This window comes from Canis lupus, chromosome 9 (assembly GCF_048164855.1).
Source record: "Canis lupus baileyi chromosome 9, mCanLup2.hap1, whole genome shotgun sequence".
Taxonomy (NCBI): Eukaryota; Metazoa; Chordata; class Mammalia; order Carnivora; family Canidae; genus Canis; species Canis lupus.
Window position 1 is genome coordinate 74294922 of NC_132846.1, and position 69926 is coordinate 74364847.

At 56.5% G+C, this 69926-nt stretch overlaps 1 long non-coding RNA gene and 3 gene segments (V, D, J or C); 1 reads left to right on the top strand and 3 right to left on the bottom strand.

Annotated features, from left to right (window-relative positions):
- Positions 1-15967: 15967 nt before the first annotated feature.
- Positions 15968-22768, bottom strand: LOC140639515 (Ig alpha-1 chain C region-like). The segment is given in 4 exon segments: positions 15968-16404; positions 16606-16953; positions 17198-17503; positions 22759-22768. Coding segments are annotated over 4 exon segments (1053 nt in total).
- A 2223-nt stretch (positions 22769-24991) lies between these two features.
- On the top strand, positions 24992-44904 carry LOC140639587 (uncharacterized). The gene is made up of 2 exons (XR_012036247.1): positions 24992-25059; positions 44500-44904. It is a non-coding gene; the product is annotated as an uncharacterized lncRNA (long non-coding RNA).
- On the bottom strand, positions 29323-31128 carry LOC140640626 (immunoglobulin heavy constant epsilon-like; the record flags this gene model as incomplete). The annotated part of the segment is given in 4 exon segments: positions 29323-29778; positions 29853-30173; positions 30266-30589; positions 30786-31128. Coding segments are annotated over 4 exon segments (1329 nt in total), but the record flags the coding sequence as incomplete, so codon positions are not given.
- Positions 44905-49609: 4705 nt separating the features above from the next.
- Positions 49610-51987, bottom strand: LOC140639516 (Ig gamma chain C region-like). The segment is given in 5 exon segments: positions 49610-50084; positions 50187-50516; positions 50642-50683; positions 50991-51314; positions 51822-51987. Coding segments are annotated over 5 exon segments (1194 nt in total).
- Positions 51988-69926: the final 17939 nt, after the last annotated feature.

Sequence of the window (69926 nt, forward strand, 5' to 3'; positions counted from 1 at the left end):
TGGCCTCACAGCTCTCACCATGGAGGCCCAGGGTGGCCAGCGTGCCCACTCAGGCAGACGTCCTACCCCAGGGACAAAGCTCAGCTTCACAATGCTGCTCACGCTGTGAGTGTGAGCATGTAGTAAGCACATGAGTGTATGTGAGGAAAGTGGGGTGAGTTGGGCCGATGGGTGTGTGTGTGTTCAGGTGGTTGCACAGGAGCACATAGATGTGTGCAGTGTGAAGCTGTGTACTGTGTGCATGGGGTGTAAGTGTGTAGGTGTGTGCAGGTTTACACACAGAGGTGAGTAGGTATGCACAGTGTGTCTAGGTGTGTGTAGGGTTTGTGGGTGTGTACAGGGGCCTGCGCACGTGTATATAGTGTATAGATGTGTCCAAGTGTATGCACAGGTGTGTGTAGACGTGTGCAGTGTGTGTGGGTGTGCACCAGTGTGCAGTGGGCACTCCCCAGGAGATGGGTCAGGGCCTCTCACTCTCCGGGCCTGGCTGCTCATCATGTGCCTCTGGCACAGAACCTCGGTCTGCTGTCTGGGTGTCTCCTGGTTCTCCCCAAGGCCCCGGAGCCCTGTGGGCAGGGACAGGCGGGGCTGGCAGTCAGGGCCTGCGCCAGGAAGGGACACAGAGGCGGCAGGGAAGAGTGGCGCTTGGTCACCCGAGGGACCCGCTGGGGGCATAGTGAGTGGAGAGCGTGGGGTGGGGAGCCCGTGGTCAGCCTCATGCAGGAGCGAGGGCCCCAGGGAGGTGGCCCCAACCTACACACAGAGTGACTCTTGGAACCCACTCCCCCTCAACACACATGGGACAATGCACACCACACACTCACACACACTGAAGGCCATGGTACCCACGCCATGCTGCAGGCTCGCACAAATCAACACACACACAAGGTATTGAAATGCGCACTCACCCCTCCCCCTACACTCAGAACACACAGACATGCTCACTGGGACCTGGGCAGATGGGCCTGGGGCCTGAGCGAGGGAGGTTCCCCAAGCCTGCAGACCGCCCCAGCCCCCACCTCACGAGGGTCCCCATCAGCCAGGGTCTGTCCAGGGTCAGCATGGATCACCTGGGACAGCCAACATCAGCCTGGGATCAGCCAGAGTCAGCCAGGGTCAGGCCTCGAGAGGCCAAGGTCAGCCAGATTGAGACAAGAGTCATCCTATGTTGGCCAGGGTGAACCAGGGTCAACCAGGGTCAGACTAGGGTCAGCCAGGGTCAGGCCAAGGTCAGCCAGGATCACAGTCAGGCCAGGGTCAGGACTTATTGTCAGAATGAGACAAAAGTCATCCTAGGTGGGCCAGGGTCAGTCAGGGTCAGGCAGGATCAGCCAGGGTCAGACTAGGGTCAGCCAGGATGAGGCCACAGTCAGGCCAAGGTCAGTCAGGGTCAGTCAGGGTCAGCAGGATCACAGTCAGGCCAGGGTCAGGCCAGGCTCAGCCAATTTCAGGCCTAAGAGGCCAATGTCAGAGATAATTAGACCAAAGTCACCCTAGGTCTGCTGCAGTCAGAACAGGGTGAGGTCAGGGTGAAGGCAGGGTCAGAACAGGGTGAGGGCAAGGTGAGGGCAAGGTGAAGGCAGGGTGAGGGCGAGGTGAGGCCAGGTTCAGAACAGGGTGAGGTCAGGGTGAGGCCAAGGTCAGAACATGGTGAGGCCAGGGTGAGGCAGGGTCAGAACAGGGTGAGGTTAGGGTGAGGGCAGGGTCAGAACAAGGTGAGGTCAGGGTGAGGCAGGGTCAGAACAGGGTGAGGCAAGGTCAGAAAGGGTGAGGCCAGGGTGCAGGGGAGAGTCAGAACAGGGTGAAGTCAGGGTGAGGCAGGGTCAGAACAGGGTGAAGCAGGATCAGAACAGGGTGAGGTCAGGGTGAGGAAGGGTCAGAACAGGGTGAGGGCAGGGTGAGGCAGGGTCAGAACAGGGTGAGGTCAGGGTGAGGAAGGGTCAGAACAGGGTGAGGTCAGGGTGATGGCAGGGTCAGAACAGGGTGAGGAAGGGTCAGAATAGGGTGAGGCCAGGGTGAGGATGGGTCAGAACAGGGTGAGGAGGGTCAGAACAGGGTGAAGCCAGGGTGCAGGGGAGAGTCAGAACAGGGTGAGGTCAGGGTGAGGTCAGGATCAGAACAGGGTGAGGCAGGGTCAGAACAGAGTGAGGGCAGGGTGAGGCAGGGTCAGAAGAGGGTGAGGGCAGGGTGAGGCAGGGTCAGAACAGGGTGAGGCAGGGTCAGAATAGGGTGAGGCCAGGGTGAGGCAGGGTCAGAACAGGGTGAGGCAAGGTCAGAACAGGGTGAGGGCAGGGTGAGGGCGAGGTGAAGGCAGGGTGAGGGCAAGGTGAGGCCAGGGTCAGAACAGGGTGAGGTCAGGGTGAGGGCAGGGTCAGAACAAGGTGAGGTCAGGCTGAGGCAGGGTCAGAACAGGGTGAGGTCAGGGTGAGGGCAGGGTCAGAACAAGGTGAGGTCAGGGTGAGGCAGGGTCAGAACAGGGTGAGGTCAGGGTGAGGCCAGGGTCAGAACAGGGTGAGGTCAGGCTGAGGCCAAGGTCAGAAGAGGCTGAGGCCAGGGTGAGGCAGGGTCAGAAGAGGGTGAGGCAGGGTCAGAACAGGGTGAGGCCAGGGTGCAGGGGAGAGTCAGAACAGGGTGAGGTCAGGGTAAGGTCAGGATCAGAGCAGGGTAAAGCAGGATCAGAACAGGGTGAGGTCAGGGTGAGTCAGGGTCAGAACAGGGTGAGGCAGGGTCAGAAAGGGTGAGGCCAGGGTAAGGGCAGGGTCAGAAGAGGGTGAGGTCAGAGTGAGGCAGGGTCAGAACAGGGTGAGGCAGGGTCAAAACAGGGTGAGGTCAGGGTGAGGGCAGGGTCAGGAGAGGATGAGGAAAGGTCAGAAAGGGTGAGGCCAGGGTGCAGGGGAGAGTCAGAACAGGGTGAGGTCAGGGTGAGGTCAGGATCAGAACAGGGTGAGGCAGGGTCAGAACAGAGTGAGGGCAGGGTGAGGCAGGGTCAGAAGAGGGTGAGGTCAGGGTGTGGCAGGGTCAGAACAGGGTGAGGCAGGGTCAGAACAGGGTGAGGTCAGGGTGAGGCCAAGGTCAGAACAGGGTGAGGCCAGGGTGATGCAGGGTCAGAAAGGGTAAAGCAGGGTCAGAACAGGATAGGTAGGGTCAGAACAGGGTGAGGTCAGGGTGAGGCCAAGGTCAGAACAGGGTGAGGTCAAGGTGAGGCCAAGGTCAGAACAGGGTGAGGCCAGGGTGATGCAGGGTCAGAAAGGGTAAGGCAGGGTCAGAACAGGGTGGGGTCAGGGTGACACAGGGTCAGAGCAGGGTGAGGTCAGGGTGAAGCAGGGTAAGAAAAGGATGAGGCAGGGTCAGGCCAGGGTGAGGTCAGGGTGAGACCAGGGTAGGAACAGGGTGAACCAGGATCAGCCAGGCTCAGACCTCGGGGGGCCAAGGTCATCCAGATTGAGACAAAGTCACCCTAGGTCTGCAGGCTCAGCCAGGGTTCTGCTCAGATCCGTGCAGGACACTGTGACACCCACACCTTCAGGCCAGATCAGTGGGGCTCCTGAGGGCCACAGGACGCACGGGAGTGCAGGCTCTGAGGGCTGAGGTCTGTGCCCACAAACAGCCAGGCTGGCTGGCACCCCAGCAGCCATGCCCCCCGGGCCGTGCACCAGGACAGGCGCGCTCGCTCCACGGGGGTCACGGCAGGACCCACATCCCGCGCCGGGGACCCCGGGGTCCGGGACGGGGGCGGGGACCATGGCAGAGTCGGTAGCGACACAGGGAGTGGGAGAGACAGAGACAGAGGGCAGGACACGGCCCAGGCCCCGGGGCCCAGCCCCACACGCACGCACTCACGGCTGGGCCCTGACCACTACCGCCCTCCACACTCTCGACCTAACTCACCCTCTCACGTCCACAGAGGGGGTCGGCCAGATGCCCACGTGCCTATGTCCGCACGCCCACCCACACTGCCCCTTCCGCGCCCTGGGGGCTCGGGGTCCCTGCCGCGCCCTGTGGGGCTGAGCGGCACACCCGGGTGTCTGGGTCCCTAGACCAGCGCCCCGTGCACCTCGGGGGCCCAGCTGCCGGGGGGCACCTGCCCTGTGCTCCACGAAGGCCCCCGGATGGTGCAGGGGCACGAGGGCGGAGGTCAGCCACCGCAGGAGCAGCTGAGCAGTCCTGGGCAGAGGCGGGTGCGGTGTGCGGGTGGGGCAGGGCCGCTTGGGCACCCACGCGCCCCTCGGGAGTCTGGCCCCCGTGGCCCCTGGGACGCCCACCCAGCCCTGCGCCCTGCGCCCTGTTGCTGTGCAGGCCCGAGCAGGCCTCTGGGCCTCAGGGGGGAGCACGCAGGCTGCATGGGTCCCCAGCAGGGGGCTGGGAAGAGGGGGCCCCTGTGGCAGGGGACACGGGAGCTCTGGTGCCCTGAGGCCCTGGGACCCCAGCTGCTGGGCTCAGGCCTGGGGCTCATGCAGGGGCCCCCACAGGGAGAGGACACCTGGGGCCTGGCCTTGCTGCCCTGGGGCCAGTGCCTGGGGGACGACCAGAGAGCAAGAGCAGCACACGGCACAGCCTGACGACACGGGTGGACACTGGGAGGGCCTCAGGACAGGGGTGGGGAGTTCCAGAGTGGCGGAGGCCCTGGGGGGTCGCGTGTGGGTTCGGGGTCTGCGGGAGGGATCCCGGAGCCACCCAGAGAGGCCGGGCTGCGTGAGGAATGGGGACAGAGGAGCCGTGAGGCGGGGGCCTCTGGGGGAGGCGGGCTCTGCTGGCACCGAGCTCAGGCCCCGAGGGGCTGCCCCCTGGGGAACAGGGGTCGGGGTGCGGGTGGGCCACGCGGGGGCCAGGCCCGCGGCTCTGCTGCGAGGGAGTGTGGAGGCCGCGGGGTGTTTTGATGCTCACAGCACGTGTCTCAGACGTGACCAGGGTAGAAGGGCGAGCTGGCGGTGGCCGGTGGGGCTGGGCGAGGGGCGGGTGGCCCGGGTGCAGGGCCCGGGGGTACCGACTCCCGGTTACGGGGTGAGAGCGCCACTTGGCAGGGGGTCGCTGGCGCTGGGACGGCGTCGTGGGTGACATGAGCTGATGGCCCTCCCCGGGGCAGCAGGAGTGATGTGTAGACATGTGGGGTCACCGTGTCCCTCACCTGACCCTAATGATCGGGGCCGTCACCTCTCTCAGGGACGAGGGCCCCACGGCGGCCTCTGTCTGGGTCACCCACACACGCCAGAGGCACTAGTGTCCTGCCCCCACCGCCCCTCCTGTCCTGCTCTCCATTCGGGCCCCCTGAGAGCCCTGGCGGGGGAGGGCGTGCGGCGGGGAGCTAGGGGTCAGGGACGCCCGGGCTCACCCCGCCCCGCAGCCTGGGACACCCAGATCCCCCTCAGATCCTCAGCCTGGGCCCCTAGAGGCAACCAAGCTGTGCTGTCCCCACCACCCCCGCGACTCCCGACTCCTCCGCGCCCCCAGACCCGCTCACGGTCCCCCTCCTTCTGGATGGAGTCACGTGCCCGCTCCCCCAGGCCTCGTCCCCTGGCCTTGGTGGTCCCACCCGGACGCTTGCCCTGGCCCCCTGCAAGGGGTCTGGGTGTGGGGGCAGCAGCCCCAGCCCCTGGGACCCCGACCCCCCGTGGTGAGCCCCCGGATCTCTCTGGAACTCAGGGAGCTGCAGGTTGGGTGTGGCAGCCACTGGCCATCACTGCCCCGGTGCCCCCACCGGCCCCTACACTCTGGAGTCACCGTCAGCACCACTAGCCTCGGACGCCCTCTCCTTGCGGGTCACAGGGCCCTGGGCCGTCAACCTGCCGAGACCCCATCCCTGGGCTGGAGTAGGGTCCCGAGGTCCCGGCCGAGGCGGGGGTCGGGGTGAGGGGCACCAAGAGGGTCCTCCCACGTCCTCTTGTGTCAGCTGGGAGCCCCCCGGAAAGAGCGGGTCCCTCTCCTGCTGCGTGACTGGTGATGGCACAGCACGTCTCCTTCTGGAAGGAGCCCCGTGAGCGTTTGGGGGTAACGCTGCCGGCCCCTCAATTGTGTTTTAACAGTAAGGAGTCAAGGCCCGAGTCCAGGTCCAGGGGTCTTCCTGGGGCGTGAACCTCGGGGGCTCCCGCCCTGCGGCCACGCAGCCTGGCGCCTGCAGGCCAGGGACCCCGCTGCCTGTGCACGCCCCAGTGACAGCCTCGGCCTGCTGGGGGCCTGTGAACCCCCACGCTGAGCCCGTGCTACGAGCCGTCCCCAGCCTCTGGCCTGGTGTCCTCGGCCACCTCCTGCAGGCACCCCACGTCTTTGCGCCCTCACTGGTCACGCACTCCTGGGCTTCGCACCCTCAGGCTGCCACACCCCAGCTGGCCAGGGCCATCGGCCGGGTCACGGCCCCCTGTGACCTGTCCCAAGCTGGCCTCCTAGTCTGGGGTCCGAGCCGCACGGCTGCGGGGGGGCAGGGGGTGCACCGTCAGCGGCTCCGGGCCTCAGCACGGCCCGCCACTCCGTGCCCACTCCTGCCACCCCCACCCCCACACAACACAGGTGCACGGGGCTCCAGTCTCCGTTTCTCCCCAAATTACTCATTTCGGGCAGACTTGGCCCTGAAGGGGACATGCAAATGGCTGTTTGTTCCACACTGAAAAACATCTTTCTCACCCACCAGGGCCGTTTCCAGAAATAGCTTGCCTCGAACCCCACCTGCGGCCCGGCCGCCACCCCCACTGCAGGCCAGGTGGGCCCAGGCCTCGGGCTCAGGGCCCTCTGCCCAACCCCCCGCCGGCGGAGGCCCACCTGGGTCAGTGACCCGGTGACTGGCCTGCAAATGGTGACTTCAGTGAATCAAAATGGTTCTCAGCTTGTCCATCCCCGGCCTCTGTCCCCAGTCCCCAGGGACGCGGCCTCACAGGCCGGCCTGGAGGGTCCAAGCCCCAGGGCTGGCGGGGTGTAGAGGGAACAGGAGGGCGCGAGGGGAGGTGTGCTGAGGACACCGCCGGGGACCCCGTGTCCCTGCACTGGCCACCCCCCCACCTGGCAGTCCCCCCCACTACACACCAGGACAGGGAGGCTCGGCTGGGCCAGGCGGCTGTGGGTCACCCGGGGCTGGGCCTGTGGAGCGGGCCTGGGGCCATGGGTGCTCACAGCACCCGAGCCCTTGTCAGCCTGCAGCCTCCCCTGCCTGGGCCTGTCCACGTCCCCACCGGCCTGTCCTTGTCCTTACCTACCTGTCCACATCCTCACCTGCCTGTCCTCATCCACACCTGCCTGTCCTCGTCCCCCCCTGGCTATCCTCACCACCCCCGCCTGTCCAGGTCCCCACCTGCCTGTCCACATCCCCACCTCCCTGTCCCCATCCCACCTCTCTGACCCCATCCCGATCCTGCCTGTCCCCGTCCCCACCTACCTGTCCTCATCCCCACCGGCCTGTCTCTGTCCACACCTGCCTGTCCACGTCCCCACTGGCCTGTCTAGGTCCCCATCTGCCTATCCCCATCCCCACCTACCTTGTCCTTGTCTGCACCTACCTGTCCCCATCCCGATCCTGCTTGTTCTTGTCCCCACCTCCCTGTCCCTATCCCCATCCTGCCTGTCCTTGTCCCCACCTCCCTGTCCCCATCCCCATCCTGCCTGTCTTCATCCCCATGTACCTGTCCTCGTCCCCACCCTGCCTGTCCCCGTTGCTCCCTGTCTCTTTCATCTGTGTGTCTTTGTGTCTCCCTCCCAGTCTCTGTATCTCTATCTTCATGTCTCTCTGTCTCCATCTCCTGATGTCTCTCTATCTCTCTCCACTTGTGTGTCTTCACAGCTCAAACTGTTGATCAGGGGCCGGCAGCCTTACCTTAAAACGCTCACAGGGCTCCTTCCAGAAGGAGACGTGCTGTGCCATCACCAGCCACGCAGCAGGAGAGGGACCCGCTCTTTCCAGGGGGCTCCCAGCTGACACAGGAGGACGTGGGAGGACCCTCCTGGTGCCCCTTACCCCGACCCCCGCCTCGGCTGGGACCTCGGGGCCCTACTCCAGCCCAGGGATGGGGTCTTGGCAGGGTGACGGCCCAGGGCCCCTGTGACCCGCGGGGAGAGGGCGTCCGAGGCCAGTGGTGCTGACGGTGACTCCAGAGTGGGGGGCCAGTGGGGGCACCAGGGCAGTGATGGCCAGTGGCTGCCACACCCAACCTGCAGCTCCCTGAGTTCCAGAGAGATCCGGGGGCTCACCACGGGGGATCGGGGTCCCGGGGGCTGGGGCTGCTGCCCCCACACCCAGACCCCCTGCAGGGGGCCAGGGCGAGCATCCGGGTGGGACCACCAAGGCCAGGGGAGAGGCCTGGGGGGGCGGGCACGTGACTCCATCCAGAGGGAGGGGGACCGTGAGCGGGTCTGGGGGCGCAGAGGAGTCGGGAGTCGTGGGGGTGGTGGGGACAGCACAGCTTGGCTGCCTCTAGGGGCCCAGGCTGAGGATCTGCAGGCGGGGTCTGGGTGTCCCGGGCTGCGGGGCAGGGTGCACCCAGGGGGCCCCTGACTCCTAGCCCCCTGCCGCACGTCCTCCCCCGCCAGGGTGGTCGGGGGGCCCTGAATGGAGAGCAGGACAGGAGGGGCGGTGGGGGCAGGATGCTCATGCCCCTGGCGTGTGTGTGGGGACCCAGGCGGAGGCGATGTGGGGCCCTCGTCCCTGAGAGAGGTGACGGCCCCGATCATTAGGGTCAGGTGAGGGACACGGTGACCCCACATGTCTACACATCACTCCTGCTGCCCCAGGGAGGGCCATCAGCTCATGTCACCCACGACGCCGTCCCAGCGCCAGCGACCCCCTGCCGAGCGGCGCTCTCACCCCGTAACCGGGAGTCGGTACCCCCGGGCCCTGCACCCGGGCCACCCGCCCCTCGCCCCGCCCCGCCGGCCACCGCCAGCTCACCCTTCTACCCTGGTCACGTCTGAGACACGTGCTGTGAGCATCAAAACACCCCGCGGCCTCCACACTCCCTCGCAGCAGAGCCGCGGGCCTGGCCCCCGCGTGGCCCACCCGCACCCCCAACCCCTGTTCTCCAGGGGGCAGCCCCTCGGGGCCTGAGCTCGGTGCCAGCAGAGCCCGCCTCCCCCAGAGGCCCCCGCCTCACGGCTCCTCTGTCCCCATTCCTCACGCAGCCCGGCCTCTCTGGGTGGCTCCGGGATCCCTCCCGCAGACCCCGAACCCACACGCGACCCCCCAGGGCCTCCGCCACTCTGGAACTCCCCACCCCTGTCCTGAGGCCCTCCCAGTGTCCACCCGTGTCGTCAGGCTGTGCCGTGTGCTGCTCTTGCTCTCTGGTCATCCCCCAGGCACCGGCCCCAGGGCAGCAAGGCCAGGCCCCAGGTGTCCTCCCCCTGTGGGGGCCCCTGCATGAGCCCCAGGCCTGAGCCCAGCAGCTGGGGTCCCAGGGCCTCAGGGCACCAGAGCTCCCGTGTTCCCTGCCACAGGGGCCCCCTCTTCCCAGCCCCCTGCTGGGGACCCATGCAGCCTGCGTGCTCCCCCCTGAGGCCCAGAGGCCTGCTCGGGCCTGCACAGCAACAGAGCGCAGGGCGCAGGGCTGGGTGGGCGTCCCAGGGGCCATGGGGGCCAGACTCCCGAGGGGCGCGTGGGTGCCCAAGCGGCCCTGCCCCACCCGCACACCGCACCCGCCTCTGCCCAGGACTGCTCAGCTGCTCCCGCGGTGGCTGACCTCCGCCCTCGTGTCCCTGCACCATCCGGGGGCCTTCGTGGAGCACAGGGCAGGTGCCCCCTGGCAGCTGGGCCCCCGAGGTGCACGGGGCGCTGGTCTAGGGACCCAGACACCCGGGTGTGCCGCTCAGCCCCACAGGGCGAGGCAGGGACCCCGAGCCCCCAGGGTGCGGAGGGGGCAGTGTGAGTGGGCATGCGGACATAGGCACGTGGGCATCTGGCCGCCCCCCTCTGTGGACGTGAGGGGGTGAGTTAGGTCGAGAGTGCAGAGGGAGGTGGTGGTCAGGGCCCAACCGTGAGTGCGTGCATGTGGGGCTGGGCCCCGGGGCCTGGGCCGTGTCCTGCCCTCTGTTTCTGTCTCTCCCACTCCCTGTGTCGCTACCGACTCTGCCATGGTCCCCGCCCCCGTCCCGGACCCCGGGGTCCCCGGCGCGGGATGTGGGTCCTGCCGTGAGCCCCGTGGAGCGAGCGCGCCTGTCCTGGTGCATGGCCCGGAGAGCATGGCTGCTGGGGTGCCAGCCAGCCTGGCTGTTTGTGGGCACAGACCTCAGCCCTCAGGGCCTGCACGCCCGTGGGTCCCATACCCTCAGGAGCCCCACTGATCTGGCCTGAAGGTGTGGGTGTCACAGTGTCCTGCACGGATCTGAGCAGAACCCTGGCTGAGCCTGCAGACCTAGGGTGACTTTGTCTCAATCTGGGTGACCTTGGCCCCCCGAGGTCTGAGCCTGGCTGACCCTGGTTCACCCTGGCCGACATAGGATGACTTTTGTCTCAATCTGGCTGAACTTGGCCTCTCTTAGTCCTGACCCTGGCTGACCCTGGCTGATCCCAGGCTGGTGTTTGCTGTCCCAGGTGATCCATGCTGACCCCGGACAGACCCTGGCTGATGGGGGCCCACATGAGGTGGGGGCTGGGGTGGTTTGCAGGTTTGGGGAACCTCCCTTGCTCAGGCCTCCTGCCATCTGCCCAGGTCTTGGTTTTCGGGCCTGATTCTTGGAATAGCAGTCTCTGGTGGGGACACCTGGCCTGGGTTGCACTGTGCTCACAATGACTCAGCCCCCTCCTAGGGCTATTTTGGGTGTTCAGCAGGTGAAGACTGACAAACATGAGAAAAACAAGAGAACACAGACACCATCGCCTCTACCCCTGTTCCCACTCCTGTACCTGAGCCCCCTCCCTCTGGCACCCCTGTACTGGTGACCCTCATGGCCTGGGGGTCTAGCTCATTCATGCCTCCCGGGCCCTGGACTTGGGCTGATTCTCTTTCCTTCAAGTCAGCATCTTTATGCCCCTCTGGGCCCTGGAAAAGATGAAACCGGACTTGGGGGTCACTATCTCATCCTCTGTCCAGTGCCCATGCCAAGAGGGTCTTGGATTGTCTGAGGGGCTCCCTCTCCTTACTGTGGATCACTTCTGATGAGGGTTAGGACTAAGGACCCAGAACATGGGAACAGGACTCCAGATCTAAGTTGTAATGCAAGCCATGAACAAGGGCTCCAACTCAGAATAAATGGACATTGGGTCACTTCCTGCATATGTAATGAACACTGTGACGCAGTTTTTAGGGCAAGGGTTCAGTGACCAGGAATTGGGATTAGTGATCAGGACCAGGGCAGAGTGACTGGGACCAGGGCCCAGTGATCAGGAGCAGGGTTCAGTAACTAGGACTGTTGATAAGTAATCAGAGCAAAATGTTAAGGACCAGAGCCCAGTGATTAGATCAGGCCACAGTAACTGGGACCAGGGCTGAGTGGTAAGTACCAGGGAACAATGTAAGGACCAGGGCTCAGTGACCAGGGCTCAGTGATCATGACCAGGATCAGGGCTCAGTGGCCAGGACAAGAGACCAGTGACCAGGGCCAGTACACAGTGATGAGGACCAGAGTTCAGTGATCATGACCTAAGCCCAGTGTCCTCTAGTGGGGCCACCTGGCCTGGGTTGCACTGTGCTCACAATGACTCAGCCTCCTCCTAGGGCTAAGACCAGGCCATGGTGATTAGGACCAGGGCTAAGTGACTAGGACCAGGGCTCAGTGATCATGACCTAAGCCCAGTGACTAGGACCAGGCCATAGTGATTAAGACCAGGGCTCAGTGATGAGGATCAGCATCTAGTGATTAGAACCAGGGCTCAGTGACCAGTACCAGGGTCCAGTGACAAGGACCAAGGCCCAGTGATGAGGACTAGAGTCTAGTGGTCAGCACCAGGCCTCAGTGATCATGACCAGGGCCTAGTGATAAGGACCAGGGCTCAGTGATCATGACCAGGACGAGGTCTCAGTGACCAGGACCAGGAACCAGTAATGAAACCAAGGTCTAGTGATTAGAACTAGGGCTCAGTGACCAGTACCAGGGTTCAGTGACAAGGACCGAGGCCCAGTGATGAGGACTAGGGTCTAATGGTCAGCACCAGGCCTCAGTGATCATGACCAGGGCCAGGTCTCAGTGACCAGGACCAGGGACCAGTGATGAAACCAAAGTATAGTGATTAGAACTAGGGCTCAGTGACCAGTACCAGGGTTCAGTGATGAAGACTAGGGTCTAGTGGTCAGCACCAGGCCTCAGTGATCATGACAGGGCCTAGTGATGAGGACCAAGGCTCAGTGATCATGACCAGGACTAGGTCTCAGTGACCAGGATCAGGGACCAATGATGAAACCAAGGTCTAGTGATGAGAACTAGGGCTCAGTGACCAGTACCAGGGTTCAGTGACAAGGACCAAGGCCCAGTGATGAGGACTAGGGTCTAGTGGTCAGCACCAGGCTTCAGTGATCATGACAGGGCCTAGTGATGAGGACCAGGGCTCAGTGATCATGACCAGGACTAGGTTTCAGTGACCAGGATCAGGGACCAATGATGAAACCAAGGTCTAGTGATGAGAACTAGGGCTCAGTGACCAGTACCAGGGTTCAGTGACAAGGACCAAGGCCCAGTGATGAGGACTAGGGTCTAGTGGTCAACACCAGGCCTCAGTGATCATGACAGGGCCTAGTGATGAGGACCAGGGCTCAGTGATCATGACCAGGACCAGGTCTCAGTGACCAGGATCAGGGACCAATGATGAAACCAAGGTCTAGTGATGAGAACTAGGGCTCAGTGACCAGTACCAGGGTTCAGTGACAAGGACCAAGGCCCAGTGATGAGGACTAGGGTCTAGTGGTCAGCACCAGGCCTCAGTGATCATGACAGGGCCTAGTGATGAGGACCAGGGCCCAGTGACCAGGACCAGGGCTCAGTGATCATGACAAGGGCCTGGTGATGAGGAGCAGGGCTCAGTGACCAGGAAAAGGTCCTGGGTGCAGTGTTTAGGAAGGTTTTGTTTCATACTGTCCTTGGTGAAGGACGATTTTTGTCCTAAGCCTGTGGCTTATGCAGGACCAGATCAGGTAGACTATAGGTGAAGGGAGCCTCAACCTGGGTCATGAGGCTGATGTTCCCCCTCTCCCAAGCCTCTATCCCTCTCCTCTCCCCTCCTCTCATTTAGAGTCTGAGAACCTTTGCCTTTGAGATCAGTTTATTGCACCAGCAAGGCCTGTGTGTGGGGCGGGTGGGCAGCTTCTGAGCAGGGCTGAGCTCTGACATCCAGCTGGGCTTCCAGGAGGCTCCTCCAGACTCCTCCCTGCAAACACAGTGGGATCAGGGCCCAGGGGAACTCCTCGCCAATGCCCTGTCCCTCACCCTTCCTGCCTCAGGGGAGATGGATCGAGTCCTGCTGTGACTGGAGCCCAGGGGAAGCTAACTCCCAGATGCTGCTGGGAGATATCTAAGCTCTGACCCCAGGACTGCCCATAATCCTCAGTGTCAGACCCCCAGGGGTGGGGAATAGGCAGGTGCCCTGGTGGGCGACCTCCCTGCCCCAGTCAGCCCAGCACTCTGCCTCCTTACCCCTACCTGTGTCTGGCTGGCTTCTGCTCAGTACTGGGGGCCCTCTCTGCTGTCAGTTGGGCCCCGCACGCTTGTCACAGTCAGTGCTGTGCTGTAGAAGAGACTCAGTAGGAAGAGGGTGAGAAGGGTGACGGTAGTGGGCCACAGGCTGGCTCCTGGGGCATCCTCCTCCAGGTCCTCCTGCGACAGGTCCAGCACCAGCCAGGGAAGTGGCTCCCGGTAACCTGCAAGACACTGTGAGTCTGCCAGGCCCATGCCTGCATGGACGGGGGCTGAGCCAATGCCTTCCCCTCCCACACACTCTCAGGGTCAGGACAGGGGCAATGGGGGTGCCCTCTCTGAGGTCTGAGGCTGCCTTGGGGAGGATGAGGTGACAGGTGCCCAGGGACGGGGCTGGGGCCCTTATAGTAATTTAGACACCCAAAGGACCCCCATCTCTAAAGGAGTCCTGACAGAACCGTAGGGAGAGGGACCTGGCAAGGCAAGAGGGTGGGCACTGGCTCTGCTGCTGTAAACAGAGCTCAAACCCAAAGCCTCCTGGATCCCAGCTCCATGTGTTTGCTCACCAAGTCCTTGCTCTTGGCTTGGCCTTGGTCTGGACCCTGAGTGGCGCCAGAGAGGACCAGACTTGCCACCCTCAGGGTGCTCCAGGTTGAGACATAAATCTGGGTCTGTAGTTCAATGTGTCAAGGGCTAGACAGGCACGTTGCCTTCCCAGGGAATGTGGCTGATAAGCTACAAGGAGCAGGAGGGAGGCCCAGGTGAAGGCCACCAGCACAGGCTATTTTCAGGATCCCAGGGCACAGACCTTCTATGTTAAATGGGATTTGGACTTGCTTGTCATTGCTGACACATCCAATTATCCATCCATCCATCCATCCATCCATCTATCCATCCATCATCTATCTGTCCATCCATCCATCCATCCACCTGTCTGTCCATCTTTCCATCCATCACCATCATACAACCATCCATCCATCACCCACCCATCTATCCATCTGTCCATCCATACATCCATCCATCATCCACCCATCCATTTATCCCTCCTTCCCTCCATCCACCCACCTGTCCATCCATCCCTTCTTCCCTCTCTCCATCCACCCATCTGTCCATGCTTCCATCCACTACATGTCCTATGATCTGTCCATCTACTGACTCTTCCTCCCCTCCCCCTCTCTAGAATACTCCTGCTTCGGGCTGGGTGCTAGCTCCCTTGGTGGCTGGAGTACCTTCTCTATGGCAACACCTCCCCTGCAATGAACCTGTTGTTCCCTCTATTACCCTTTGGTGATTAGACCCTTGAAAGGGGAGCAGTGAGCCTGTGGGTGTGTGTGTGTGGGGGTCCGTCCCACCTCACTTTGGCCCTGGGAGCAGAGAGAGGAGCAGAAGGCCAGGTCCCACGGGGAAGCCCAGAAGGTGTCTGAGACAAGAGCAGGGACCCCGCTGCCCCCTTGTGGGAGTGGTAAGGCCAGGTGTCCCACAGTGTCCCCGTACCACCTCTATGCTGTCTCCTCAAACCTCCCTTTCTACCAGACCATCCAGGAGCAGCTGCACAGGGGCCCTGGGTGGGAGTTTTCTCTGCTGCCTCCTCTCTAACCTGCCCCCCACCCCCACCCTATCTGTGATTTGGGCTATCCTTGGGCTCAGGAAGGGATGGGAGACTTGAGTCTGGGGGTCAGGCGGGGGGTAAAGGCTGCCTGTGTGGGGTCAGTGGGGCACACAGGGAAGGCCTGGGGCAGTGGCCCTGGGCCTGGGAAATCTTGCTGGGGCTAGGGTGGGGATCCCCCTCACCTTCCTGAGGCTGGGGCTGGGCTAGGAACTTCCTGCAGCTGGAGGGCTCCGGTGTGTGTACAGATGCGTGAGCATGAGCATAGAGGGGGTGGCTGTGTGTGTCTGTGAGTGAGCCATGTACAGAGCAGTGTGGTACAGGGCAGCTCCCTGTCCAGTGCACCAGTGGGGCAACTGCATGCACCGCACCCACCAAGGGTGGTGTGGGTCCCTCTGGAATCCTGCCTCAACCCCTGACAGTGATACCAGCCTCTTCACTGGTCACCTGCTCTCCTGCCTCCCTCTGGTCCCTCAAGGCTGCCCCTAGAGGCATTTTCTGAGACACAAGCAACCGCATCATTGCCCCCAGAGGACTTACCACTGTGCTGTGCTCCCCCCCGACTGTCAACTGCAGGTTTTGCTCCCAGCTTGTCTAACTACCATGCACACCATACGCTCACACTAATGCTCACACTCTTACACACACACACACACACACAAACCCATGGGTGTGAAAGGCACGTTGAGGTGCCAGGCTGAGCAAGACAAGTGAAGCCCAAAAGGGTCAGGGGCGCAGGTACCCTTTCCTCTTTGAGCTCTACCCCTGCCTCAGTATGCCACAGACCCCGAATATGGACAGACAGGCGGCCTGATGGAAGCACGGGGCTGCTTTGGGCAAGCATGGAGTTTATTTAGGGAGGGAAGATTGGGCGGTTTAGTAGCAGATGCCGTCCACCTCTGCCATGACCACAGACACGTTGACGTGGGTGGGTTTACCCGCCAGGCGGTCGATGGTCTTCTGGGTGAAGGACATGGGCAGAGCCTCGTGGCCCACCATGCAGGAGAACTTCTCCCCCTGCTTCCAGTCTTCGGCTGTCACCCTCAGCATGCTGGTCACGGCAAACATGTTGGTCTGGTCAGGCTCCTTCAGGGGCTCCCAGGTCAAGTACTTCTCTTGGGGTAGCTCCTGGGTCCCTTGCAGCCATCGTACGAGCACATCTTTTGGTTTGAAGCCCCTCACCAAGCACGTCAGTGTCACCAGCTCATTGAGGGCCAGCTCTTCCGACGGCGGCGGCAGCAGGTGGACCTGGGGCGGGATGTGCTCTGCAGGACAGAGAGCCAGGTCAGGGATCTGGGGTGGGGGAAGAGCCTTCTTCCCCATAGCACCCCATGCCACAGTTTCCCTTTGTAAAATGTGGGTGGGAGCACCCAAGCCCAGGGGCTAGAGGAAGGAAGCAGGCTTAGGAGTTGCCTCACAAACTTTTGTGTGCCAAGCAGTGCCTCACGGGCAGGGTCTGGGCCCACCTGTGGTTTTGGTGATGCTGACAGTGATCGGGCTCTTGGATTCAGGGTGGGTGGCTGTGCAGGAGAAGGTGTCCCCATGGTTCCATGGATCAGCACAGCCTGGTAGGACACTGGACACACTGTAGCAGCCACAGGAGTCACGCTCAGGATTCTTCTGGATGGGTTCCTTCCCTTTGGAGGGGTTCCAGGTGAAGGTGGCACCCTTGGGGTCTTTCAGGCCACTCAGTGTGCATGTGAGGCTGGCATTGGAGCCTAAAAGCAGATCCTCGAGGGCTGGCTTCTGTAGTGACAGGCGGGGCTCATTGCACGAGGGACATGGATGACACGGATGACAGTTATCTTCAGGAGCTGAGAGAGAGAGAGAGAGAGAGAGAGAGAGAGAGAGATTGGAACAGGTCAGTGTGCACCCTCTGCCTGCCTGCCCCCTGCCACCCTCCAGGTCCTTCATGGAGGCCCCACCTTGGCCACTTGCTGGGAGCTCAGCCCAGCAGCCCACTGTCCTCCCCGTGGAGTGTCCTTGGGGACACGGCTCCAAGTGGAGGGTCAGAGTGAGGATGTGGGGCCCCTGCCCCTCCCCAGCCTGCCCTCTGACCTTTGCAGGGCACAGACACCGCCTTGCTGGGGCTGGAAGCATGCTGCACTTGGCATTTCACAGACGAGTCATCAGGGCACTGGGCAGCTGGCAGGGTCAACTGGCTGCTCATGGTGTATAGGCTTCCAGTAGCAGCCTTCATGGGGGGGAAGTTCTTGACAGATGTGCTGTCCTTGCCGGCATTCCAGGTCACATTCACAGGCTCCGGTGGGAAGAATCCCTGCACCAGGCAGCCGATGACCACGTACCCTTCTGACTCCTGGTGGCAGAGGCTCAGCGGGAACACACTGGGGCTGGTTTTGGACTCTGTGACACAGGACACTCTGTGAGCTGGTGGGCCAGTGCTGTCTGGACCCCTTACATGGCCTCACAGGCCAGGGTGAGGGCTATTTTTTCTTTGCACTAGAGGAAACTGCATAGAGATGGTCAGTGACAGCCCCAAGGTCATGCAGCTCATATGCCGAGGACCTGGGGTCAGAACGACACGCCTGAGTCCAACTGCACTGTTTCTGGACATGCTCGTCAGGGTTCTAGCATGGCCACCTTCCTCGGGGAGGGCCTCTGGTTCAAGCCACCCCCAGGTTGGATTTGTGGTTATTGAATGTGGCTCTCCCACTCACTGAGTCTGCAGGTACTCCTGGAGCCTCAGTTTCCCATCCATGCAGTGGGCCCAGACATGCACTCTGCTGGGCTTTGGGTATCACCAGAGATGGGCCCAGAGGGAGAGCACGGACCAGGACAGAGCAGCCCAGGCTTGAAGCAAGGCTGTGTAGGGGGTGACACAGGGGAGGAGAAGGCACTGGCTCCTTCTGGGACCCCCTTCCTCTTACCAGTCAGGGTCCCAGTCAAACCACCCACCCTCACTAGTCCCATGTCTAGCCTCCCTGTTACTGACAGGTGACCTCTGTGGCTTATGAGGTTTTGGAGGTTAGAGGCCCAATTCCAACTCCATCCAAAGGTGTCCCTGCTGGAAAAGCCAGAAATACAGAGTGTGGTCTACCCACATATACAGGACCAATTCCCTGAAGTGATGGTGGGGAAAGAGGGCATTATGGGTACAGCCTAACTAGCATGACCCCATGGACCCCTAAGAACATGCAGAAAAACGGGGCTGAGGACTGAATCTCTGGGGGGTGATACAAACCCAACCTATTCCTTTACATTCACCTCAGTCACTAGCCTGAACAGCCCAGCTCAACCGAATACAGTCCAGTTTAGACCAGCTCAGTCCAACTCATCCTAGTTCAGCGCAGTTCAGCCCAGCTCAGCTCAGCCCAACTCAGCTCAGACAAGTTTAGCCTGGCCCAGTTCAGCTCAGCCTAGCTCAGCCCAGCCAGCTCAGCCCAGTTTAGCCCAGCTCAGCTCAGCTTCGTTCAGCTCAGGTCAGCTCAGTCCAGTTCAGCTCAGCTCAGCTCAGCTCAGCCCAGCTCAGCCAATTCAGCCCAGCTCAGCCCAGCCCAGCTCAGCTCAGCCTAGTTCAGCTCAGCCCAGCTCAGCCTAGCCCATTTTAGCCCATTTCAGCTCAGTCCAGCTCAGCTCACCTCAGCCCAGGTCAGCTCGGCCCAGTTCACCCCAACCCAGTTCAGCCCAGCCCAGTTCAGCACAGCTCAGCTTGGCCCATTCAGCTCAGCTCAGCTCAGTTCAGCCCAGCCCAGCCCAGCTCAGCCCAGTTCAGGGCAGCTTAACTTGGCCCATTCAGCTCAGCTCAGCCTAGTTCAGCTCAGCCCAGCTTAACCCAGTTTAGCCCAGCTCAGCCCAGTTCAGCACAGCTCAGCTCAGCCCAGCCCAGCCCGGTTTAGCCCAGCTTGGCCCATTCAGTTCAGCTCATCCCAGCCCAGCCTAGCCCAGCCTAGCCCGGTCCAGCCTGGCCCAGCTTGGCCCAGTTCAGCCCAGCTCAGCCCAGCCCAGTTCGGCCCAGCTCAGTCCAGCTTGGCCCAGCTTGGTCCAACTCAGCCCAGCTCAGCTCAGTTTAGCCTAGCCCAGCTCGGCCCAGTTCGGCCCAGCTAAGCCTACTTCGGCCCAGTTCAGCCCAGTTTAGCCCAGCTCAGCTCAGCCCAGCTCGGCCCAGCTCACTCCAGCCCAGCCCAGTTCAGCCCACCCCATTTTAGCCCAGCTCAGCTTGACCCATTCAGCTCAGCTCTTCCCAGGCCAGCTCAGCCCAGGTCAGCCCGGCCCAGTTCACCCCAACCCAGTTCAGCCCAGCCCAGTTCAGCACAGCTCAGCTTGGCCCATTCAGCTCAGCTCAGCTCAGCTCAGCTCAGCCCAGCCCAGCCCAGCTCAGCCCAGTTCAGGGCAGCTTAGCTTGGCCCATTCAGCTCAGCTCAGCTTAGTTCAGCTCAGCCCAGCTTAACCCAGTTTAGCCCAGCTCAGCCCAGTTCAGCACAGCTCAGCTCAGCCCAGCCCAGCCCGGTTTAGCTCAGGTTGGCCCATTCAGTTCAGCTCATCCCAGCCCAGCCTAGCCCAGCCCAGCCCAGCCCAGCTTGGCCCAGTTCAGCCCAGCTCAGCCCAGTTCAGTTCAGTGCAGCTTAGCTTAGCCCAGCCCAGCCCAGCCCAGCCCAGGCCAGCTCAGCCCAGCTCAGCCCAGCTTAGCCCAACCCAGCCCAGCCCAGCCCAGGCCAGCTCAGCCCAGCTCAGCTCAGCTCAGCTCAGCTCGGCCCAGCTCACTCCAGCCCAGCCCAGTTCAGCTCACCCCATTTTAGCCCAGCTCAGCTTGGCCCATTCAGCTCAGCTCTTCCCAGCCCAGCTCAGCTTTGCCCAGCTCAGCCCAGTCGAGCCCACCCAGCTCAGCCCAGTCCACCCCACCCGGCTGAGCCCAGTTCAGTGCAGCTCAGCTCAACCCCACTCAGCCCAGCCCAGCCCAGCCCAGCCCAGGCCAGCTCAGCTCAGTTTACCCCAGCTCAGCTTGGCCCATTCAGCTCAGCTCTTCCCAGCCCAGCTCAGCCCAGGCCAGCTCAGCCGTTTAGCCCAGCTTAGCTTCGCCTAGCTCAGCCTAGTCCACCCCACCCAGCTGAGCCCAGTTCAGCGCAACTCAGCTCAGCCCAGCCCAGTTCGGCCCAGCTCAGCCCAACTCGGCCCAGCCCAGCCCAGCTCAGCCTACCTTGGTCCAGCTTGGCCCAACTCAGCCCAGCTCAGCTCAGTTTAGCCTAGCCCAGCTCAGCCCAGTTTGGCCCAGCTAAGCCTACTTCGGCCCAGCTCAGCCCAGCCCAGTTCAGTCCAGCCCAGCCCAACTCGGCCCAGCTCAGCCCAGCCCAGCTCAGCCCAGCTCAGTTTGGCCCAGCTCAGCCCAGCCCATCTCAGCCCAACTCAGCCCAGCTTGGCCCAACTCAGCCCAGCTCAGCTCAGTTTGGCCCAGCCCAGCTCAGCCCAGTTTGGCCCAGCTCAGCCTAGTTTGGCTCAGCTCAGCCCAGCCCAGCCCAGCCCAGTTCAGTCCAGCCCAGCCCAACTCAGCCCAGCTCAGCCCAGCTCAGCCCAGCCCAGCCCAGTTTGGCTCAGCCCAGCCCAGCTCAGCCCAACTCGGCCCAGCTTGGCCCAACTCAGCCCAGCTTAGCTTATGGCCTTATGGCCACAGGGGCGGGTGTGAGGGTGAAAAGCCAGTCCAGTCTGGCCATGACCAGTGGCTGCCTTCCTCAGTTTACCCAGCCCAGATCAGCCTAGTTCGGCCCAGCTCAGCTCAGTTCAGTCCAGCCCAGCCCAACTCGGCCCAGCTCAGCCCAGCCCAGCTCAGCCCAGCTCAATCCAGTTCAGCCCAGCTCAGCCCAGCTCAATCCAGTTCAGCCCAGCTCAGCCCAGCTCAGCCCAGCCCAGCTCAGCCCAACTTGGCCCAGCTCAGCCCAGCTCAATCCAGCTCAGCCCAGCTCAGCCCAGCCCAGCCTAGAGTAGTCCCCGGTAGTCTAGACAACTGTGCTTCTCCCAGCTCTCTGCTCTGTGATTCAATGGCTTCCAGGCCCATCTTCCCTTCTTCCTCTGCTCACTGTCCCTTCTGCCTGTCTCCATCCTCTTGGGCCCAGCAGCGTTCAGGATGGTCTGACTGAGGAGAAAAGGTCTGGACCACGTTCGGACCCACCTGCTGTAGGCCGCCCAGGGGTCTATTGCATCTGAGAGGCCCGGCCTCCCTCTGCCAGGTGGTGCACTGCTGCATGTCCCCCAGCCTGCCTCTCTAGGGGACTGGAGTGAGGACGGGGCCGAGGCCTCCTGTCAGCCTGCCTGACGGCCCTGTGGTCTCAGCAGCCCCCTGCCCTGCTCTGGGGCATTTGCCGCTATAGGCGGGCTGAGGCTGTGAGGGGTGGGCTGGGAGGGATTGCATGACTGTGCCTGGCCCACAGACGGGGTCACTTGCCCACTTCCTGTCCCACAGTGGTGGCTGCTTGCCTCCACGTCATGTCTGGTCTGTGGTCTGTCTGTGGTGGGGCCAGGTGTATGTGGCCTGGCCTGTGAGACCCCCAAGAGTCTGACTCTGGCTTGAGGCCATGTGGGTGCGAGGCAGGTGCCCCAGTGGAGGTCATTGCTTCATGTGGCTGGCTGGAGGCTGAGGTGCAAGGAAGCGAAGGCTGAGGTGGACGCGGTGGGGGGCTCAGGGACACTGATGTAGAGATGGTCTGGGAGGTGGAGATGGAGTGAAGGCTGGCAAACGTGCCCTGGAGGGAGAAGGCTTGCCCAGAGTGACCCCTGGGGGACCTGCGGGCCTCAGTAGGCCTTATGGCCACAGGGGCGGGTGTGAGGGTGAAAAGCCAGTCCAGTATGGCCATGACCAGTGGCTGCCTTCCTCAGCCAGGTCTATGAGCAGGTGGCGGGGGTGGCAGGCTGTACCTGTCTGGGCCCCTGGAGCCCAGGGGTAGGGGGCAGCTGCGGGGCCACCCATGTCCTACCCTCCCAGCCCAGGGCTCTCCTGCTGGCGCCCAGGTAGCACCCACGTGTCTGCTCCCCTGCACACTGTGTGGCTGTCCCTGGTGCAGATCGGGCCCAGCTGGTGTCTGTGCCCATCTGATCCTTCACTCCTTCAAGCAGGGAAGGTTCTGGAGCCACACACAGGAGCCCTTGGTCCACCCCCAGGAAGGACACCACCAGGGGGAGTGGCAGCAAGCTGCAGGCTGAATGGAGGTGTCTGCTAACCATGCTGCTTCCCTGTGGGCTGGGGTGGCCCAGGGACGGGGAGTCCGGGCAGGCGGAAGGGGGAGGAGGAGGTGGATGCAGGGAAGGTGGCCCAGGGTGCTGCACACACTGTGGCCGGCTCCAGGAGTGGGGGGCCTCACTAAGAACCCTGGGGTCCCTGCAGCAGCATCACCTGTGGGGGATGTTTCCTCCCAGGCCGCCTGCCACTTGTCCCCCGCCTCCACCCTGTGAACACTGCTGTGCACATGACGCCCCTGGAGCTTTCCCTTTTTGCCTGCCTTTTGGACCCTGGATTCCACAGCCTCTGAGGGTCTGAAGCACTGGAGTCCCCCCAAAGCAGGCCCGGGCCCAGGGAGCAGGAGAAATGAGAGGCAGGGTGGGCAGCACCCACAGGTCCGGCAGATGGTCCACCTTCTCCATCAGCCGCCCTGCTCCTCAGCCCAGGCACCCACCTCTGGGCATCGTGGGCACAGGCAGCCTGGAACACAGGGCAGAAGAGGTGTCGTTTGGCCCTGGAGGTGATGTCACAGTATTGCTCACCTGGCTGCAGCCATGAATGAGTCCCTGGGAGCTCAGGAAACAGGTCTGAAGTGCACTCTGCTGACATTGACCCAGCACCCTCCATGATCAGGGCCTCTGCCCAGTGTGACCCAGCTCCCTCCAGGTGTCAGTGGCCATCCCCAGGGTGACTCAGCCACCTCAGGGTTAAGGGGATGTGCCCTGTGTGACCAGCACCCTGCAGGGTCAGGAGCTCTGGACAGCACTGGGCCCACGTGGCTTGAAAAGACCCAGGAGTCTCCTGAACATCCTCTTGGCCAAGCCCTTCTGGCTGCGTGTGCAAGTGTCCTGGGGCTGCTGTGACAGGGACCACATATGGACTTGAGCAGTAGAAATTTCCCTTCCCAGCTCTGGAGGCCAGATGTCTGAGGTCTGGGGAGACAGGACCGCCCTCCCCCCACAGGCTCCACGGAGGGTCTTTCCTGCCTCTTCCAGCCTCTATGGGCCCCACACGCTCCCGGGTTGTGGCCACATCCCTCCGGCCTCTGCCTCCATCTTCATGAGGCTTCCCCTCTGCGTCTGTGTGTCTCCTTGTGTGCGTCTTGTAGGACACCTACATCGGGTGTAGGCCTGGAGCTTCTCATCTTAAGCTCATTGACTTGAATCAGATGTGCAAAGACCCCTTTCCAAACAAGGTCACATCCACAGGTGCCATGGCATTGAGGGTGGACATAGCCTCTGGGCGCCAGCGTTCAGCCCACTGTGCTGGGTTCATAAGAGAGGGAGAGAGAGAGGGACAGAGGGACCTGACATGGTGGTTTCTTGGTGCCCGAGGGCATGTGAAGGTAGCATCCCTGGTACTGTCCTCCATGCCCTGCTCTCAGGCTGTGCTCCCCGAGTGACAGGCCTCTGCTGGCCCTGCCTGACCGGTGACCGGCACACCTCCTCCCAGGCTCGGGCAGATGCCTTCTTCCCCTGTGTAGGGGTCTCTGGTGCCCGGGGCCTGTGTGAGCCGAGCTCTGGTTGTCCTCGAGCTGGGGTCCACAAGGCAGGTCTCCTGAACTGGGGCACCAGTCAGACAAGGGAGACGCTCAGCGCTGCCCTGAGGGACCCCCAGTCCAGGGGATGGGAGGAAGGCCCCCAGGTCTGGGCCTCTGAGAACCTGGCAGGTGGGGGTGGGTCTTGTGGCAGGAAATGAGTCATGTCTCTTGTAACATTATCTATCATCTATCTATCAGCTGTCTATCTATTATCTATTCATATATCTTTCCATCTCATATCTACCTACCTAACCAACCATCGTCGTCATCTGTTTATCTTCGATTCATCTATCTAGTCATCTATTTACCCATCCACTTATGTATTGTTCATCCATTTATAAAACTCCTATCATGTATCTATTATCTATCTATTCTTCTCTCATCTATCAACTTATCCTTCTATTATCTATCTCTCCACCATCCATCCATTGATCTGTCCATGTATCATCTATTGGTCTATCCTTCATCTATCTATCTATCTGTCTGTCTATCTATCTATCTATCTATCTATCTATCTATCTACTTTCCATCTGTCCATCCATCCATGCATCCATCCACCCACCCAACCATCCTTCCATCCCTTTCTATCCTTCCATTCATCCCATCCTTCTATCTATCATCTATCTATCTATCTATCTATCTATCTATCTATCTATCTATCTATCATTTTGGATGATACTCAGGTCTCAGGGCTGCCATATACTCCGCCTCCTAGCTATGCATCTACAGGGCCTAGGCCCATGTAGGGAGAATACAGTTCCACCCTGCACCCTCTGCAAATTTTTTTTATTTATTTAAAGTTTACTCAGTTCACATGCAGTGCAATATTGTTTTCTGGAGTAGAATTCAGTGAATCATCACGTACATACGACTCTCGGTGCTCATCACAAGAAGCCTGCACCCTTTGTGAAAATTCTAATGAGAAAGGAGAAGGCAGTGAGGATGGTGGCGGGGACCCTGCCTGCCCTGGGAGCGGTATTTCCTACAGGGTCTGTCTCCCATCAGGAGTTACAGATCATCGCGACCAAGGTCATTTCAGAAAGCGACAGATCGCCTCCTGGTTTTGGTACATGCAAGGCTGCATGATGCAACCCAACGGGGACTTGGGGCGGCCTTCCTCTTATCTTGGCGTCTGCACTGTTTTCTGCAGGTCACTCACAGCTGAAGCAGATGGACAGCATGTCCTGGGAGCAGCAATAGAGCCCCTGCTCTGAGGTATGGTTGCGTCCCTGTGACCTTGGTCACAATCCAAGTAGAGCCTTCCTGGGAGCTCAGGAATGGCCTTAAAGCTGAAAATCTCCTTTACTTTACCAGCATGGGGCCCGATTTCCTGAGAGCGTGTGTGCCTGTGTGTGAGCGCCGTGTGGGGCTGCAGCGTGGCCTCCTCCAGTTCTTAGACCCCACCCCAGCTTCCTTCTGTTTAGACCAAATCCTCCGAGGCTGGGAGGAGCCCCCGAGCCACCCAATCCTGGGTGTTCCCCCCCCCACCGTGGGAGGCCAGTAGCCCAGGTATGACTCCCACAGGCTGCAGGCGAGCCGTCACTCACTTTGATTCAGATCTGTGTGACATGAGCCAGGGATGGGGCCTGTCTCAGAGGGCCACTGGCATGCGTGCCGCCTCCTGTGCAGAGCATCCTGGGCATTTGTACACTGGGCGTGCGGCCAGGGCCTGAATGATGGTGCTAACAGTTCACACGGCCTCAGACGGGGCTGAGAGGGCTGCCTCTCCCTGGCGTCCCTCTTAGTGTAGCTTTCGTAGCTATTTTAATGTTTTCTTCCCATAGTTGACCACTTGGTTTTCCCTTTCTGCAAAGGACCCACAGCTCACTTTCTTTCCTTGCATCGGTTCCCGAGCACTCTTTGTATATGAGGGATTAATCCTTTCGTCATGTGTGTTCACATGTTGTCCCCCCTTTTCCAGGGAACTTCACGCAGACCCTAGAGGGAAGGTGTATCCAGCCTGGGAACCACTTCTTTATTCTGAGGAGGGGCACAGCCTCACACCCAGCACTGTGCTTGGCCAGCTGGCCATCTCTCCAGCCCCTGGGCTCCTGCCTTCCAGGCTTGTTGGATTTCTTGTTGAGGATGGCACTGGCTGGCCCCCAACAGCTCTTGCTTGCACGTCTGACTTGCTCAGCTCGCCGGGCATCCCAGGCTGGCTGGTGGGGTGGGGCCCAGGATTGGACTGTGTGTGTGCTCAGGGGGTAGACAGTCTGGGGTGGGTGCCGGTGTCCCTGGAGGCTGATGGAGGCCCTGTGCTTGGTGATTGTGCAGCTGTATTCCTATGGCCTCCTGCACTGACCATGGAAGTAGCTACTTTGGGTTTGCCCAGGGAGACTGTTGCTTTTGTGTTAGCGTGGAAGGGGCAGTGAGCCCTGCTGGAGGCCAGCAGAGGTGTGAGGGACTGAGCTGGGGTGTCTCTGGGGGTGTCCAAGGCAGCAGGGAGCAGCTGGCCGACCCCCTGGGCCATCAGGTCAGACCTGACCCCTGCTCTTTTCCTCAGCCCCTTGTCCACATTCTGCGGGAGACTCTGCCTCGTGGCACCTCACAGGACTGTCAGGACCCCTCCCAGCGCTTGCTCAGGTGGCATGAGATTTGTAAAAATGAACTTTACTAAGAAACTCAGAAGGAAGGCAACAGGACCGCCAGGCGGGGAGCGAGGGTTCAGGAGAGGCCAGGGCGGGGTGGGCAGCTGCGGGCTGAGGCGGGACCCGTGGGAAGCTCCTTCTGCTGGGTGCTCCCTTGTCCCACAGCCCCGAGCAGTCCTGCGGCCTCTGCCCAGCCATGCTTCTCTGTCCTGGCCTTCTGCAGGGACGGAGCTGCCAGTGGATGGCAGGAAGGCGGGGCAGGGGGCCCGGGGCTGGGCACAGGGCTGGGGGGACTTGGAGCTGGTGCCAGCGAGGTGGACTGAGTCTGGGCGCCAAGGTCTTGCCCTGGACTTGGACTCTGAGTCGCGGGGTTGGCTCTGGGCCAGGCCATGGGCTTCCCTCTCCCTGTGCTTTGGGGGGAGCTGCTCAGGGAGATGAGGAGTGGTCCTGACCCTAGGACAGGGAGGATCCCGGGGGTCAGTGCCCAGGCCCAGCTCAGGTCACAATGGCAGGGACAGATACTCTTCTGAGGCTTGTTGCCAACTGGGGGGGGGTAGGGGCTGTGATTGGCAGGTTCCATCAGTGCCTTGGAGCTGAGCCAGAAGCTTCTGGATGCCTGTGTGCTGGGCGTCTGGCTCTGGCCCCTCTGGGGCTTTGTCTGCTTTCCTCCTCCCACTCAGGGCCAGCAGATTGCCCTCAGCCGGGGGAGGGGGGCAGAAAGCAAGGCCTCGTCACCGTGTCTCTGGGCCTACTGTGCCGGCCGCACGATGTTGGCGTAGTCTTGGGCGGCCTGTGGCTTCTCCTGCAGGACGGTGGCGAGTACCCACTTCACCTGGGGGGAGGGCACATGTGAGGACAGCTCTGCCGGGAGCTCTCCCTCCCTCTGCGCTGCCCCCACCCCCGGCACAGGGGCTCTGCATGCCCACCTTGAAGAGGGTGCTGGTGGCGCCGTAGCTCACGCTGAGCAGGAAGAGGGTGATGAAGATGAGCAGGCTGGCCCACAGCTCGTCCAGCTCCTCACTCTCAGTGGCATCCGCGCACAGCTCCTGGAGCTCTAGCTCTGCGGGCACCGGCCAGTCAGCCTTCCCCGGTCCAGCCGCTTCATGTGCTGGTGGGGGGAAGGCAGGCCCGCCCCCCCTCCCCGAGGGGACACAAGAATGATGCCCTGGCCTCGGCAGCCCTGCTGGCGGCTGGAGTGGCAGGCCACCTGGTCCAGCCCGTTTTGAGGTGCAGCTGCCCCCAGAGGGTTGGGGTCCGAGGCCCTGCGAGGTGGCCGGTGGCTGTGGGAGTGCCCTGCCCTCTCTCACCCACCCCCCGCCCTCTGGGATGGCTCTGCTGTCTGCTGCATGGCCTGGGGTCACCGGCCTGGCCACCCCAGCCCTGTACCCACTTCCTTTATACTCCTGCCAGCCTGAGGATGTGTGTGAACTGTCCTGGGATTGCCGCCCTGCCAGGAGCCCTGAGGAGCCTGAGCTCAGGAGCCCAGCTCAGAGGACCTGGAATAACCCCAGGAAGCAGTGGACTGGGTGCTCTGAGGGGCTGGGTCGGCCGTGTGGACCTGCTGAGGCCTGACAGTGCCCAGAGCTGCCACCTGGCTACACACCGGGCTCATGGCCATCCCCAGCCTCCTGGCCCTCCTGGCCTTGCACAGGTGGGCTTCCACTCTGCAGGGTGACAGTGGGCCACGTGCATCACCCCAGGGCTCCCGCGGGGAATGCGGGAGCTGGTGTTTCCAGGCTTGTGTCTTCAGAAGGTGAGCCGTGTGTGTGTGTGGGGGGGCATGCCTGGTTTGGGGGTCTAGGGCTAGCAGAGACCTGTACGCAGGCTTGGCGCTTGGGTGGGGGAGGGCTCAGGCCCTGGGATGGGGCCAGCGCCTGTTCTGGGTCTAGTGGGAGAAGAGGACAGAGCCCACGCTCTAGGCGTGTGCATGCGTGTGTGTGTGTGTCCTGGAGTGTCAGTGTGTGCGTTCTTTCATCCTTGGGGTGCAGCCTACAGGGGGTGTCTGGACTAGGGAGGCCAGGGACACAGAGGAGGCTCCCGGGTGGGGGGCGGGAGGCCTCTCCATGTCCATCTTGGATGCAGTGGTCCAGGTGGGACAGGTAGGTAGGAGCCACGTGTGTCCCTGTAGGGTGCGTCTGCCCTATGGTGCTTGGTGGTGGTGGGTGATTGTTGGAGCCACTTTGCTACTTGGTGTGCCTTGAAGGACGACTGAGGTGTGTGTGACCTCGTGTGAGGCTCATGGGAACTTTTGTGCAAGGGCTGGGGGCTTCCCTGGGATCAGTTCAGGGTGGAGTGAGGCTGAGCAGCAAGACAGGGCACTGGGTGCTGACCCCTCCTGGCGTGGCCGTGTAGGCAGGGGGGCGATTAGAAGGGCCATGTGGGAGTAGGTGTGCAGTGGCCCCAGTGTGGGGTCGGGGGCCTGTCTGGCCCATGTGTACGAGGGAGGTGACGCTGAGGGCCTGCCGGGGTGGGGCTGTCTGGGTTTCTGTGTTCAGACACCCGTGTGGGGGTCTGACTTGGCTGATTTCTCCTCTCAGAGGGCCTGCGTGCGTGTGTGCACCTGGACCTGGTGATAGGTCTATGTCCGGAGCGGCTGACAGGAGACTTGGTGAGGGTGGAGGCTGAGACTTCGGGGGCTTTCAGGAGAGGGAGGGGCCCCGGGCTGGCTGGGGTGTCTGTGGTCCCTCCCCTGGGACCCCTCTGAGTGGGCGTACTCCATAGAGGGGTGGCAGGGAGGGCCTCCCACATGGATGGCTATGGTGGACAGAGCCATAGCCACACCTCCGCCCTGCCTTGTCCCCTCCTGTCCCCTCTCCTGGGGGTCCCTTCTGTGCCAAGACATCCCTGCTCTGCAACCCTGCCCACCCCCAAGAATGGGTGTGCCCAGGGCTCCAAGCAGACACTGGAGTGTTTATTGACAAGGACAGATGGAGGGTCTTGCCAGCCCCCCTCCCCTGCCCCAGCAGGTGGAGCCCTGGGGGGTGGCGGCGGGAGGAGGGTGGGCATCATTTACCGGGGGTTTTGGACACCCATTTCTGGAGGATCCTAGAGCCGGACAGCGCCTCATGCACCACTTGGCAGGTGAATTTGTTTTTCTGCTCCCAGTCCACCCGGCTAACCTCCAGGCGGCTGAAGATGAAGAAGGCAGGCCTGGAGCCCGAGACCTTGTGGGGCCCCGTGGTGGTGTACTGGTCTGTCTGGATGGGGCTGTCGTTTCGCAGCCATTGCACTGAAATGTCCGCGGGGAAGAAGTTCTGGATCAGGCACGTGAGGGTGACTCTGTCCTTGGTCCCCTGCTCCTCCTCCGGTGGCAGGAACAAGTACACATCCGGGGGGGCACGCTTGCCTGTGGATAGGTGTGGGGTCAGCCCAGGCTCCGGCTCAGGAGGCCCGCCCACCTCCCCTGGGCCCGTGGCTCACCAGGGGCCTTGGCAATGGAGCGCACGATGTCCTTGGGCAGATGCGGGTGGGTCACCCTGCAATAGTAGGTCTCGCCCTCGATCCAGTCATTGGTGTTCACTGGCAGGGTAGACGTGACTGTGATCGTCCCATTGAAGTGATCCTTCTTGTTCAAAGGGCCCGGGTTCACGGGTTCTTTGCTCTCCCGGTACCAGGTCAGGTTCATGCCTTCCATGGTGGCCAGGTCCACTACCAGGCAGGTGATCTTGGGCGCCTTGTGGACATACAGGTCAAGGGGGCTGGGTGGGCTCAGGTAGCTGCTCACGCCTCGGGGGTCGGACTCTGCAGTGTGTGAGAGGCTGCATGAGGGCGTGCCTTGGCCCTCATCTCTGAGCCTCGCGCATCTGGGTTTCTGGGGGACAGGGGGGCCATACCTGAGCACTTGCGAGCCTCATCTTTAAAGGTAAAGCCTTGATAGGTGACCTGGCAGGTGTAGGTTTTTTGGGATACCCACTCGCCCTGGGTGATGTTGAGCTCGCTGTGGGTAGAGGTCACGTTGCCCTCCTTTGTGCCGGGTGCAGTGTATGGGAATATGTTTGTAGCCTTTTGCCCATCCACCAGCCAGATGACCTCCATGTCACCTGGGACGTAGCCAGAGATGAGGCACAGGAGCTGGATGGTGGTGTGGGTATCACCGACGGGGTTGCAGGAGGAGTGGAAGAGCTTCACGGTAGGCGGAATGAAGTTTAAGGCACATGCTAGAAGTAGAGGCAGCCATGTGGCAGTGGTGTCTCTGAGCCCACGGGACTCATGTGTCAGCCCCAGCCCCACATGTGCTGGGCGTTACCAGCCATGGCGGCATTCGGGCCCGCCCACCACCCCTCTCCTACCACTCCCGCCCAGCCTGTCCCTTCTCCCTCCAGTGTCATGTGGGCCAGCCCAACCCTGGCTTACCACTGAAGGTCTTGTTGATGGCGGTGGACTCAGCGTGAGCCACGCTGCAGGTGAACCTCTGTTTGGCCCACTCGCCCGAGGCGGTCACCTGGCTAACGATGCTGTGGAGGCCGTAGGTCTCGTGGAAGGTGGTGGGGAAGGTCGTGACATTCTTATTTAGAGACCCCGTGTCCCAGGTCACAGTTGTCGACATGGGGAGATAGCCGGTGACCAGACAGCCCAGTGTAACAGAGGTACTGGCGATGTTGTCTTTACAGCAGGAGGCCAAGGGGAACACAGACAGGTCCTGGCTGGTGGCTGTGGGGACAGGGCCAGTGTCAGTGCCTGCCTTGGGACTGTCACCCCATCATATGCCAGGCCCGCTGTTGACCTGGGGTATCCCGCTCCTGGCCCCCTGGGGGGGCGTCTGAGAAGGAAAAGCATGGGGGCAGAGATGGAGGGTCACTGGGACCCCTTCTCCAGCCTTGGGGGATAGATGCTTGTTTTGGACTCTTTCCTTATTCCCTGATTCTGCTTGGAACACTTTCTGATGAACCGCTTGTCAGAAGTAGTTGCTGCCCTTACCTTTGGCCAGGACTCCTCCTCTCCTGACCAGACAGCCCTCTCTGGTTCTCTACTGTCCCTGCAGAGCTTCCAGGAGGCCTGACAATGGGCCCCATTCATAGAAGAGGAGACCCCGTCAGAGCCCAGGTCAATCTTCCCCCAGTTGATGACTTGGGTTTGCACACCTGCCTGTGCTCCCTTGGCCTAGGAGCCCAGACCCCAGGTCATGTTGCTCCTGCCTCTCAGCTCCACTCTGCCTGGCCAGTCCAGTGAGACCAGTCCCATGGCTTTGTGTCAGGACAGAGGATGCCAGGGACACAAACCAGCTCCACACACAGCCTCACCAGCTCTGCCTAATCAGATTACCTAAGTTCAAGGAGGCCACCTTGGCCTAGCCTGGCTCAGGTCAGCCTAGGATAACCCATTTCAAGCAGCCGACTCATCTGATCAGTCTACAAGTTCAACCAAGTTCATCCAGCTCAGCTTAACTTAGCGTGCCAGCCAGGCTTGTTCCACTTGGTCAGTTCCATTCACATTATTCCCATGGGCCCCTGCCACTGGGCCTAGGAACACCCTACATGACTCAGGGCCAGGCCAAACCAACTAGCGAAATAAATTTAGTCTTACTCAGCTCAGCCCGGTTCAGCCCAGCTCAGCCCAGTTCAACCTAGTTAAGCCAAGTGCAGCTCAGCTCAGCCCTGTCCAGCTCAGCCTAGTTCAGTCCAGCTCAACCTAGTTAAGCTCATCCCAGATCAGCCCATTTCAACCCAGTTCAGTCCAACCCAGTTCAGCCTAGTCCAGTCCAGCTCAGCCTACTTAAGCTTGTCCCAGCTCAGCCAATTTCAGCCCATCTCAGCTCAGTTCAGCCCAGCTCAGCCCAGTTCTGCCCAGCACAGCCCAGTTCTCCCCAGCACAGATCATCCGAGCTTAGCTCAGGCTGGTTCAGATCAGCTCAGCCCAGCTCAACTCAGCCCAGTTCAGCTCATCCCAGCTCAGTTCAGCACTGCTCAGCTCAGTTCAGTCCAACTCAGCCTAGTTAGGCTCATCTCAGCTCAGCCAATTTCAGCCCAGTTCAGCCTGGTTCATCCCAGCTCAGCTCAGCCCAGCTCAGGAGAGCTCAGGCCAGTTCAACCCAGTTCAGCCCAGCTCAGCCCAGTTCAGCCCCATTCAGCTCAGCTTAACTCAGTCCAGCCCAGTTCAATTCGACTCAGCTCAGCCCAGTCCAGCCCAGCTTAGCTCAGGCTGGTTCAGATAAGCTCAGACCAGCTCAACTCAGCCCAGTTCAGCACTTCTCATCTCAGTTCAGCCCAGCTCAGCCTAATTAGGCTTATCCCAGCTCAGCCAATTTCAGCCCAGTTCAGCCTGGTTCAGCCTGGTTCAGCCCAGCCCAGCTCAGCTCAGCCCAGCTCATCCAGCTCAGGAGAGCTCAGGCCAGTTCAACCCAGTTCAGATCAGTTCAGCCCAGCTCAGCCCGTTTCAGCCCCACTCAGCTCAGCTTAGCCCAGCTCAGCCCAGTTCAGCCCAGTTCAGCCCAGCTTAGCTCAGGCTGGTTCAGGTCAGCTCAGGCCAGCTCAACTCAGCCCAGTTCAGCTTAGCCCAGCCCAGTTCACTTCTCAGCTCAGTTCAGTCCAGCTCAGCCTAGTTAGGCTCATCCCAGCTCAGCCAATTTCAGCCCAGTTCAGCTTGGTTCAGCCTAGCCCTGCTCAGCTCAACCCAGCTCAGGAGAGCTCAGGCCAGTTCAGTCCAGCTCAGCTCAGATCAGCCCAGTTCACCCCAGCTCAGATCAGCCAAGTTCAGCCCAGTTCACCACAGCTCAGCTCAGCCCAGCTCAGGCCAGCTCAGCCCAGCTTAGCTCAGGCTGGTTCAGATCAGCTCAGCTCAGCTCAACTCAGCCCAGTTCAGCTCAGCCCAGCCCAGTTCAGCACTGCTCAGCTCAGTTCAGTCCAGCTCAGCCTAGTTAGGCTCATCCCAGCTCAGCCAATTTCAGCCCAGTTCAGCCTGGTTCAGCCTGATTCAGCCCAGCCCAGCTCAGCTCAGCCCAGCTCAGGAGAGCTCAGGCCAGTTCAACTCAGTTCAGCCCAGTTTAGCCCAGCTCAGCCCAATTCAGCCCAGTTCAGCCCAGTCCAGTCCAGCCCAGCTCAGCCCAGTTCATTTCAGCCCAGCTCAGTGCAATTCAGCTCAGCTCAGCCCAGCACAGCCCAATTCTGTCCAGCTTAGCTCAGGCTGGTTCAGATCAGCTCAGCCCAGCTCAACTCAGCCCAGTTCAGCTGAGCCCAGCCCAGTTCAGCACTGCTCAGCTCAGTTCAGTCCAGCTCAGCCTACTTAGGCTCATCCCAGTTCAGCCAATTTCAGCCCAGTTCAGCCTGGTTCAGCCCAGCTCAGCCCAGCCCAGCTTTGCCCAGTTCAGCCCAGCTCAGCCCCGTTCTGGCCATTTCAGCCCAGTCCAGTCCAGTTCAGCCCAGCTCAGCTCAGCCCAGTTCAGTCCAGCTCAGTGCAGTTCAGTAGAGTTCAGTGCAGCCCAGATTAGGCCAGTTCTTCCCAGCTTAGCTCAGCTCAGCTCAGTTCAGCCCAGCTCAGCTCAGCCCAGCTCAGTCCATTTCAGCCCAGCCCAGCCCAGCTCAGGTCAGCCTAGCCCATTTAGCCAAGTGCAGTACAGCTCAGCTCAGCTCAGTTCAGGGCAGCTCAGCCCAAGCCAGCCCAGCCCAGTCCAGTCCAGTTCAGCTCAACTCAGCCCAGCTCAGCCTAGTTCCTTCCAGCTGAGCCCAGATCAGTCCACTTCAGCCCAGCTCAGTCCAGTTGCTCAGCTCAGCCCAGTACAGCCCAGTTCAGCTTAGCCCAGTTCAGCCCAGTTTATCTCAGTACAGCCTAGCCCAGCTCAGCCCAGTTCAGCTCAGTTCAGCCCTGCTCAGCCCAGCTCAGCTCATCCCAGTTCAGCCCAGATCAGCCCAGCCCAGCCGAGTTCAGCTCAGCTCAGCCCTGCTCAGTCCAGCTCAGCTCAGGCAAGCCCAGCCCTGGTCAGTGCAGCCCAGTGGAACCTAGCCCTGTCCAGGTCAGACAGGCTTAGCTCATTTAGGCACAGGTAGCCCATCTGTTTTCCAGCCTAAATGTTGCTGGTCTGGTCAGGTTGCCCAGGTTTTCCCAACTCAGCTCAACAATGCTGCGTGCAGTGCAGCTCAGGTTAGCCTAGTTCAGCTATTCGAGCCAAGGTGAGTCAACCCAGGACAGTCCTGCCAGGCTGCCTCAGATCTGCTCAGTTGGACCTGCTTGCCCAAGCCCTTTCCATCCACATCAGCCCAGCCCAGGACAGTCCTCACTGAAGAGAGCATTTCACCTGACCCAAGTCTCCCTGACTCCCTGAGCCACTCAGCTTGGCTCAGATCATCTTGGCTCAGGATAGCCCAGCACCGCCACAAGTACCCAGATTGGTCAAGCCTGTCCTATGCTCTGTCCACCATGCTCACCCCAGCTTAGCTCACCCCAGCTTTCCCCATCCACCCTGGTTCTGTAAAGTCAGCCCAGCCTGGCCCATCTCAGTCCACTCACACAGTGGAGCCCAGAGAGACCAGCCTGGTCCAGCTGAGCCTGGAGTAGTTTGACCTCTTTCACTTAACTCCTTCCCCTCAAGCTGTATAGGGCAGACCCAGGCAACCTGGCCCACCTTATTCAGGCTGGCTCAGGCAACCCAGCTCACACACCTGAGGATGTGGGCCAGTCCAGCCTGCCGCCTAGTCCACCATAGGGACAGCTCCCTGGTGCTTCCCCCCGACCTTGGGCTGGTGGTCATTGCCCTGCTGGTTGCAGGCAGCTCCATGCTCAGGCCCTCTGTCCATGCCCTCTGCATGGTCCTGGACCTTCTCAGCCTTGGGCTCTGCCCTAGTCCTGTCGTGTCTTTGATTCTTGGCCCCTAGTCTTCTCCAGATCAGCTTTGGGCAGAGTCTTGCTCCCGTGTGTCCATGTGCAGGGAAGAGACATCTGGGAGATGAGCAGTGACCAGGAAGCTCTGTTCCTCCTGGCTGCGTAGTGGACTGCAGCTTGTGCCAGCTCGAGTGGCTGGGATACCTGAGGTGCCTGGTGCTCCAAGAGGGGGCCTGGCCTGGCTGTCTGCAGCTCCCTGGATAGGCTCCTGGACAGATGAGGTGAATCATTAGTACAATGGCTGTTATTTTTGTGTCCAGATAATAGGGCCTGGGGGGAGGGGAGCTCTGCCTCAGTGCCCTGGCTAAAAATGGGGTGGGAACCCCCAGGGCCTCAGCAGCCCTGGAAATTCCCTTTCTTTATGTTCTTGGGAAGTCTGCAGCAATGGTGGGGTTTCAGGTGAGACTCCTGTGCCATGGGTGAAGTGGGCTCCTCTCTGAGGCCCCTGCTGCCCAGCTCATGGCCTCTCCCTTGATAGCATGGCTGACTCTGTGCACTGCAATACCGTGGTGGCCACTGGGATGCCCCAGGAAGGGAGGAGGCCCCGGGCACCACCACCACTGCCTTGAGGCAGCCCTGTGAGGAAGGGGGGGGGCTGTTATGTGCATGTTATGTGCCTGAGACATGGATGCAGGGCTTCCCGGTGGCATGCCACCCTTGTTCCTGTGTCCCACTGCCTGGAGGAGCAGGTTGGTGGCTGGCCCCGTGGGAGGGGCTGTGCGTGTGAGTGTGCAGGGCCAGAGTCCTCAGTGGCCAGGAACCTCACCCATTGCCCACACACTTGTTCCCATACTAGCATCTCAGAGCTGGGCCTCTTACTGGGGCTTCAGCTGGGTGGTGTGGCCAGTGAGGGCTTGCAGGGACCTTGGGGGGTCTGGGCCTGGCTGTGAAGTTGGCCCATGTGTCTGCAAGTCCTCTGTACCTGCTGGAGACTGGGGTGGACTGTGCCGTGGATCTGTTTTCTGGTTGCCCAGCACGGGGTGAAGACCGTGGAGTGGCTTTCTGGAGGTGCCCTGGCATTGGGTTCTGGGCTGTCGGGGCAGCTGTCCAGTGAGGACATGCCACCGATGTGTATGGAGCTGTGATGGGCTGGGTCTAGGCCTCACCTTCACCCAGTGCAGACCTGGGTGCCCCCCAGAAAGCCCCGTAGGCCTGAAAGCACATGCCACCCCAGCTCATCCATGTGAGTGCTGGGAGATGTTGTGCAGAGTTTTGGAGAGCGAGGCCTCAGGATCCCATCATTTGCACCCAGGATACCAGGGCCAACATTCCCATGCTGGGAGGCTGTGTGGAGGTGGTCTCTGGCTGGTCTGGTGCCCTTGGGGGAACATTCTGGCTCACCTAGGAGACCGAAAAAGGCCATTGCCCACTGGGGCTGGGTGGCATGGGGTGGAGCCAGGCCCTGGAAGGCCTGGATGTGATGCCTGGAGGAGGCAGGGCCCAGCCCGGCCCCTCTGCCCTTCAGGGCTGTCTGTCACAGTCTGTCCTGCTTGCCCTTGTCCCTGGGGACAGGTGCTGTGTGGGAGGCAGAGGGGTAGCACCCAGTTCCCTGGAAGGATGCATGATTCTGAGAGAAACCATAGGGCTGAGAGCCCCACCTGGGAGCCTGTTGCCCCTGAGGGCCCAGGTCAGGTGGTGCCAGGCCCAGCAGGTGCACATAGGTAATCATGCTGGGCTAAGGCTCCACTGATAGCCCTGGCTCACCCTGGTGTCCCCCTGCTCATTCTGCCCAGGCTGTGGGGCAGGGGCTTCAGTGCCCAGCTGGTCTCCGGGCTCTATGCTGACATCCCAGGATGTGCCATGCTGCTGGTGGGCCCCGTCTCCAGCCTGGGCCACCCATGGGGAAGAGAATGACTCTCCTCTCCTCCCCGTTCCCAGTAGGCAGCTGAGCTCTGAGCTCCTAGGTCTGTGCTGTCCCGCTCCACTCCTCTCTGGGGCTGTGGCCCTGCCTTGGTTCCAGGCACCACCCTTGCCTCTGCCCCCTCCTGTCAAGGGGCAGGCCTGGCAGCTGCAGGCAGCAGGCATGGGGCACTCAGGTCCAGGCTGCTCTGCTCTGGCCTTCACAGGTGTCCTGCCTGCAGAGTCCCCTCCCTCCCCACAATGTTGCTCCTGGACAACAGTGACCTGGGACAGACAGTAAACGGGCTGCTTCTCAGCTGTGCATGTGTGTGTGTGTGTGTGTGTGGCCAATGCCCCTGTGGGTGTGTATAGGTGTCTCCATGTGCCTGTGTGTGGGTGGAAGCCCTTATCTGGGTGTGTCTACGTGTGTGTGTGTGTATGGCCCATGTCTGCCTGTGTATCTCCATGTGCATGTGTGTGCATGGGGCCCGTGTTTGCATGTGTGTCTCCATGTTCTTGTATGTGAGCTCATGACTGTATGTGTGTGTATGTGTGTCTCCATGTGCATCTGTTTGTTGGGGGGTCTGTGCCTCTGTGTGTGTCCCAATGTCTCCATATGCATGTGGATGAGTGGGGCCTGGGTCTCTGTGTGTGTGCATGTGTATCTCCATGTATTGCATGTGGGCACGCATGTGCACGTGCATCTCCATGTTGGGGGTCTGTGCCTCTGTGTGTCCCAGGGTGTCTCTATGTGTGTGTGTGTGTGTGTGTGTGTGTGTGTAGGCCTGTGTCTGCATTATCCCCCCATGTGTGTGTATGTGGAGACCAGTGTCTGTGTGTGTGCATGTGTATCTCGATGTGCATGTGTGTGCATGGAGTCCTGTGTGTGTGTATATGTGTGCATATGATTTCCGTGTGTGTGGGTGTGTTTGCATGGGGGTCGGTGTCTGAATGTGTTTGTTTATTTTATTTTATTTATTTTTTAACACTTTATTCTCTTTATTTTTTAATTTTTAATTTAATTTTATTTTTATTTTTTATAATAAATTTATTTTTTATTGGTGTTCAATTTGCCAACATACAGAATAACACCCAATGCTCATCCCGTCAAGTGCCCCCCTCAGTGCCCGTCACCCAGTCATCCCCACCCCCCGCCCTCCTCCCCTTCCACCACCCCTAGTTCGTTTCCCAGCGTTAGGAGTCTTCATGTTCTGTCTCCCTTTCTGATATTTCCCACACATTTCTTCTCCTTTCCCCTTTATTCCCTTTTGTTATTTTTTATATTCCCCAAATGAATGGGACCATATAATGATTGTCCTTCTCCGACTGACTGATTTCACTCAGCATAAAACCCTCCAGGTCCATCCACGTTGAAGCAAATGGTCCGCACAGTTTTCCAGAGTGGCTGCACCAGTTCACATTCCCACCAACAGTGCAGAGGGTTCCCCTTTCTACACATCCTCTCCAACAGTTGTTGTTTCCTGCCTTGTTAATTTTCCCCATTCTCACTGGTGTGAGGTGGTATCTCATTATGGTTTTGATTTGTATTTCCCTGATGGCAAGTGATGCAGAGCATTTTCTCATGTGCGTGTTGGCCATGTCTATGTCTTCCTCTGTGAGATTTCTGTTCAAGTCTTTTGCTCATTTCATGACTAGATTGTTTGTTTCTTTGGTGTTGAGTTTAATAAGTTCTTTATAGATCTTGGAAACTAGCCCTTTATCTGATATGTCATTTGCAAATATCTTCTCCCATTCTGTAGGTTGTCTTTGAGTTTTGTTGACTGTATCCTTTGCTGTGCAAAAGCTTCTTATCTTGATGAAGTCCCAATAGTTCAATTTTGCTTTTGTTTATTTTGCCTTCATGGATGTATCTTGCAAGATGTTACTGTGGCTGAGTTCAAAAAGGGTGTTGCCTGTATTTTCCTCTAAGATTTTGATGGAATCTTGTCTCTCATTTAGATCTTTCATCCATTTTGAGTTTATCTTTGTGTATGGTGAAAGAGAGTGGTCTAGTTTCATTCCTCTGCATGTGAATGTCGAATTTCCCAGCACCATTTATTGAAGAGACTGTCTTTCTTCCAATGGATAGTCTTTCCTCCTTTATCAAATATTAGTTGACTATAAAGTTCAGAACTCAACGAAATCGAGACCAGAAGAACTGTGGAACAGATCAACAGAACCAGGAGTTGGTTCTTTGAAAGAATTAATAAGATAGATAAACCATTTGCCAGCCTTATTAAAAAGAAGAGAGAGAAGACTCAAATTAATAAAATCATGAATGAGAAAGGAGAGATCACTACCAACACGAAGGAAATACAAACGATTTTAAAAACATATTATGAACAGCTATACACCAATAAATTAGGCAATCTAGAAGAAATGGACGCATTCCTGGAAAACCAAAAACTACCAAAACTGGAACAGGAAGAAATAGAAAACCTGAACAGGCCAATAACCAGGGAGGAAATTGAAGCAGTCATCAAAAACCTCCCAAGACACAAAAGTCCAGGGCCAGATGGCTTCCCAGAGGAATTCTATCAAACGTTTAAAGAAGAAACCATACCTATTCTACTTAAGCTGTTTGGAAAGATAGAAAGAGATGGAGCACTTCCAAATTCGTTCTATGAGGCCAGCATCACCTTAATTCCAAAACCAGACAAAGACCCCACCAAAAAGGAGAATTACAGACCAATATCCCTGATGAACATGGATGCAAAAATTCTCTACAAGATACTAGGCAATAGGACCCAACAGTACATTAAGAAAATTATTCACCATGACCAAGTAGGATTTATCCCCGGGACACAAGGCTGGTTCAACACTCGTAAAACAATCAATGTGATTCATCATATCAGCAAGAGAAAAACCAAGAACCATATGATCCTCTCATTAGATGCAGAGAAAGCATTTGACAAAATACAGCATCCATTCCTGATCAAAACTCTTCAGAGTGTAGGGATAGAGGGAACATTCCTCAACATCTTAAAAGCCATCTACGAAAAGCCCACAGCAAATATCATTCTCAATGGGGACGCACTAGGAGCCTTTCCCCTAAGATCAGGAACACGACAGGGATGTCCACTCTCACCACTGCTATTCAACATAGTACTGGAAGTCCTAGCCTCAGCAATCAGACAACAAAAAGACATTAAAGGCATTCGAATTGGCAAAGAAGTCAAACTCTCCCTCTTTGCCGATGACATGATACTCTACATAGAAAACCCAAAAGCCTCCACCCCAGGATGCTAGAACTCATACAGCAATTTGGCAGTGTGGCAGGATACAAAATCAATGCCCAGAAGTCAGTGGCATTTCTATACACTAACAATGAGACTGAAGAAAGAAAGTAAGGAGTCAGTCCCATTTACAATTGCACCCAAAAGCATACGATACCTCGGAATAAACCTAACCAAAGAGGTAAAGGATCTATACCCTGAAAACTATAGAACACTTCTGAAAGAAATTGAGGAAGACACAAAGAGATGGAAAAATATTCCATGCTCATGGATTGGCAGAATTAATATTGTGAAAATGTCAATATTACCCAGGGCAATTTACACGTTTAATGCAAACCCTATCAAAATACCATGGACTTTCTTCAGAGAGTTCAAACAAATCATCTTAAGATTTGTGTGGAATCAGAAACGACCCCTAATAGCCAGGGGAATTTTAAAAAAGAAAACCATATCTGGGGACATCACAATGTCAGATTTCAGGTTGTACTACAAAGCTGTGGTCATCAAGACAGTGTGGTACTGGCACAAAAACAGACACATAGATCAATAAGTTCTTTATAGATCTTGGAAACTAGCCCTTTATCTGATACGTCATTTGCAAATAGCTTCTCCCATTCTGTAGGTTGTCTTTCCATTTTGTTGACTGTTTCCTTTGCTGTGCAGAAGCTTTTTATCTTGATGAAGTCCCATTAGTTCATTTTTACTTTTATTTCCCTTCACTTCATAGATGGATCTTGCAAGGGTTGCTGTGAGAATGACCTCTCGTCATTCTTCTCTTGTTTGTGTGATTCTGGGTCTCTATCTCTTACCTCTAATTAATCTCCTCCTGACTCTGTGATAGTGAAACTATCTCTTACTTCTCATCATTCACCTCCTGGTTATGTGATCTGGGTCTCTATCTCCTACTTCTCATCCTTTCCTTCCTCGTTTTGTGACTCTAGGTCTCTCTCCTACCTCTCATCAATGTCCGCCTCATTCTATGACTCTGGGTCTCTATCTCTTACCTCTCAGTTTTCTTTCCTTGCTCTGTGACTCAGTCTCTATCCCTTACCTTATCCTTCTCCTCCTGGTTCTGTGACTCTGCGTCTCTCTCTTACCTCTTATAATTCTTCTTGTTTTCTGACTCTGCAACTCTATCTCTTTTTTTTAAATAATAAATTTATTTTTTATTGGTGTTCAATTTACCAACATAGAGAATAACACCCAGTGCTCATCCCGTCAAGTGCCCCCCTAAGTGCTATCTCTTATATCTCATTATTCTCCACCTGATTCTTGACCCTGGGTGTCCATCTCTTACCTGTCATTCTTCTCTTCCTGGATCTGTGACTGGGTCTCTATCTTATCTCTTATCATTATTCTCCTTGTTCTCTGACTTTGCAACTCTATATCTTATATTTCATCATTCTCCACCTGGTTCTTGACCCTGGGTCTCTATCTTTTACCTGTCATTCTTTTCTTCCTGCTTCTGTGACTCTGGGTCTCTACTCCAACTTCTCATCATTCATGTCCTGGTTCTGTTACTCTGGGTCTCTATCCTTTACCTCTCATCATTCTCCTCCTGGATCTGTGACTCTGGGCCTCTATCTTACCTCTTATTAATTTTTGCCTGGTATGGTGACCCTCGGTCTCAATCTCTTACCTCTCATCTTTCTCTTCCTGGCTCTGTGACTCTGGGTCTCTACCTCTTTCTTACCTCTTGACATTCATCTCCCATTTCAGTGTCTATGGGTCTCTCTATCTCTTTCTTCTCATCATTCTCCTCCTGGTTCTGTGACTCTGCATCTCTCTATCTTACCTCTCATCATTCACCCGTAGCTTGTATGATTCTGGGTCTCTATCTTTTACCTCTCATCACTCTCCTCCAGGTTCTGTGACTCTGGGTTTCTACTTCAACCTCTTATCATTCACCTCTTGGTTCTGTGACTCTGGGTCTTTATATATTACTTCTCATCATTCCCCTACTTGTTCTGTTATTCTGGGTCTCTATCTCTTACCTCTCATCATTCATGTCCTGGTTCTGTGAATCTGGGTCTCTGTCCTTTAGTTCTCATATTTCCCCTCCTGGTTGTGACTCTTCATCTCTATCTCTTATCTCTCATCATTCACTTCCTGCTTGTGTGTTCTGGGTCTCTACCTCTTACCTCTCATTCTTCTCCTCCTGGTTCTGTGACTCTGCAGCTCCATCTCTTACTTCTCATTATTCACCTTGTGTTGTGTGACTCTGGGTCTCCATCTCTTACATTCATTTTTCATGTCCAGGTTCTGTGACCTTGATCTGTATATCTTACCTCTCATCATTCCCCTCCTGGTTCTGTGATTGTGGGTCTGTATCTGCAACCTCTCATCATTCACCTGCTTGTTCTGTGACTCTTGGTCCCTATCTCCTACCTCTGATAACTCCCCTTCTGGTCTGTGACTCTTCATCTCTATCTCTCACTTCTCATCATTCTCCTGCTTTTGTGACTCTGTGTCTCCTTTTTTTTAACTCTCATCCTTTTCTTCCTAGGTCTGTGACTTGATTCTCTATCTCCAGCTTCTCATCTATTTTCTATGGTTCTTTTATTTTCTTATGGTTCTTGAGTGTTCCAATACATAGTCTATGCTTGTGTAAATGTCAAATAGTATGTGTGAGTCACTGTGGTCACATGGTAGTTGAGGGGTGTCCAAGTATGAGGACTATATTGGAGGCTTACAATTGGGAGCCCCAGAACCTTTTGGGTGGTAAGTCTCACAGAATAGGTGTTGTAGCCCCAAGGGTGAGTGTATAGCTTGACTTGTTTTTGGTGTCAGCAAAGAGGACATGGGCTCCTCCTGATGTAGGATGTTCAGTTCTTCCTGTGGGTGTAGTGGACAGGATGTAGGATCATTGGTCCAAGGAATGAGACAGGAGCAGGTGCTGGCACACAAAGTAAGAAGGGGCTGGGCAGGCTGTGTGGCGCATTGGCAAATTGGCTTCTCAGGTAGATGTATAGTGTGAAGGGGATGGAGGGTGTGGTGTGAGCCTCAGGATGGTAACCTGGAGCCTCCAGGGTCCCTGAGGACTGGCTCATTCTCCTGGATGTGCTCTCTGTGCCACAGCTATCATGGGGCCCAGGCCAGGAGTCTATGGCAGCCCCTCCTGTTGCCCTGTCCACTGGTGAGACAGACCCTTTTCTGCAGACAATTCCCTCTCAACCATAGGGAGATGGAAGGGTGTTTCCTTTTTTTAAAGGTATTAAAAATTGCACTGTTGGGGATTTACCCCAAAGATACAGATGCAATGAAATGCTGGGACACCTGCACCCCGATGTTTCTAGCAGCAATGTCCATAATAGCCAAACTGTGGAAGGAGCCTCGGTGTCCATTGAAAGATGAATGGATAAAGAAGATGTGGTTTATGTATACAATAGAATATCCCTCAGCCATTAGAAATGACAAATACCCACCATTTGCTTCAACGTGGATGGAACTGGAGGGTATTATGCTGAGTGAAATAAGTCAATTGGAGAAGGACAAACAGTGTATGTTCTCATTCATTTGGGGAATATAAATAATAGTGAAAGGGAATATAAGGGAAAGGAGAAGAAATGTGTGGGAAATATTAGAAGGGGAGACAGAACATAAAGACTCCTAACTCTGGGAAATGAACTAGGGGTGGTGGAAGGGGAGGAGGGCGGGGGGGTGTGAGTGGGTGACGGGCACTGAGGGGGGAACTTGACGGGATGAGCACTGGGTGTTATTCTGTATGTTGTCAAATTGAACACCAATAAAAAATAAATTTATTATAAAAAATAAAGATTACTATCTCTTGGGATAGTACCAACCACACCTCAAGAATCACATTCTTCTTTTTTTATTCGCGTTCAATTTGCCAACATATAGCATATCACCCAGTAGAGCATCACTTTCCAAGTTTTGAATTATTGTTGAAAGTTAGGTTTCTAGCTTATCTTACACTTGACTAGGATTCATCATCTGAGATTTTATTTCTGAGATTTTTTTTTGTGTATTTTTTTATTGCAGACTCAGAGTCGAGCAGAACAGACAGTGGCTTGGCTCCTGGCCTCTCAGCCTCATGCTGGCCTGGGAAAGCCCAATGCTGCCAATGACCCTGCCTAACTTCCCTGGAGATTTTACTGGGGAAGGCTAGTAGGTGTGGTCCTGCCTCTGCCTCTGAGTCGTGTGTGTCCCCTACAATCCAGGTGCATCTCTCTTGGACCTGAGACCTTCCAGTCACCACAAGGACAGAATCTCAACTCCGTAATCACTGGCCCTGGATCCGTGGCCTAAGTAGACCTGCGTGTGACCAACCCTTCCTGAGTCTTCATTGGCACACTGCCTGCCCCCACTCCTCGTTTACCTGGAAAAAACAGTCACTCTCTCCCCAGGTGAAGTTCACACGACATCCCCTGAGGGTCTCTCTTGACCCAGTGCCCTGATCACTTGACTGGCATCCTCCTTTGCTTACCTTTGCCAATGCTCTCTCCATGGCCTCGCCTGGCCTGGCCTTCATCAGCGATCCCATCTGGTCCTCGTGCCTCAACCCAACCGGCCTGTGTTGGCCTAAATGTGTCCCTCAGATTAAAGTCTTGTGCCCTGACCCAGGACCTCAGAATGTGGCTGCATTTGAGATGGGTTCTTTGAGAGGTAGCAAGGTGAAAGGAGGTCATTAGCCCCATCAACATTGCTGGTCCTCCATATGGACTCCTGTCCTTGTAAGAGCAGGTGTCATGATACAGGCAGCACAGGAGGTCAGCCAGGGAGGACACGGGGAGGGGCCCTGTGAATCCTGCATCTCTCACTGCTGGCTACTAGGACTGTGAAAGCATAAATGCATGTGGTTTAAGCTGCCAGAATGGGGTATTTGTCTAGAAACCTGCACTGACTAATACACACCCAACACATGCCCTTTGCTCTGTCCACAGCCAGGGCGGGCAGCCACTGTGCCTCCAGCCCCAGGCTGGGTCTGCTCCCCATCCGACTTCCATGGCTGGAGGGAGCCAATGCATGGTGTGGCATGGCTGTGGATTTCACCTGCCCATGAACATAGGAAGATTTTCTCCAGTGATTTCTGGAATTTTTAAAGATTTTATTGTCTTTAAGAAAAGAAAGAAACAGTAATAGAAATTAATGAGCTCCAGAAATGTAAAGAGATTAAAACAAGCTAGCCAAGCTACAAGAGTGGCTTTCATTGCATGATCCCTGCACATTCTCTCCCAGGGGGCACAGGGGCTCTGTTTCTCCTCCCTGGCATGGCCATCTGAGGCCACGTAGGGGCTCCCACCTGGCACTAGCTCCAGGACAGGCAGAGATCCAGGCCTAGGGGTACTCTGGCCATTACCCATAGCTGTAGGCTCTCTCTCTGACCCCTGTTACTCCCTGGAACTGCGAGCTAGCAGGAGTTCCTGCCCCATGGGACTCAGGTCCAGGCCACAGGACAGAGTGGGCTGGGTCTGCTGCCTTGGCCTCTCAGGACCCTCCAGCTCTGTCCATGGAGCCTGTGTCCCCCCTGCCTGGGACCAGGTCAGCATGCCCCTCTCCAGGAGGGGTGTCTGGGTGACATCACTGCTTCCCCAAGTGTTGTTGTCTAGCAGCTGTGGGGCTCCTGCAACAGCCTCAGGCCCAGGCCCTCCTCCTCTGGTGGAGAAGACCTGGTTGACCATTAGCAATATATCAGGGGTTTCCCCATTGGGTGACAGCATCCCATGGCTTCCTCTCGACGTGCCAGAATGTGCCTGTCTGGGGACATCCTGCATTCTGGAGCCTGGTCTGGACGGGGTGTTAACAGAGGCCATACCCTGCCCAGATAGACACTGGACTCACAGCCGTCTGCCTCTTGGGGGATCAATGTGCTGGTCTACCTAGGGGCCATCCCCGAGGGCCATACTGCCTGATGCCTCAGTGTCCACATGGCCCAAGGCATATGTTGGTGGCTGCTAGGAGGGACCAGCAGGTGTCCATCAGCTCAGGTTGGGGGCATTCTTGGTGTTCTCTTGATTCTCCAGACAGTGGGCCAGGGGGCAGGGACAGCCCATGGTGGCCACGAGGCCAGATGATAGAGGTGCAGGCCCAAGATGACTGTGAGGTCAGAGCTTGGTGAGGTAAGAGGGCATAGGAGCAGGCCTGGAAGCAGGCTGAGTGACCCAGATTGAGGCACCTGGATCCCGCATTGGATCTAGGGCAGTGCTGGACATCCTTCCCAGAGGGCTGGCCCTAAGCCCCCTCTCCGATCATGTTCCTGTAGTCAGGGATAATTGACCGCTTCAGCTCCACCACTGACGAGAAGATCCACTTCACCTGCATCATGGAGGGGAGGGTGTGAGCTTGGCTTGGACCTCCACAGACCGCCTCCCTCCATGACCAAGCTCCTGCCCCCAAGGCTAGGTAATGTGAGGGGATCCTGGAAGGGACAGTGTGTGGGAGAGGGAGCAGACAGTGAGAGGATATGGGTGGGACATAGAAGGGACCGTGTGGGGGTAGTGAGGAGATAGTGAGGAGATAGTGATGAGACTTCATGGGCACAGTGAGTGACATTGTGGAGATAGTGAGGAGACAGTGAGAGACCAGTGAGGAGAGAGTAGGGGACACTGAAGAGTCTGTGTGGGGACACTGTGTGGATAGGAGGGACCATGAGGGATAGATAGGGCACAGTGTGGGTATCGTGTGTGGACAGTGATGAGACAGTGTTAAGATAGTAAGGGGCAGTGTGGGGACAATGACGGTGTAGTAAAGAGACATTGTGGGCACAGTGAGGAGACAGTGGAGGACAGTGAGAGGATTGCAACTACAGTGAGGGGATGTGAAGGGGATGTGAAGTGACTGTGAGAGGACAATAAGGAGACAGTGTGGGTACAGTGAGGGGTCTGTGTGGGGAAATTGTGTCGACAGTGAGGGACCATGACGGATAGATAGGGCACAGTGTGGGTATTGTGTGTAGACAGTGATGAGATAGTGTGGGGATAGTGAGGGGATAGTGAAGAAACATTGTGGGGACAGTGCAGGGAACAGTAAGAACACTGTGAGGAGACAGTGAAGGATAGTGAGGAGATAGTGAGGAGGCAGTGAGGGGATGTGAAAGGGCTGTGAAGAGACTGTGAGGAAACAGGAGACAGTATGGAGACCGTGTGGGGACAGAGAGGAGACAGTGATGACAGTGTGAGAACAGTGTGGAGACAACAACGGGACAATGAGGGGACAATGAGGAGACTGACAGGACATCGTTGGGACAGTAAGGAGACAGTGAGGCAACAGGGGACTGTGAGGGGACAATAAAGGGATAGTGAGAGGACAGTGAGGAGACAGCGAGGGTACAAGGAGGGGATAGTGAGGAGACATTGTGGGGACATTTTGGGGACATTGTGGGGACAGTGATGGGACAATGATGCGACAGTGATGGGACAATGAGGGACAGTGAGGAGACTGTAAAGAGACAATGAGGGGACAGTGAGGAGACAGAGAGATCAGTGTTGAGATAGGCGACAGTGAGGAACAGAAAGGGTACAATGAGGGAACATTAAGGAGACAGGGAAGGTACAATGAGGAGACTGTGAGGAGATAGTGTGGGACAATGAGGGGACAGTGAGGAGACAGTGACAGGACTGCAAGGAGATAGTGAAGAGAAAGTGAGGAGACACAGAGGAGACATTGAATAGACAGTATGTGGACAGTGAGGAGACAGTGAGGGCACAGTGAGGTGATAGTGAGTAGATAGTGAGGGGACAGTCATGGGACAGTGAGAGAACATTGTTCCAATAGGAAGAGGACACTGAGGAGACAGCAAGGAGACAACGTGCCACAGTGTGGGATAAGCATGTGTTCTGTGTGTGGTCAATGTGGGGACATGGTGGAGACAGCGATGGGACAGTGAGCCATAGTCCAGGGAGAGTACAGGTGTGCCCACCTTGAAGAGGGTGACAGTGGCGCTATAGCACACACTGAGCAGGAAGAGGGTGATGAAGATTGTGATGGTGGTCCACAGTCCGTCCAGCTCCCCGTCCTGGTCCTCAGCACAGCTGTCATCCAGGATCAGCTCTGGACAGGAAGGGGGTGGTTAATCTCATGCATGCCTGAGGGGCTGATTCCCTGAGGGACAGTCACAGCCCTCTGCAACCTTGGGTGCCAGCCTCAGCACCCCATCCCTACCGCTTGGGCCAGGCCGGTGGGGGACCCGCACCCTCTCTGCTCTGTCCTGTGCTGGGACCCTGTGGGGAGAAGGGTGCCCACCTCCTCTTGCCCTGGGGCCAGGCCCTTGTGGGAGGGTCAGCGGAGCCCAGGGAAGGGCCTAGAGTGACAGGGAGTGTCCCTAGTGAACAAGTGGGTGGGAGCATCAGGATAAGCTGGGTTGTGGGGGTTTTGTGCACGTCAAGAGGGGGTGTAGGTTCCCTGGGGCAGAGGAGGGCAGGTTGGTGTGGTCAGTGTGTGGATGAGCTGCTGAGCAGATGATGGGTGTTGGAGGGGTGGGGACCAGGGTGTTGTCCATGGTGAGGGTTCCCAAGACTGGCTCTGCTCTGGGCACTGCAGTTGGTCCTGTGTGAGGACCAGGGTATAAGGTCTGTGTGTGTGTGTGTGTGTGTGTGTGTGTGTGTGTGTGAGAGAGAGAGAGAGAGAGAGAGAGAGGGGAGAGAGAGAGAGAGAAGGTAGAGGTGCTCAGCACGATGGCTTTGTTTTCAGTGTCCATGTGGATGTCTCCAATGGTCCCTCCCCTGGGCACAGGGCCACCTGCCTCTGCCCCACTGGGGCATGGGGTGAGCGTCCCCATGAGTGGACAGGCCTGGCCCCAGGGGGGATGAACTCAGGTGGGACCTCCTCACTGGAGGCAGGGTGGGGGACTGTACATGGATGGAGTGTCGTGTCTGAGGGCAAACAGGGCCTGTCCCCTCTTGATGGGAGGCTACAGGCATGGCTACTGCATTGACACAGAGCTACCAAGCAGAGCTCTCTGCAGGCCCAGGGAACAGGGAGCCCAGGGTTGTGCACAGTGTCCCACAACTCGATACAGAGGTGGGAATGTCTGTGTGTTCATTTCCCTGAGGGGCCCTGGAGGGGAGAACTACTGCCGTCCCTGTCCACACACCCCAGCCCTGGTTAGCTTCTGGCTGGATTGAGGGCCCACAGGGGCTGGACTTCTGGCAAAGTGCGCTCCCCAGCCTCAGGCAGCTCCTGGCCCCATGTTGTGGCAGCCTGTGCAGCCCTCCCCACTCAAGGTGCAGAGCTCACCCACCAATGGTGACACCTTAGACTCAGAGCTGGCCTGCCCGTACCACCCAGTGCCCGGGTGTCCTGGGCTCTGTCCCGGAAAGAACCATGACAGCGTGCAGGGCCCAGGGCAGTGCTGGGTGCTTTATTTCATGATGGGTGCCTACCCAGGGTTATGTACACAGGGACAGGGGCTCAGGTGTCCTCAGGGGATCCTGAGAGCCAAGGGTGGGGGGCTTGCTGGGTGCCAGGCGTGTTGCTCATTTACCCGGAGAATGGGAGAGGGATAGATCTGTGTAGTGGTTCTGTAGAGTTTCATGCATCACCGCACATGTGAAGGGGTCTCCCTGCTGCCAGCGGCTCTTGTCCACAGAGAGCTTGCTGTACAGGAAGTAGGACCCGTCCTCGTCCAGCTGGGGCGGGGTCATGCGGTGCTTCCTCTCGGGCTCCTGCTGTCCATTGCTCTGCCACTCCACATCAATGTCAGGTGGGTAGAAGTCTTTTATCAGGCAGGTGACGCTGACTGTGTCACTGGATGACAACTCCTTTGGGGATGGCGGCAGGACATACACACTGGGCTTATGGGCCCTCCCTGCGGGGTAAAGGGTCAGCACAGATGGTCACTATCAGGGTGGAGGACTGGACCCTACAGGGGAGATCTCCTTCCCTGCAGCCCCTCTGCCCTGCTGCCCACCTCTGGCCTTAGAGATGGTCCTCTCGATGGGAGATGGGAGGTCTATGTGGTTGACTCTGCACTTGAACTCCTTCCCTGTGAGCCAGTCCTGGTGCTCAATGGGGAGGACGCTGACCACACGGTAGGTGCCGTTGAACTGCTGCTCACGAGACTGCGTCTTGGCTGTGTGCACCTCCTTACCATCCACGAACCAGCTGATCTGCACCTCAGGGTCCTCACGGCCCAGATCTAACACCACACAGGTGACCTCGGGTGTTCGGGTAATCCTGAGGATGTCCTTGGGTTTCGGGGGAAAGATGAGGACCGAAGGCCCTCCCAGAGGTTCAGGGACTGGAATGGGAGACAGTTAGGGTCAGCATTTGGGTGACTTCCTCTTGAGCACCCATTAGCCCACAAGGCTGTGCCTGGATGTACACCATCTTCTTGGGGTGCAGAGCGGGGCCCTGCTGACTCACCTGGGCATGGGGGTGTATCAGTGCATCTGCATTCATTGAACACTGCAGAGAGAGCAGACTGGGGGTTATTGGGAGCGTGGGGTGTGCACAGGTCATGGGGTGAACTTAGGTCAGGCCAGCTCATGAGGGGATTCCCGACCAGTGGCACCCAATGGGCCCCAGGAATGCAGTGGGGAATGCAGCTTGTGGTCATCTGGACCAGGCAGCCACGCCCAGAGGACAACTTCCCAGAAAGGGGAGGCCTTGAGGGCGGGGACACTGAGGTGACTCCCTGGTGACATGGGTCCAGGAGGGACAGCTGACCTGGCCTGTCCCCGAGTGGACCCCTCTCTGAGGCCCGACGTCTCACCTGGCTTGTCTACTTTAGTGTTGCTGGCTGGGTGGACCACGTTGCAGGTGAAGGTCTCACTGGGCCATCTGCTGGAGGGCACTGTCACCATGCTGCTGAGGGAGTAGAGCCCTGAGGACTGCAGGACGGACGGGAAGGTGTGCACACCGCTGGTCAAGGAGCCGGAATTCCAGGACACAGTTACAGGCTCGGGGAAGTAGCCTGACACCAGGCAGGCCAGGGCCACCGTGGAGCCGGAAGTGGACCCGCAGCTGGGGGCCAGTGGGAAAACCGAGGGGGCCGTGGTGGAGGCTGCAAGAGAGGAGGCTGTGAGACCCCCAGGGTCTCAGGGGTGCCGGGCCTGGGGTGGCTCTGGGCACCACACCCACATGCTTCAGGGAGTCTGCACACTAGGCGTGCAGCCCAGCTCTCTGTGGCCACAGAACCTGGACTCATCGGCCTGGTCAGTGCTGGGTGACCACCTGGATCACGTTCCCAGGGCCTCGGCCCCTGGGTCCCCACTCAGGTTTTCTCTGGCTGCCCCACCTGACCACGGCCTCTGTGGCAGCCCCGATCCGAAGCACCCGGGCCCCGGATCCCGTCTCTGCCCAAGCCGTCGGGACTGCCCCAGGCCTTCCAGGCATGGCATCCTGATGTCCCTCAGGGCAGCTCCTGCCTTGGCCCCGGCCTTTTCCACTCCTGCTCTGGGGCCTGGGCAGCTCCCACTGGCCTCCCGCACCCAGGGTTGCCCTGAGCCTGTGCGCCCCTCGGGGTGGGAGGGAGCGCGGCCCTGCCCTGGCTGTCCCCTCCTGCATGGTGACAGCAAGTAGGCTGCAGCTCAGATGCCGCCACCCGCCGGCTTGTCCCCTTGGACCTGGGCCCCGCTGCTCAGCTCAGGGCCCTTAAACTGCCCTCGCATGCCCACCACGGCTGGCAGCCCTGCCTGGGGCTCCCCACGGGCCCCTTGTTCTCCTGCCTCTGGATCCTTGGCCCTGCACCCCGGGACACGGCTGGCCATGACCCGCCCTCCCGGGCGGGTCTCAGGGGCCTGCAGAAACATGCTGCTGCCCTGAGTGGAAACCGGTGGCTCCCTCCTTCCTAGAGTGGCCCCCCTTTTCCCTGGGCCCCAAGGCCTTGGCGAGGCTTTGCTCCCCACCCGACCTCACCGCCTCACACTCCCTAGGTCCAGGAGGCTCAGCTGCCCCGACTCTCAACCCCTGCGCGGGCGGCGCTGGCTCAGCCGCCACCCAGTCCAGCCCCGCTGGGCGCTCAGGCCTCGGCGCTGAGATTCTGGAACAAGGCGGTACCTCCCTGCCCCTCTGGGCCTCTGAGAAGGGGCATGTTCCTGGGTCTTGCTGAGCTGAGATCTGAGCGCACCCCTGCCCCTCCTGCTCCCGACCTACCCTACTCCCCTGCACCTGCTCCCCTGCTCCCTGAGATCCTGGGGTGACCCCTGCACCTCCTGCTCCCCACCTGCCCTGCTCCCCTGCACCCCCTCCCTTCTCCCTGGGCTCCTGGGGTGACCCCTGGCCCCCTGCTCCCCCACCTGCCCTGCTCATCTGCACCCTCTCCCCTCTCCCTGGGCTCCTGGGGTGACCCCTCCCCCTCCTGCACCCCTACTGCCTTGCTCACCTGCACCCGCTCCCCTGTTCCCTGAGACCCTGGGGAGACCCGTGAACCACCTGCACCCCCACTTACCCCTGCTCCCCTGCACCAGCTCACCTTCTGCCTGTGCTCCTGGGTTGATCCCTTCCCTCCTGCTCCCCACCTGCCCTGCTCTCCTGCACCTGCTCCCCTGCTGCCTAGGTTCCTGGGGTGACCCCTGCCCCTCCCACTCCCCCACCTGCCCTGCTCATCTGCACCAGCTCCCCTGCTGCCTAGGCTCCTGGGGTGACCCCTGCCCCTCCTACTCCCCACCTGCCCTGCTCCCCTGCACTAGCTCCCTGCTCCTGGGCTCCTGGGGTGACCCCTGCCCCTCCTACTCCCCACCTGCCCTGCTCCCCTGCACTAGCTCCCTGCTCCTGGGCTCCTGGGGTGACCCCTGACCCTCCTGCACCCCACCTGCCCTGCTCCCCTGCACTAGTTCCCTGCTGCCTGAGCTCCTGGGGTGACCCCTGACCCTCCTGCTCCCCCACCTGCCCTGCTCATCTGCACCGGCTTCCCTGCTGCCTAGGCTCCTCGGGTGACCCCTGCCCCTCCTACTCCCCACCTGACTTGCTCCTCTGCACTAGCTCCCTGCTCCCTGGGCTCCTGGGGTGGCCCCTGCCCCTCCTGCACCCCACATGCCCTGCTCTCCTGCACTAGTTCCCTGCTGCCTGAGCTCCTGGGGTGACCCCTGACCCTCCTGCTCCCCTACTGCCCTGCCCCACTGCACCCGCTCCCTTCTCCCTGGGCTCCTAAGGTGACCCCTGCACCTCCTGCTCCCTTCCTGCCCCTGCTCACCTGCACCCGCTCCCTGGGCTTCTGGGGTGACCCCTGCCCCTTCTGCACCCCATCTGCTCTGCTCCCCTGCACCAGCTCCCATGCTGCCTGAGCTCCTCGGGTGACCCCTGACCCTCCTGTTCCCCTCCTGCCCTGCTCCCCTGCACCAGCTCCCTTCTCCCTGGGTTCCTGGAGTGACCCCTGCACCTCCTGCTCCCCACCTGCCCCTGCTCCCCGCACCCAGCTGTTCTTCTCCCTGAGATCCTGGGGTGACCCCTGGCTCTCTTGCTCCCCTGCTGCCCCTGTTTTCCTGCACCAGCTCCCCTGCTCCCTGAGCTCCTGAGGCGACCCCTGTCCTTCTGGCTCCCCACCTGATCTCTCTCCTGCACTTGCTCCCCTATTCCCTAGGCCTTTTGGGTGACCCCTGCCCCTCCTGCACCCCACCTACCCTGCTCCTCTGCACCAGCTCCCCTGCTCCCTAAGCTCCTGGGGTGACCTCTCTCCCTCCTGCTCCCCCACTTGCCCCTGCTCACCTGCAGCATATCCCCCTGGGCCCTGGGATCCTCAGGTGACCCCACCCTCCTGTTCCTCAGACCTCACCTGCACACCTGCACCAGCTCCCTGCTGCCTGGGCTCCTGGGGTGACCCATGCACCTTCTGTTCCCCCACGTGTCCTGCTCCCCTGTACTAGCTCCCCAGCTCCCTGAGCTTCTGGGGTGACCCCTGCCTCTCTGGCTCCCCACCTGCCCTGTTCACCTGCAACAGCTCCCCTGCTCTCTGAGCTCCTGGGTGACCCTTGCCCCTCCTGCTCCCCCACCTGCCCTGCTCCACTGCACCAGCTTCCCTGCTCCCTGAGGTCCTGTTGTGACCCCTGTATGTCTTTCTCCCTACCTGCCCTGCTCTACCATAGTAGCTCCCCTACTCGCTGAACTCGTGGGGTGACCCCTGCCTCTCTTTCTATCCACATGCCCTGCTACCCTCTACCAGCTCCCCTGCTCTCTGAGTTTCTGGGGTGCCCCCTGCTGCTCCTGCTCCCCCACCTGCCCTGTTTACCTGCAACAGCTCGCCTGCTCCCTGAGATACTGGGGTGACCCCTGCACCTCCTGCTCCCTACCTGCTTGGTTCAACAGTAGCAACTCCCCTGCTCGCTGACCTCGTGTGGTGAACCCTGCCCCTCCTGCTCCCCCACCTTCCCTGTTCACCTGCACCAGCTCCCTTGCTCCCTGGGCCCCTGGGGTGACCCCTGCACCTCCTGCTCCCCATATGCTGCTCCCCTGCACCCAGCTCTTCTTCTCCCTGAGATCCTGGGGTGACCTCTGGCTCTCTGGCTCCCCTGCTGCCCCTGCTCCCCTGCCCCTTCTCCCCTGCTCCCTGAGCTCCTGAGCCAACCCCTGACCCTCCTGCTCCCCACCTGACCTGCTCCCTTGCACCTGTTCCCCTGCTCTCTAGGCCTCTTGGGTGACTCCTGCACCTCCTGCATCCCAGCTGCCCTGCTCCCCTGCACCAGATCCCCTGCTCCCTAAGCTCCTGGGGTGACCCCTCTCCCTCCTGCTCCCCACCTGCCCCTGCTCACCTGCACCAGCTCCCCTGCTCCCTGAGTTCTGGGGGCTGCCCTCTGCTCGTGCTGCCCCCCGTGGCTCCTGCTCACCCAGGGATACTCTCTCCTGGTCCCAGGATCTCACAGACACGGGCACTCCTGCCCTCCTGTCCTAGGATCTGTCCCCAGAGCTCCATTAGCTGCACCCCAGTCTCTGTGTGTTCCAGGTCTGCCCCTGTCCTGCATTCCTCCCCCCCCGTGTCCCGGATTGGATCCTACCCTCACCCCTGAGCTCCTGTCCATGTGGATCCGCCCCTCAGCCCCTCTGCTGACCTGGGTTCTGGGTCCTGTGAGCCTATGCTGGTCCACCTGCTCCACTCCAACTCACCTCTGCTCATCTGATGCAGATCAGGGCTGCTCGGTCCTCACCTGTGACCCTCCCGGGGGCATGAGCTGCTTCCTTAACCTGGACAGGCCCTGGGCTTCCTGGGGTGTCTTCCCCTCCTCTGGTGAGTAGCCCCCCCACGTCCTCACCTGGGACCCACCTGTCCATCTAGACATTGCTCCTTCAGTGGCTCATGCAGTCTAGGCCTGGACCCCGGCAGGTGTGATGAAGCACGGCCCTCAGGCTCCTGCCCACCGGGCCCGTCATGTTCCTTGATGGTCCAGGTCCTTCCCCAGCTATCAGTGTGTCGTGCATCCACCCATGGTGGCTGGATGTGCTCGTCCCGTCGCACTCGACCGATGTGTTCCTGGGATATCACGTAGGCCTGCGGGCAGCCTGCCCTCCCCATTGCCAGCTCAGCTGCTGCTGCCTCCATGGGTCCTGAGGGCCTGGTGTCTCCTCAGGTCCTGTGGCTGGTTCTACTGCCCCAACTCCCTCCCTCTGTCCTGGCTCCGAGCACACTCCACTCATCTCGGGCCGGGCTGTGGAGGTGGCTTTTCTGTAGCCTTGGTCCCCCTGCAGCCTGCCCCATCCCTGCTCTGACGAAACCCCCCTGGGGCTCCTTGTGGCTGAGCTCTGTGCCCACAGCCCTGCTTCCTAGGTCCCAGCAGCCCTGGGAAGATTAACAACAGCATTGAAACCAATGGCCTGGCCAGCATCCTGAAGTTCCCTTTTCTTCTGGGCGCTTTCTGTGTTACAGAGTCTGGGGGGAGTCTGGACATGGTCAAGGTCTGCTCATGTGGGTGTGTGTGGGTGGAGTATGGTGGGTGCCCAGAGGCCCTAGGGGTTAACCCAGGAGCCCCGGGACGGCCCCATGTGCTGCTGTCTGCTCTCAAGCTCCTGCAGGTATATGCCTGAAGCTTGGTCCCTACTGCCCAGAGCCACCAGCCGTCCCTGGGTCCTCAGGGAACCCAACCCTGGTGGGCTCCTCTCTGTGCCCTGGCCAGTGAGCAGAGTGGCTGTAGCCCTGGGCCCTGTCCTGTCCTCCCAGGAGAATGCCGTCTGCCCTGTCGCCATCCATGGTGGCAAGATATCAGAAAGGGAGACAGAAATAATCTACCTTAACGTGGGGAGTTTGGAGGATGGCCTATCTGGGTCCCCACAGCCAGCCCAGGTCATATCGCAGCCTCAGCTGGTCTCCCTGTGGCCTCTGAAGCTGAGCTGGGAACCTGTTGGGCTGGCCTGACCTACCCCCGCACGTCCCTGCTCTGGGAGCCTGTGTGGTTGCCATCAGGGGACCCCCACATGTCTGAAGAGCAGGGGCTTTGACTGCCTGCCCTGAGCCTGTGCTGCAGCCCCGTCCAGGGTGTCCACACAAACTGCACAAGCCTTTTAGGCAGGAATCATGTGTGAAGTGCAGCAGGGCTCTCATGGTCAAGCCCCCAACACACCTGCATCCCTCGATCCCACCCTGGAGTCGGCCCTGTGGGCACCTGTGGGTCCCATACCAACTCTGTGTGCCAAGGGAGGGGGCAGCTAGAGAAGGCTCCGTGCTGTCTCATTCTAGCTCACAACTTCAGGAAATGAGGGCGACTATGACAGTGAGAGGGTTGGTGGCCAGGGTGTTAGGGCTGAGCGAGGGAGGAGCAGGTGAGCAGAGGGGCTCTTGTGTGGAAGGAAGGAATTGTGCAGAGACTGTGGTGGGGGAGCCCGGGGACAGCAGCTGGCAGAGCAGGACTGACCAGGGCAGCACCTTGGACAGGGCCTGCGTGGGGGACGTGGGGCAGGGCTGCCTGGGCCAGGGCTCCGGGATGGGCCTGCAGGGGCGGTGAGCACCACGTCTGCCGTGCCCTTGACCTCAGCGGGATGTATTAGCACTGGCTCCTCGTGCCTACCCACCGGAGCACTCCGTGCTAGCTGTCAATCACAGTGAACCTGGGCACCTGGTCGGGCTCTGGGCCGTGTGGAAACTCCTTTCTGCTCTCTCACCTATGGCCCTGAACCTGTTCTGAAAGAGCACGGTCTTCTAGTTATAGGGTTACAGATGCAGGGACGGGAAGGGGAAAGCAGCTTGGCAGGGAAGTCGCTGGCGCTGGATGGCATGAGGGTGACACGGGCTGACGGCCCTCCATGTGGACAGAGAGTGATGTGTAGACTTGTCAAATCACTGGGAACTCAGGAAACAGGTCTGAAGTGCACTCTGCTGACATTGACCCAGCGCCCTCCATGATCAGGGCCTCTGCCCAGTGTGACCCAGCTCCCTCCAGGTGTCAGTGGCCATCCCCAGGGTGACTCAGCCACCTCAGGGTTAAGGGGATGTGCCCTGTGTGACCAGCACCCTGCAGGGTCAGGGGCTCTGGACAGCATTAGGCCCACGTGGCTTGAAAAGACCCAGGAGTCTCCTGAACCTCCTCTTGGCCAAGCCCTTCTGGCTGCGTGTGCAAGTGTCCTGGGGCTGCTGTGACAGGGACCACATATGGACTTGAGCAGTAGAAATTTCCCTTCCCAGCTCTGGGGGCCAGATGTCTGAGGTCTGGGGGGGGGCAGGACAGCCCCCCTCCACAGGCTCCACGGAGGGTCCTTCCTGCCTCTTCCAGCCTCTGTGGGCCACACACGCCCCGGGTTGTGGCCATGTCCCTCCGGCCTCTGCCTCTGTCTTCATGAGGCTTCTCCTCTGCATCTGTGTGTCTCCTTGTGTGCGTCTTGTAGGACACCTACATCGGGTGTAGGCCTGGAGCTTCTCATCTTAAGCTCATTGACTTGAATCAGATGTGCAAAGACCCCTTTCCAAACAAGGTCACATCCACAGGTGCCATGGCATTGAGGGTGGACATAGCCTCTGGGTGCCAGCGTTCAGCCCACTGTGCTGGGTTCATAAGAGAAGGAGAGAGAGAGGGACAGAGGGACCTGACATGGTGGCCTCTTGGTGCCTGAGGGCATGTGAAGGTAGCATCCCTGGTACTGTCCTCCATGCCCTGCTCTCAGGCTGTGCTCCCCATGTGACAGGCCTCTGCTGGCCCCGCCTGACCGGTGACCGGCACACCTCCTCCCAGGCTCGGGCAGATGCCTTCTTCCCCTGTGCAGGGGTCTCTGGTGCCCGGGGCCTGTGTGAGCCGAGCTCTGGTTGTCCTCGAGCTGGGGTCCACAAGGCAGGTCTCCTGAACTGGGGCACCAGTCAGACAAGGGAGACACTCAGCGCTGCCCTGAGGGACCCCCAGTCCAGGGGATGGGAGGAAGGCCCCCAGGCCTGGGCCTCTGAGAACCTGGCAGGTGGGGGTGGGTCTTGTGGCAGGAAATGAGTCATGTCTCTTGTAACATTATCTATCATCTATCTATCATCTATCTATCTATCATCTATCAATCATCTTCTTTCTTTCTTTCTTTCTTTCTTTCTTTCTTTCTTTCTTTCTTTCTTTCTTTCTCTATCCACACATCTATCATCTATCTATTTGTGCAAGTCCTCTGTAGCTGCTGGAGGTTGAGGTGGACTGTGCTGTGGATCTGTTTTGTGGTTGCCCAGCACGGGATGGGGACTGCAGAGTGGCTTTCTGGAGGTGCCCTTGCATCGGATTCTGGGCTGTCGGGGCAGCTGTCTAGTGATGACATGCCACCGATGTGTATGGAGCTGTGATAGGCTGGGTCTATGCCTCACCTTCACCCAGTGCAGACCTGGGTGCCCCCCAAAAACCCTGTAAACCTGAGAGCACGTGCCACCCCAGCTCATCCATGTGAGTGCTGGGAGATATTGTGCAGAGTTTTGGAGAGAGGGGCATCAGGTTACCACCATCTGGACCCGGGATGCCAGGGCCAGCATTCCCATGCTGGGAGGCTGTGTGGAGGTGGTCTCTGGCAGGTCTGGTGCCCTTGGGGGGACATTCGAGCTCACCTGGGAGACCTAGAGAGGTTGTTGCCCACTGGGGCTGGGTGGCATGGGACGGAGCCAGGCCCTAGAAAGCCTGGATGTGATGCCTAGGGGAGGCAGGGCCCAGCCCGGCCCCTCTGCCCTTCAGGGCTGTCTGTCACAGTCTGTCCTGCTTGCCCTTGTCCCTGGGGACAGGTGCTGTGTGGGAGGCAGAGGGGTAGCACCCAGTTCCCTGGAAGGACGCGTGATTCTGAGAGAAACCACATTGCTGAGAGCCCCACCTGGGAGCCTGTTGCCCCTGAGGGCCCAGGTCAGGTGGTGCCAGGCCCGGCAGGTGCACATAGGTGAGCATGCTGGGCTAAGACTCCACTGACAGCCCTGGCTCACCCTGGCATCCCCCTACTCATCTGCCCAGGCTGTGGGGCAGGGTCTTCAGCGCCCAGCTGGTGTCCAGGCTGTACGCTGACATCTACACCAGTGCCATGCTGCTGGTGGGCCCCGTCTCCAGCCTGGGCCACCCATGGGGAAGAGAATGGCTCTCCTCTCCTCCCCGTTCCCAGTAGGCGGCTGAGCTCTGAGCTCCCAGGTCTGTGCTGTCCTGCTCCACTCCTCTCTGGGGCTGTGGCCCTGCCTTGGTTCCATGCACCACCCTTGCCCCTGCCCCCTCCTGTCCAGGGGCAGGCCTGGCAGCTGCAGGCAGCAGGCATGGGGCACTCAGGTCCAGGCTGCTCTGCTCTGGCCTTCACAGGTGTCCTGCCTGCAGAGTCCCCTCCCTCCCCACAATGTTGCTCCTGGACAACAGTGACCTGGGACAGACAGTAAACGGGCTGCTTCTCAGCTGTGCGTGTGTGTGTGTGTGTGTGCTAGTGCCCCTCTGGGTGTGTATGCATGTCTCCATGTGCCTGCGTGTGGGTGTAGGCCCTTTTCTGCGTGTCTACGTGTGTGTGTGTGTGTGTGTGTGTGTGTGTGTGTTTGGGCTCAAGTCTGCTCATGTGTGCACATTGTCCTATGTGCATGTGAGTACTTGGGAGCCAGAGTATGCCTGTGTGTGCTGCATGTGCAGGTGCATGTGTGGGCATGGCGGTCTGTGTCTGCATGTGTGTATACTCTCTCTCTTACCTCTTATCATTTCCTATTGGTTCCTTGACTCTGAGTCACAATTTCTTACCTTTCTTCGATCTCCTCCTGGTTCTGAACTCAGCGTATCTGTCTCTTACCTTGTATCTGTCTCTTGCTGGCTTAGTGACCCTAGGTTCCTATCTCTTACCTTGCATCCTTGTCCTCCTGCTTTGTGATTCTGGGTCTCTATCTCTTAATTCTCATATCTCTTCCTGGTGACTCTGGGTCTATCACTTATCTCTCAATTCTCCTCCTGGTTATTTGACTCTGGGTCTCTTTCTTTTACCCTCATCAACCTCCTCTTGTCTCTGTGACTCTGGGTCTCTAAGTCCAATGCTCATTTACTTCTTGCCTTTTTGTAACTCTGGATCTCTATCTCTGCTTCTCAAAATTCCTCTCCATTTTGTGTGACTCTAGGTCTCTATCTTATACCTCTCACCAATCTCCTCCTGCTCTGTGACCCTCGGTCTCCATTTCTTACCTTTCACCATTCACCTCCTGGTTCTGTGACCCTCAGTCTCTATCTCTTACTTCTGATTTGTATTCTCCTGGTTGTTTTACCCTGGTTCTTTTTTTTAAATTTTTAAATTTATTTATGATAGTTACAGAGAGAGAGAGAGAGGCAGAGACATAGGCAGAGGGAGAAGCAGGCTCCATGAACCGGGAGCTCGATGTGGGATTCGATCCCGGGTCTCCAGGATCGTGCCCTGGGCCAAAGGCAGGTGCTAAACCGCTGCGCCACCCAAGGATCCTTACCCTGGCTCTTTATCTCTTACTTCTTGTGAAACTCCCCTCTGGTGTGTAACTCTGGGTCTCTATCTCGTATTGTTGTCTCTCTCCTCCTGGTTCTATACCCTTGTCCCAATCCTTATTTCCTATCTGTCTCTTCCTGGGTCTGTAACGTTGGGTCTGTAACTCTTACCTCTCATCACTTCATCCTGTTTGTGACATTGGGTCTGTCTGTTACCTCTCATGAATCTCTTCCTGGTTCTGAATACTGGGTCTCTATCTCTTACCTCTCATGAATCTCTTCCTCATTCTGTGACCCAGGGTTTCTATTTCTTACATCCCATGATTCACCTCATGGTTCTGTGATTTGGGTCTCTATCTCTTACCTCTCAACATTCACCTTCTGGTTCTTGACTCTGGGTTTCCATCTTACCTCTCATCATTCACCTCCTGGTTCTGTACCCTCATGCTCTATCTCTTACCTCTGATCTGTCTCCTGCTGTTTCTTTTACCTGGGTCTCTATCTCTTACCTCTCTCATCAATCTCCTCCTGGTTCTGTGACTTGGTCTCTTTCTCTTACCTGTCATCTCTCTCCTCCTGGTTCAGTGATCCTGGGTTTCTCTCTTAATTTTCTTCTGTCTCTTCCTTGCTCTGCAACTCTGGGTCTCTATCTCTTACCTCTCATCATTTGCCTCCTGCTTGTGTGACTCGGGTCTCTATCTCTTATTAGTCTTCCTTGGTTCTGTGACACTGGGTATCTCTATATATATCTTACTTCTCAAAATTCTCTTCCTTTTTGTTGGACTCTAGGTCTCTGTCTCTTATCTCTCATCAATATCGTCCTGCTTTGTGACTCCTGGTCTCTATCTCTTACCAGTCATCTACTCCTCCCTCTTCTGTGACTCTGGGCCACTATCTCTTACTTCTCAACATTCTCCTCCTTTTTGTGTAACTCTGTGCCTCTATCTCTTACCTCTCATTATTCACCTGTGGTTCTGTGACTTTGGGTCTCCATCTGTTACCTCTTATCTCTCTCCTCCTGCCCTGTGACTCTGGGTCTTTATATCTTACCTCTCATCAGTCTCCCTTGGTTCTGTGACATTGGGTCTCCATCTCTTACTTCTTAAATTCTTCTCCTTTTTTGTGTGACTCCAGGTCTCTATCTAATAACTGTCACCAATCTGCTCCTGCTTCTGTGACCTTGGGTCTCCATGTCGTACCTCTCATCATTCACCTCCTGTGTCCGTGACCCTTGGTCTCTATCTCTTACTTCTGATCTGTCTCCTGATGGTTCTTTTACTCTAGCTCTCTATCTCTTACCTCTCATCAATCTCCTGGTCTGTGACTCTGGATCTCCATCTCTTACCTGTCATCTCTCTCCTGGTTCTGTGACCCAGAGTCTCTATCTCTTACTTCTCATCTGTCTCTTCCTGTTTACATGACTGTGGGTCTGTAACTCTTATCTCTCACCATTTCCTCCTGGCTCTTTGACCCTGGGTCTATCTCTTACCTCTCATCAATCTCCTCCTGGTTCTGAAAGCTGGGTGTCTATCTCTTTTTTTTAATAATAAATTTATTTTTTATTGGTGTTCAATTTGCCAACATACAGAATAACACCCAGTGCTCACCCCATCAAGTGCCCCCCTCAGTGTCCGCCACCTATTCACCCCTACCCCCCACCCTCCTCCCCATCCACCACCCCTAGTTCATTTCACAGAGTTAGGAGTCTTCCATGTTCTGTCGCCCTTTCTGATATTTCTGCCCATTTCTTCTCCCTTTCCCTCTATTCCCTTTCACTATTATTTATATTCCCCAAATGAATGAGACCATATAATGTCTGTCCTTCTCCGATTGACTTATTTCATTCAGCATAATACCCTCCAGTTCCATCCACATCGAAGCAAATGGTGGGTATTTGCCATTTCTTTCTTTTAATAATACATTTATTCTTTGTTGGTGTTCAATTTGCCAACATACAGAATAACATCCTGTGCTCATCCCGTCAAGTGCCCCCCTCAGTGCCCGCCCCCAGTCCCCCCCACCCCCACCCTCCTCCTCATCCACCATCCCTAGTTCGTTTCCCAGGGTTAGGAGTCTTCCATGTTCTGTCTCCCTTTCTGATATTTCCTACCCATTTCTTCCCCTTCCCCTCTATTTCATTTCACTATTTTTTATATTCCCCAAATGAACGAGACCATATAATATTTGTCCTTCTCTGATTGACTTATTTCACTAGCATAATATCCTCCAGTTCCATCCATGTCTAAGCAAATGGTGGAGATTTGTCATTTCTAATGGCTGAGTAATATTCCATTGTATACATAAACCACATCTTTTTTATCCATTTGGGTGTCTATCTCTTACCTTGGATCTGTCTCTTGCTTGTTCTGTGTCCCTGGATCTCTATTTCTTACCTCTCATCATTGTACTCCTGGTTCTTGACTCTGGGTCCCTATATCTTACATGCTATCATTCTCCTCATGGTTCTGTGACTTTGGGTCTCTATCTCTTACCTCTCATCATTTTTTTGGTTTTCTGACTCAAAGTTAGTAATCTGACATATCATTATTCACCTCCTGGTTCTTGACTCTGTCACTCCCTTACCTCTCACATTCGACTCCTGGTTTTTGACTCTGGGTTTCTATCTTATGTCTCAGCATTTTCCAGCTTTTTGTGTGACTCTGGGTCTCTATTTCATAGTTCTCATCATTCACCTCCTCCTTATTTGTTTTTAAAATATTTTATTTATTTATTCATGGGAGACACACAGAGAGAGGCAGAAACATAGGCAGAAGGTGCAGCAGGCTCCATGCAGGGATCCCGATGTGGGACTCAATCCTGGGACTTCAGGATCATGCCCTGGGCTGAAGGCAGGCACTAAACCGCAGAGTCACCCAGGTGTCACTGGGTCTTTATTTCTTACCACTCATTATTCACCTCATGGTTCTGTGACTTTGGATTACAAACTCTTACCTCTCATTATTTTCTCCTGGTTTTGTGATTCTAGGTCACTATATCTTAATATATCAGATTAACAGCAGACCTCTCCACAGAGACCTGGCAGGCCAGAAAGGATTGGCAGGATATATTCAGGGTCCTAAATGAGAAGAACATACAGCCAAGAATACTTTATCCAGCAAGGCTCTCATTCAGAATAAGAGAGATAAAGAGCTTCCAAGATAGGCAGAAACTGAAAGAATATGTGACCACTAAACCAGCTTTGCAAGAAATATGAAGGGGGGCTCTGTAAAAGAAAGAGGAAGTCCAAAGAAACAATCCATGAAACAGGGACTGAATAGGTATTATGATGACACTAAATTCATATCTTTCAATAGTAACTCTGAACGTGAATGTGCTTAAAGATCCCATCACAAAAGATGCAGGGTTTCAGACTGGATAAAAAGGCAAGACCCATCTATTTGCTGTCTACAAGAGACTCGTTTTATTTATTTTATTTTATTTTAATTAATTAATGAATTAATTAATTAATATTTAATATTTTTAAATAATAAAATTATTTTTTATTGATATTCAATTTGCCAACATACAGAATAACACCCAGTGCTCATCCCATCAAGTGCCCCCTCAGTGCCCGCAGCCCAGTCACCCGACACCCTGCTCACCTCCCTTTCTACCACCTCTTGTTCCTTTCCCAGAATTAGGAGTCTCTCATGTTCTGAAGAGACTCATTTTAGATGTAAGGACACCTAGAGCCTGAAAATGAAAGGTTGGAGTACCATTTATCATTCAAATGAAAGATCTAAATGTGAGACAAGATTCCATCAAAATCCTAGAGGAGAACACAGGCAACACCTTTTTGAACTTGGCCACAGTAACTTCTTGCAAGATACATCCACGAAGGCAAAAGAAACAAAAGCAAAAATGAACTATTGGGACTTCATCAAGATAAGAAACTTTTGCACAGCAAAGGATACAGTCAACAAAACTAAAAGACAACCTACAGAATGGGAGAAGATATTTGCAAATGACATATCAGATAAAGGGCTAGTTTCCAAGATCTATAAAGAACTTATTAAACTCAACAGCAAAGAAACAAACAATCCAATCATGAAATGGGCAAAAGACATGAACAGAAATCTCACAGAGAAAGACATAGACATGGCCAATATGCACATGAGAAAATGCTCCGCATCACTTGCCATCAGGGAAATACAAATCAAAACCACAATGAGATACCACCTCACACCAGTGGGAATGGGGAAAATTAACAAGGCAAGAAACAACAAATGTTGGAGAGGATGCGGAGAAAAGGGAACCCTCTTACACTGTTGGTGGGAATGTGAACTGGTGCAGCCACTCTGGAAAACTGTGTGGAGGTTCCTCAAAGAGATAAAAATAGACCTGCCCTACGACCCAGCAATTGCACTGTTGGGGATTTACCCCAATGATTCAGATGCAGTGAAACGCCAGGACACCTGCCCCCCGATGTTTATAGCAGCAATGTCCACAATAGCCAAACTGTGGAAGGAGCCTCGGTGTCCATCAAAAGATGAATGGATAAAGATGTGGTTTATGTATACAATGGAATATTACTCAGCCATTAGAAATGACAAATACCCACCATTTGCTTCAACGTGGATGGAACTGGAGGGTATTATGTTGAGTGAAGTAAGTCAATCGGAGAAGGACAAACATTGTATGTTCTCATTCATTTGGGGAATATAAATAATAGTGAAAGGGAATATAAGGGAAGGGAGAAGAAATGTATGGGAAATATCAGAAAGGGAGACATAACATAAAGACTCCTAACTCTGGGAAATGAGCTAGGGGTGGTGGAAGGGGAGGAGGGTGGGGGGTGGTGGTGAATGGGTGATGGGCACTGAGGGGGGAACTTGACGGGATGAGCATTGGGTGTTATTCTGTATGTTGGTAAATTGAACACCAATAAAAAATAAATTTATTAAAAAAAAACAAAAAACAAATGGTCCTCAAAAGAAAACAGGGGTAGCCATCCTCATATCAGATAAAGTTTATCCCAAAGACTGTAGTAAGAGATGAAGAGGGACACTATATCATACTTAAAGGATCTATCCAACAAGAGGACCTAACAATAATGAATATTTATGCCCCGAATGTGGGAGCTGCCAAGTATATTGATCATTTAATAAACAAAGTTAAGACATACTTAGATAATAATACATTTATACTGGGAGGGTTCAACATGGCGCTTTATGCAAATGACAGGTCTTCTAAGCACAACATCTCCAAAGAAACAAGAGCTTTAAATGATACACTGGACCAGATGGATTTCACAGATATTTACAGAACTTTACATCCAAACGCAAATGAATACACATTCTTCTCAAGAGCACATGGAACTTTCTCCAGGATAGACCACATACTGGGTCACACATCAGGTCTTAAATGATACCAAAAGATTGGGATTGTCCCCTGCCTACTTTCAGACCAGAATGCTTTGAAACTAGAACTCAATTACAAGAATAAAATTGGAAGAAATTCAAACACTTGAAGGTTAAAGAGCATCCTGCTAAAAGATGACAGGGTCATTCAGAAAATTAGAGAAGAATTAAAAGATTCATGGAAACTAATGAGAATGAAGATATAACCATTCAAAATCTTTGGGATACAGACAAAGCAGTCCTGAGAGAGAGAAATACATTGTAATACAAGCATCCCTCAAAAAATTGGAAAAAACTCAAAAACACAAGCTAACCTCAAACCTAAAGGAACTGGAGAAAATACAGCAAATAAAACCTACACCAAGCAGAAGAAGAGGGTTAATAAAGGTTCAAGCAGAACTCAATGAAATAGGGACCACAAGAACTGTAGAACAGATCAAGAAAACCAGGAGTTGGTTCTTAGCAATTATTAATAAGATAGATAAACCATTAGCCAGCCTTATTAAAAACAATAGAGAAAAGGTTCTAATTAATAAAATCACAAATGAAAAAGGAGAGATCAAATGGGTAGGCAATATCAGAAAGGGAGATGGAACATAAAGACTCCTAACTCTGGGAAATGAACTAGGGGTGGTGGAAGGGGAGGAGGGTGGGGGGTGGGGGTGAATGGATGACAGGCACTGAGGGGGGCACTTGATGGGATGAGCACTGGGTGTTATTCTGTATGTTGACAAATTGAATACCAATAAAAAAATAAATTTAGGGATCACTGGGTGGCGCAGTGGTTTGGCGCCTGCCTTTGGTCCAGGGCGCGATCCTGGAGACCCGGGATCGAATCCCACATCGGGCTCCCGGTGCATGGAGCCTGCTTCTCCCTCTGCCTGTGTCTCTGCCTCTCTCTCTGTTACTATCATAAATAAATAAAAATTAAAAAAAATAAATTTATTATTAAAAATAAAATTAGAAACAAAAACTCCCAAGACACAAAAGTCCAGGGCCGATGGCTTCCCAGGGGAATTCTATCAAACATTTGAAGAAGAAACAATACTTATTCTACTGAAGCTGTTCCGAAAGATAGAAAGAGATGGAGTACTTCCAAACTCATTTTATGAGGCCAGCATCTCCTTAATTCCAAAACCAGAGAAAGACACCACCAAAAAGGAGAATTATAGACCAATATCCCTGATGAACACAGATGCAAAAATTCTCAACAAGATACTAGCCAATAGGACCCAACAGTACATTAAGAAAGTTATTCACCATGACAAAGTGGGATTTATCCCCAGAATACAAGGCTGGTTCAACATCTGCAAGTCAGTCAATGTGATATACAACATTAACAAAAGAAAGGACAGGAACCATAGGATCCTCTCCATAGATGCGGAGAAAGCATTTGACAAAATACAGCATCCATTCCTGAACAAAGCTCTTCAGAGTGAAGGGATAGAGGGAACATTCCTCAGCATCTTAAAAGCCATCTACAAAAAGCCCACAGCAAATATCGTTCTCAATGAGGAAACTCCAGGAGCCTTTCCCCTTAGATCAGGAACATGACAGAGATGTCCACTCTCATCATTGCTATTCAACATAGTAATGGAAGTCCTAGCGTCAGCTATCAGGCAACAAAAAGAAATAAAAGACATTCAAATTGGTAAAGAAGCAATCAAATTCTCCCTCTTCACAGATGCCATGATCCTGTACATAGAAAACCCAAAAGACTCCACCCCAAGGTTGCTAGAACTCATCCAGCAATTTGACAGTGTGGCAGGATACAAAATCAATGCCCAGAAATCAGTGGCATTTCTTTTTTTTTTTTTAACGATTTTATTTAATTATCTATGAGAGAGAGAGAGAGAGAGAGAGGCAGAGACACAGGCAGAGGGAGAAGCAGGCTCCATGCCGGGAGCCTGACAGGGAACTCGATCCCGGGACTCCAGGATCTCGCCCTGGGCCAAACGCAGGTGCTGAACCGCTGAGCCAACCAGGGATCCCCATCAGTGACATTTACTTTTTTAAATAAATTTATTTTTTATTGGTGTTCAATTTGCCAACATATAGAATAACACCCAGTGCTCATCCCATCAAGTGCCCCCCTCAGTGCCCATCACCCAGTCACCCCCACCCCCACCCACCTCCCTTTCTGCCACCCCTAGTTCGTTTCTCAGAGTTAGGAGTCTCTCATATTCTGTCTCCCTTTCTGATATTTCCATCGGTGGAATTTCTATACACTAACAATGAGCCTGAAGAAAGAGAAATTAAGGAGTCAATCCCATTTACAATTGCATCCCAAAGCATAAGATACCGAAGAATAAACCTAACTAAAGAGGTAAAGGATCTATACCCTAAAAACTATAGAACACTTCTAAATTTTTTTTTAATTTTTAAAAATTTATTTATGATAGTCACAGAGAGAGAGAGAGAGGAGAGAGAGAGAGAGAGAGAGAGAGAGAGAGAGAGAGGCAGAGACATAAGCATCGGGAGAAGTAAGCTCCATGCACCGGGAGCCCGACGTGGGATTCGATCCCGGGTCTCCAGGATCGCACCCTGGGACAAAGGCAGGCACCAAACCGCTGCGCCACCCAGGGATCCCTAGAACACTTCTGAAAGAAATTGAGGAAGACACAAATAGATGGAAAATTATTCCATGCTCATGGATTGGAAGAATTAATATTGTGAAAATCTCAATGCTACTCAGGGCAATTTACATGTTTAATGCAATCCCTATCAAAATACCATGGACTTTCTAAAGAGAGTTCGAACAAATCATCTTAAGATTTGTGTGGAATCAGTAAAGACCCCCAATAGCCAGATGAATACTTAAAAAGAAAACCAGAGCTGGGGGCATCACAATGCCAATTTCAGGTTGTACTATAAAGCTGTGGTCATCAAGATAGTGTGGTCCTGGCACAAAAACAGACACATAGATCAATGGAACAGAATAGAGAACCCAGAAGTGGACCCTGAACTTTATGGTCAACTAATATTCGACAAAGGAAGAAAGACTCTCCACTGGAAGAAAGACAGTCTCTTCAATAAATGGTGTTGGGAACATTGGACATCCACATGCAGAAGAATGAAACTAGACCACTCTCTTTCACCATACACAAAGATAAACTCAAAATGGATGAAAGATCTAAATGTGAGACACGATTCCATCAAAATCCTAGAGGAGAACACAGGCAACACCTTTTTGAACTTGGCCACAGTAACTTCTTGCAAGATACATCCACGAAGGCAAAAGAAACAAAAGCAAAAATGAACTATTGGGACTTCATCAAGATAAGAAACTTTTGCACAGCAAAATAAACAGTGAACAAAACTACAATACAACCTACAGAATGGGAGAAGATATTTGCAAATGACCTATCAGATGAAGGGATAGTATCCAAGATCTTTAAAGAGCTTATGAAACTCACCAGCAAAGAAATAAGCAATGCAATCATGAAATGGGCAAAAGACATGAACAGAAATCTCACAGAGGAAGACATAGACATGGCCAACAGGCACATGAGAAAATGCTCT